Raw genomic sequence first — 60948 nt, 5'->3', positions numbered from 1 at the left:
GTTGGAGAGATCTATAAAAAAAACAAAAATAAAAAAATAAATGCTCAATGAAATCACTTTTAATCAGGAATAGCATTTGATCTGTGCTATTCCTGTGTTTTGTTCTCAAACAAGTTCTTAAACAATAAAAAGTCCTAACTTTTTGATCTTTGTTACGTTTGTTTTTCTTTAAAAATGTGTTTTTCTAACGGCAAACGGAGAGGTGGGTAACAGATCCCTAACGGAAGGCACCTTAGGTGGGCAAAGTGATAAGTTTTAAACCACAGGTAAACTTAGTATAAACGGGCCTAACCTCTGGTGGGTTTACTGTAATTATCCCTTTAAGTTATCATTACATATTCCAGCTTACTTATAATCATACAATAAGAAGGCTTTCATCAAGAAAATTCAAGGATGAGAACAAAATAAGAAAATGCGAACGTGGTATCATTCTATAATTCAATACTTTCATTTCTTTATAACCAATGATTTTATAAGACCTGATGATATGAAAAGAGTAAATTTACACCAAAAATAGAAGCTCCAATTCATTTTATCCTATGCATGTGAGGGGCTCCTGTATCTGTATGCTGTCCAAAATATATTAGAGCATTATCCTTTTGTGGCTCTCACAATTTACAAATACAAAAATTTCCTTAAAAAGATGATTTTGTTCATGTAAGTTCATTGATTTCAGTTGATTTCAGCTGGCTCCCAAGCTCTTGCATCTCCTTCGCTTGAGCCTGCATAAACAGAAGGGAAAATTTTAAAATCTGAAGACAGTCACAACATACAGGGGGAAAATAAAAAAGAAAAGGATAAGTCACATAAAAAATATGATTCTCTGCAAAATATTGTAAGACTTTTCAAATTGGGACTTGCATCCTCAAGGTTTGTTCCATTGCATTTTACTGTAAAAATAGATGAAATGTGCAATCTACCTTTGCAATGCAACAGCATTTCTCAAGTACATTTCTTCTAGATTAACATAAATGACAAAGTTTGGCTATGTAAAAGGCTACAAGTCTCACTAAAAACTAAAAAATTAACATAACTATACATTTTGAAAATCAAACTGTTTAATTGCATATTCTTTATATTTTTAATACATATGTCAAATTTCATGTCAATCCAATATTATTTACTATTCGATCCGTAAACTTATTTTTTATGCATAATTTTAAACTACAAAAACTTGAAATTTAAACATTTGATTAATGACATAGCTATTGATTTTTTTATCTTATGAAAATTTTGTAAGCATATAGGATATAAGATAAAATGTAATCTAATGATAGATTTGTCAAAATTCACACCCAATAAAAAGATATTGAGTAGAGATATAACTTTAGGCTACAATCAAGTTTGTAGCCAAATTTTGTCCTAACAGAAAAAACGTAAAAGATTAAACCCGTGTAGGACAAGATGATGCTTCCCAAACCACATATTGAAATTAAACTAACCGTACAATATGGCATGATAATATAGTTGAAAATTAGATTGAAATAGATTTTATACGTGCATGCACACATTTATATTCTAAATCTTCTCACATGTTAAGAGTAAAGACTTTCTTGTACCAAAAAAAAAAAAAAAAGAGCAAAGACTTTAATAGTGTTAGACATGCATGAGAATAGATCCTTCAGTATAAAGGCATGGCCTATAAAATTCCTTAACTTTCTTAATTAGTAAAAATGTGTGTGAACTGAAGCAGGTCATCCTTTTCGACTTCCATATATATATCTATATCCATACCGTTAGTATGTCAAAATTCCTTGACACAAGCAGTGAATCCTCAATGCCTTAAAAAGAGTAAAACTTCTAGATAAGAATATTCTTGTTATTTAAAAAGAAGGAAAAGAATTGTCATAGTAACTTATCTTATCAAATGAAAAACAGTTTAATATAAATTACCCATTAAAATAATTTAATGTTTTTTTTTTCCTAAATAAGAATTTAAGAATTTGTAAATAGTCAAGGAGCAACAAGCCCTTATTTGAATAAAAAATTAACTTTATTGGGAATATTATGGGTAAAATGCAAAACGCCACTTAACTTTGGGTCAAAATCAAATTGAACCCTAAGCTTCTAATTTGAGAAATAATTAAATTGATCATTCTGTCTAAATTTTTGTCTCTCTATGTTTCCCTTAAAAAATAAAAAAATAAAAAAAACCTTCATACTAGACTTTATTTTTAAAAAAAAAATCTGTTTAAATTATAATTTAATTAAAGATTTCTTTTTTTATTTCTTGTGCTTTTTTCTCAATGAAGGGAGCTTAATTCAAACCAAATGATCAATTTGGATATTTATCAAAGTTCAGGCACTTCTAATTCAAATTAGAAGTTCAGGATTTTTTTTTTTTTTTTTTCATTTTTCATTTTTCCCTTTTATTCTATATATAAATTACCACTATGAAACATAAATTATCAACACACAATGATCCACCAGTGACACACATGCTCTAAAACATGAAGTAGCAAAACACAATAAAAAGAGTTTATGACAATAAAGCACCTCAAATAATAACCTCCAGCAAATATCTGTCCATTCCTGTAGGTGACGCCACTCCATGGCAAAATCATACTCAATTGTATTTGGCTGCGAAGAGTGTGATGTTGCTACTGCATTTCTCTTTGGAAAAGAAAAAAAAAATCCACACATAAAAATCATGTACCTAGTGCACTAAACACCCACACACATATATAATGTTTGAATCGAAGAGAAAAAGAAATGCAAAATCAAAAGAAATTGGTCTGCAGGATTAAGTCACCTTCTCATCACGTTGCCTTTGACGCTTGTTTACGTCAAGAACCAGATGGCCAAAAAATTTGGCTGGTTTTCCCTGCTGTGTTAGAGTTCCTTTGCAACCAACAACAGGCCTGGGGTCAAACAAAGCAACAAGAATATCAGATACATGTAAAATTGATCTTGCATAGAGTTTCATAATATTCTTCATCCATAGCAAGTTATTCATGTTCCTTTGTATTGATATAAGAATCCTTTTGAGTTAATATAATTCAAGTACTCCAACAGATAAGTTTAAGTTTTAGTTCCTTGAATACTAGAACTTCCTGACTTTCTTGTCTGGGGAGAAGAGACTTCATGGTGATGGATCATAAATGGTATTTTGAGAACCATGGAAAGCATAGCAATCATTATATATTAAGTTATTAGTATTTTATTTTACTAGTAAAGGTTATTTTTGTAATCCAATAACTAAGAATTTCTCAAGTCATTAGAATTAGATTTCATAAATCAATTGGAATTAGGGTTTACTATGTCAGTCATAATTAGGATTCAGTAGTCTACATAAGCATAGTATTGTACTCCTATGGAGACATTATTTTTGATGATGAATAAAATTTAACTTAGAAAACTCTCAATGGTATGGTACTGACTCCAACCAACCTGACTCCTAGGTCATCTACCCTTTATTTTTCCATTCTTCACTTTTATTGTTCCATTGATTGGGTCTGTCATGTGCCAAAAGTACATATTAAAATCCGTAGTGATTTTGATTTCCTTGTAAATCTGCAATTTACAATATTCATGGTATAACTACTCTTATTAGTATACTAAATACCATCTTAAGTTTCAAAATGTAGTTGTACACTTCGCTATAAAGGACCGGAAACTCTTAAGTCTCCAAAAGAAAATTCTAAATGCATCAACACTAGAATAATTAGTGCAATGCACAAACATAGAAAATAGAGATATTGATGGTATAAGTACCTTCCATCTTCTAGAATCAAGCATCCACTCTGCAACTTAGATATTGCATCCTCAGCTGCATCGTTTGATTTGAATATGACCAAAGCCTTACCTGTGAGCACATGAAAGTTGAAACAATAAGGATTGGAGCTTATGAGTTTGAGTTTTCACTGCACACCAATCAAAGATTTAATACTAAATAAAATCAGTGACAATTTGGTGAATGCAAAAGGATAAAGCCAGAACAAGCTCCCATACCATAATGTGGGTGTGAAAAAGTACCCTGTTGTATCATCTTTGCCTCAACCCTCCTATTAAATGCATGCCAGACTAAATCCTAAGGACAGGTAAAAAATGATAAGGATCAAATAGGATGCTATAGACTAGGCTGCATAGATTCCACGAATGTAGCAAACATATCGAGATTAACTATCACTTCATTCAGGATTTATTCAAGAAGAAATAAATTGTCACTCCCTTTGTTCGATCAGATGATCAATTGGGTGATCTACTCACAAAGCTGTTATCATGGGGTGATATTCTCACAAAGTTGTTATCTTGTGACTCATTTCAATTGGAATGTAGAGTGGAGATACGGTTCAAACTCAAGACCATCTGCTCTAGTATTAATGACAAATTACCAATTATCCCAAAACCTTCAAGTTCTAGGAAATAGTGAATTTAATCATTTAACCACTATTCTAACAAATTTAATAGAGGAACCTAAGGTATAATACTTAAAGGAACCATACCTGAGTTTTACCCTTTAATAATTTATATTAGGTAACAGTGCTAGAAATAATGTTCTATTAGTGAGGAATAGGTCTGTAAGCTTTTCTTTCCTATTAAAGTACATCCTGTAATGTAAAGGATGAGATGTACTAGATTACCACATGTGCATTATCATTCGATTTTAAGGATTGGTTATATTTTCTTTGAAATACAGTTAGGTATGATATTTCTTCAAGGACATATTATAATGTTAGGTTTAAATTTGAATAGATTCCTCACATAGCTTGTCTGGTATTCTGTACAAAAATGTGACAATTTGCATTTGAATGTAATAATAAAAATATATAAGAATGGAGTTGGACAAGTTTGCTTCTTTGTAAACAAGTCCCATATCATTAACTCCTATAAAAATCCTAATTTTTGACATATTCAGGAATCTCTTTTCCAAGCATGGACCAATGCTTCTCTAAGATCAAGGAAAATATGTGAAATATGAGCGCAATATGCAGCTCATACGCAGATAATTAATTTTGTAAAATCATACAGCAAGGTTTTGTCTTTTTCCCCTTTTTTGAGGGGAGAAGAAAGCAAGAGTTATGAACCTGGAGAACTATTAGATGTACCTCTACTTCTAGTGATGTATATGATGGATCTAGATTATCCAGTAGGACTAAGGTGCCCATTTCTTCAGCTGCCTGCAGTCTTTGATCCCAAGGCTGAGAAAGTCAAAAAGAAAGAATGGTTAAGATATGATAGTATCATTTTTGCATATCGTAAATTATATTTTCATTTTTCTTCAATTTGTAGATCATTCCTAAGGTATCTATGAATGAAATGATGATAAGCTCTTCTAATGAACTAATAACTAGTTTATCTACTCCCCATAGCTAGATGGGGAGTACAGGAAATATATTAGAGATCCTGTTACTGCACATGGAGGACATAGATCTACAGACACCCAAGAATGGAGCAAGGTCCTTTATGTATGTACACAGGATATCATGTTGGACCCAGCACCCAGGTCCCACCCACAAGAAGTTTAGTTTAATAAGCTTGTCCACCAATCAGGTTTCTTATTTTAGTTAAAACAGGAAAATTTGTTTCCAAAGAAGGAAAAGTGAGGCAGTATATTACTAAGAGAAGAAAATACATATCTGACTTGGAGAAGAAACTGTAGGCAGCATGGGTTTTTTATATAAACTAGTGCATATGTGGGAATTTAGCAGACAGTCTAGGTTCAAGAGTCGACCAGCCAATTAGTGAAAAGAAATAAGTGTGACAGTCACTGCGTGAGAGCTATCAAAGAGAGAAGAAAAGAAATCCTGCGTGTGAAAGCAACAAAAGTAAAAGTTTTTTTTTGAAAGGTTTTTACACAAATTTTAGTGTTCTTGTGTGGTTGATTTATTTTCTTATTGGTTTGTAATATTTGCTTGGCAGTTTATTGGCCCAACATCTCACAACATTCCAACAACAAACTCTGTCAAGCATTTTCTTGAGTTAAAAGTTGTCTAAATGAATTACCTGAAAGCAAGGATATATTTAAAAGGTGCAATGTAGGGAAGAGGGAACCAAGTAATATATTGGAATAGGTATGTGATTGTCGCTCTTTGCAATATTGATAGAAGGTGGTCTACTAAGACCAATGACAGAAGGCCGATTGAGAAACCATCTTTGCAACATTCTCATGCTACAAAAACAAGGGAAGATTAAGGATGTTTCTCGCATTATTAAGATGGATGGCTACCAGAAAAAATAAAACCATTTAAACCAAAGAAGGAAGCTGCAAAAAAAGAAAAGTCTCATTTCAAAATACAGGAGAATTATTCTATTCCTATGGAATATCCAGATTCCCCTGACTGACAACTTATTGTGAAGGTTGAATATAGGTTGAAATCATCAAATAGAATATTTGATCTTAAATCAAGTACCAGAATCTTCATTCTTTTATCTGCATTAGAAGTTTAAAGCAGCTTCCCAGAAAAAAAAAACTCAATGCAATATTGATTTGTGTAAGCAAACACACTGTACACTAGCAATTTCATGGTAAAATAGAAATATGGAAACTCACTAGTTTCTTGAACCAAGTGCTTCTATCCTGCAAGCAAGAAAAGAATAGAAATTAGAATAGTACTTAAACTCAGAATACAAAACTCAATTGAATGTGCTCTTGTTTGCAAACAACTTCCATATTGTGGATTTGGAGACCATCCAACACCAAAACATAAGATTCCAAGTCACACTGTTATATACATCAGACAGTAATCAAATTTCTCTAGAGTTTTTTACTCAATGTTAATGAGTCACATATGACCCTTCATCTTCTTATGAATAATTGAAATTGAAAAATAAAATAAAATAAAAAACTATATTATGAAAAGTATATATCTTTATCAACCTTTGTCTATTTAAGAAATACAACATTAACTTAAAACCCTCAAGACTTACAGCATCTGGCCTTCTAGGAACCTCCAAGAATTGGGCATGAGTTTTGGCACCCCTATTCCCAGCAAGTTCAGGAACCATTTTATCAGAAGCATTGCCTGCCTTCCCATCAATATCCTCCCCCTTTTTGGGTACCTTTTTCTGGCCATCCAGAAGAAGCTTCCTCTTTTTATTAGGCCTGGTATCTGATTCGTTCATAGGTAATAAACTATCAGAAGATCTCACATTAGCTTTATCCTGATCTTGTCTGAATGATATTTGACCAGGTTCAGTCCCATCTTTGTTGATAGTAGCCTTTGGCCTCAATGTGGAATTCTCATTTGACATACGTCTGTTCTCACCCATACTAGTCATGGCCCTTTTGGATTCTGCTCATACCATAAACAAGTTTATTTCATCCAATAAGTTAAATTCAGATGTAACACATACAAAGTAGGCATAGAATAAGGATTAAGTGATCAACTTCACCATTTTCTATTAGGTTAAGCATTTGGGACAACTGTTAATTTATCATGTGATCAAAGTATGTGATCCTAAGTTCGAAACTTGTCTCCACCACCCAACCTTCCAATTAAAAGTTAAAACTTTCACATGTTGGGCCCCACTTATTGAGGTCAGAGTTTGGGTCTACACATGAGAGGAAGTGTCAAAATAATTGCAGTGAGGAATCACCTAGCAGCACTGGGCTTACTCCATTGCCAGACTTGTCAGCGTTTACAGCACTGGCCCCCTTCTCAACCAAACCAATCTTTGATGACAAAGTTGATCTCCCAGCTTCCGTTTTTATATTCCTTTTAAGATTGGAAGGACGAATGAGCTTTGGATCTTTCCTCTTGTTAAAAAAGTACTCCACTGCAATGCATACAAATATTTGAAGAGAATGAATGAAAATTAATGTCAATTCAGAATTAAAGAGATAAGGAAAATTTAGTTATCAGAACACATGAAATTCTAGTGTATTAGGGATTTGGATCATATTGCCTTCCAGTTTCGAAATCAAAGGAAAATCATTATTAGTGTACATTTTAGAAGAAATGAAATTGAGCCACTCCTAATTATTAATGAATGTGGTAAAAGTCATACTTTAGAAGAAATGAAATTCTAGGGGATTTTTTTTTACCAAATAGTAGGTTAGGGATTTGGATCATATTGCCTTCCAGTTTTGAATCATACGAAAATTATTATTAGTGCACATTTTAGAAGAAATGAAATTGAGCCACTCCTAATTATTAATGAATATGTGTAGGAACAAGATATATATTTAGATGAACACATACAGAAGCATTCTACAGCAAGACTCATTGTGCAACTCAAGACTATTGTCTATTTAAATTCCATAAGAATTGGTCAAATTTCAAGGGATCAACAGGAAAAATAACTCACAAGAAAGATGAAACATTTCTTAGTCTCGAACGACAAGATCAAGATATTTTCATGATCATAATCCTATATCTTATAAAAAGCATCATTATCAATATTTGTACCTTTAATTCCAGCTATTTCATCATTAAACTTCTCTGATATTACACACTTTTCAACATCAACAGTACGGTAAAAGAAGTAGTCAGCCCATTTCAACTCTGTTTTAGATGCATGAGGATTTCTCTCATCCTTCGATGTACAAACAACACTGCACTTTCCCACAATAACTTCCTGAAATAAGGTAGAGAAAGAAAATGGACAGACAGCTCTGTTCAATGAATTTTGAGATAAGAGATGCAGTGATTAAATAAGGACAAAAGATGCCAACAGTTAATCAAAATGATACAAACTCATTTCTATTATTTAAAATCAGGAAAAGGAGAGAGTTTATGTAATAATATTAGAAGTCACACCTTCACCAAAAGCATGGAACATAATCTATAAGGTTAGTAACTCTATTTATGCCTCTTTCTGCCTTTCTGCCCCTACCTAGCCAACCTGCCCCTACATAGCCAACCCGTCCCACCTAAAATCCATATAAACAAAGAACCCTTCATTCTACATGGCATGACCCCTTCAACTCCCCTTATTTCACCACCTATTAGGCACTAATCCAAGCAACTCTATTCTGAAATATTGAAAATCTCACCTTTTCCAAGTTACAAGATTTTGGCCCCAAAAATAAAGTTAGACTCTCTTTGAACAATGTATGGTCCACCAACACTAAAATTCAAAATTTTCTATATTATACTCTCTTTTTTTAATTTGATAGTGACAACCAGTTGAGATACAAGGCACATGCAACTTCTATATTATACTAGAGCTACCTTTGATATGACAATACATACGGTCATCAGGTAAAGAGCTGGTCAAATTCGCCTAACCGGAATAACAAAGTCAAGAAGATAATGTGAATACTACATCTACGTACAAGAGAATTCTCTAACCTGAATCATGATTCACGAAGTCAATATGACGTTATATAGTGTAAATGTAATGGATATTATATATAACAATAAAATACTAAGAATGAAACCTTGACTGAAAAATTTTCGGATGCCTGATAAAGATGAATTCTTGAATATTTAATAGATGAATAGAAAACTTATCAAACAGTACAAATTCAATGCTAGATGTAAAACTGTTGAAGAAAACTTCAACTTATCTTTCCACTTTTTCTCATGCTAATAATATTTAAATTTGGTTCCCTGATTTGACTGGCTGTTGATGTTACTTGCAAAATTATAGCTGTAATCAAGAGTGTTAATATATAACCCTGTTTACAGATTTTTTAACCTAATGATATAGCTTTTTTTTTTTTGTTCCTTATTTAATAAAGTCCTAAATACTTACGAGTATTGGTAGCTCCTACCCAGATCTCACCATCAATCACTTCACCTAGCTTCCAAGACTGTTTCTTCTAATCTTTCACATAACTTTTCCAAGTCTAAAAGAAAGATTTTCTGCAACATGCAGAATGATAGCGTAGAACATCTATACAAACCTCTGTGGTAAAAGAAAAACATAAATATAAAATTAATTAAATAGTAGTGAGTAGCTAACTATGCCCATGATACTTTATTGCCAAATCCTTTTACGTTGGGTTGACTGCCAATGTAAAACTTCTGTCACATCTCATGAACATTGATTTGATCCTAAAAGGATATGCCATGTAGCCTAGTTTTAATTCTTAGTTGAAAATGTGATACAATAACAGTGAGTGACCAGGTCACCAACTTCAATTGGTTAATTTTAACAGAATGACTCATAATCTAAGTTGGAAAATGGCATATAAGGTGAAACTTGTATTGAACTGCTCTTTCCTAAGATTAGTCTTAACTTATCCTACTTATCCTATTATTCTTGAGCACATTTCTTTGGTAATATAAAATCAGACAAACATCATACTACTACAGTATATGAATTATAATACCCATAGTTGCAATGCACAATTGCCAACTTGGCCTGTATATGCAATAAAATTGACAGCATGCAGTATTAGAGACATATAACTTTACTCACAATATCTTAGCTCTCTTAAGGTATATTTTAACCATAAGAGCCCTTCTTTTTGTATAAAGCCCAACTAAATGCTTCACTAAAGTTCCAAAGCAAGAAAAAATTAGAGGACATGAAAGAAGTATGACTTACCAGAGGATTGATGTAACCCCAACATCCTAAACCCTGACCAGATGCTAAAAATAGCTCATTCCATTGTGGATTATGATTTCCCAAAATATCACGTATATCAATAGGACGACGAAACCACACAACCTTCACTCTCTTTGCATGAGTTGGAGTCTCAAACATTTTGACAAGCTTACAAATAGAGGTCTCAGTGTCACCTTTGCAGTAAATGTAAGCACAGTCGAAAACAAAGTATTCCACATCCTCGTAAGTAAATGACTCATAGAATTGAATGTGCTCATCTGTCTTGCTAACTCCCTTCTTCCTACCCCATTTAAATTTCATGTTATCTTCAACCTTTTTCACTCGAAGATGTGACATACTGTATCTTCTCCAAATATTAATGATGCTCAGCTCAATCCATCTTTAAAAACCTTGAAACCAAAAGAAAGTAATTATATTGATATAATTTAGATAAAACCAAAACAAACAACCTCAAAGAAATAATCCACTATAAACAATAGTCTATATTTATACACCAAAAAGTCAATTACAGCTTTGGTAGGGAACGACTGAAAAAGTAGTTTTGAAGGATTAACGCAAGATAATATGAAAGGAAACAATGACATGGGACTTCCAGCTGAAATTTACACATCAATAGTAACAAAAAGTGTGATGAATAAAAAACGGCTAGGTTGAATCCAGGAAAAACCAGTATCATTGTCAAAACAACAACTAATTACACACCATTTTTAAGTGTACATATTGATGTAAAACTAAATGTTAGACTCGCTATGTTTTATTCTCTTTATAACTTCTACCACCTTGGACCACATAGCTTCCAAAATGTTATGCTATTCAACATAACCCAAAACCTAAAGAGAGAGAGAAATCTAAGATCAAGCTCGTAGTAACTAAATAATTGCAGAAATTATCCACGAATAAATAAAACATACAAAAATAAATAAAAATCTCATTTTTACCAAACATCAAACATAAATATATACCAATCAAAAAAGTTCAACGAAAACAGTGTTATACAGAGGATTAGTTTAAAACCTTTAACCAAACCCAAATAGTGTGGTGGTGGTGGCAAAAGCCAAAAGGTGACTAACATGGAGGAGGGCTCAAAAATTAGACTCAAAAACCATATTGGCCAAACAAAAACAGAAACCAAAACCTTTAGTTCCAAAATTTTGGGATCAGCTATGGAACTAGTCAGGCACCACTCACTAAGTACTAACCCACCAAAACTAGAGTTAAACAGAAATCCTATGAACTGCATTTGTAAATGGGAACTCAAGAGTCAAGACATAAATGTTACAATATAAGCAATCATAAATCAATGCATTTGGACTCTCAAATACATGCCACATGTCCATATTTATGTTTCTATTCAAACCCATTTTTTTGCTTTTTCGAATACATAAACAAAGTTGGTATTACAACTAACGATGATTGTAATTTAAAAGTACCATTTTTGATACGGAATCGACCATAGTAGTGAGAGAGAGAGAGAGGCTTATGAACTCACCATTTGTTCTGGGCCGTTGGATTCGCCGAGACAGTGAGGTGCAGAGGTAGAAGTAGAAGAAGGAAGATGAGCAAAAACAGAGCAGAGTACGTTTTATATGTATATTTGGTTATTACAGAGGAAGAAAGGGAAAAGAAGAGTCAATGTAAAGTGTGGTAGTAGGCATAAGAACAGAGAAATGAATGGAAACAGAGTTTTGTTGCACAAAAATGGAAAAATGCTCAGTATTGCTATATTATGCATGTGTAGAGAGAGAGAGAATATTGACTATTGAGGTGAGGTGAGAGAGACAGGTTTGATTTGGCGAGGTTCAGTAGACGTGCAGTAGTGTAGTGTAGTAGAGGTGAAGTGCTAAAAGAAAGGAAGCTGGGTCTGGCAGTGTAAAGATGATGTGAAGCGCGTGTGGTTTTCTTTTGAAATTTTGGCCACCTTTTGCTTCTCTCTCTCTCTCTCTCTCTTTTTTCTTTTTTTTTCTTTTTTTTAGTAATGTTGCATATATAATCATTTTTATAATATTTAATTAAGAAAAATACTAATGCTTTTACCAATTTTATTGTATAAAATTTATAAAGTTACATGTCAATAAATATGATTAATGGGTTTCAACTACTTAATAAATATTTTCTAAAGAAATCACTTAGTAAATAAATAAATGTTTAATTTTTTTTTTTTTTTGGTATTTGGTGATAGGTCAATTTTTAAACTTATGTAATAAAATTTGTAATATTTTTAATATAACTCTTTTACTAGTTCTTATTATATCATATTTTTACCTAACATTAACAATTAGTCACCTCAAAAATATTAAAAAAATTTGTGAAATCTTTTTACTCTATATTGTTCTTTTGTTTTAGTAAAATAACATCATGGTTTGAAAAAGAAAAAGAAAAAAGAAAAAAAAAATCATGTCTCTTACAATGATTATTGTGAATAATAATGGGAAAAAATCAAATTATTGTTGAGATGGTGTGTTTTGATTGATTTCTTTTTCTTTTATTTTTTTAATAAAGGTGTCTAGAATTCTCTAAACTAAAGGTTAAGAGTTTTGGACTCATGAAGGCCTTAGAAATGACTTGGCCAACTTTAGGGTTTAATTGAAACTTATTGTATTTTTCAAGAATATAAACAGGTCAATATATACCTAATTATTTCTTTTTAAAAGTTAAAACTGACCATAAATTACAAATAAAAATAATTTTCATACTCTAGTAAATTTTTTTCTTTACAAAATTAAATTTCTTTTAATAATTGGCCAAAATTAAAAATGAACATTCACGATTTTAAACATAGATACAAACTATATATATCTTCTAATTATTATTATTATTATTATTATTATTATTATTATTCTTTAAGTGCACCTTAGGGTAAGTAGGAATTAAATGCTAATTATATAAATAAATAAGGTAGGTTAATGAGTTTTCTTAAGGCATTTGTTAATTGGCTATTCTAAAAATATTTTGATACTGTTTTATGAAAAATATTTAAAAAAAAAAAACTGTTAAAAAATCAATAATTTTTTTCTTTTCCTATAAAAAATTTCTAAAACTATTTCTTAAATCAATACCTCTAAGACATTTGTTAAATTTTTCCAAATAAATTTAGCAAACGTAGTGTTAAATACTTGTCCAACATTTTTCTATATACTCAATGTCATTTAATCACATGATCATCGGATAGTTTTGATATATACTTTAAGTAATCTACTCCCATTTGAAAGGAAGTCATATCCACTCTAATGAAATATTTGAAATCATGCAAATCTTTCTTCTTCCTCATCATTTATGAATGTTAATTTCATAATTATGAAACTAACAATTTTTTTTTTTTTTTTTGAGAATTGAAACTAACAAAAATTGGTTGTTCGCAGTCACAGCCTTTTGTTTATCATGTAATACCTCCTTTAGCGATTATGGAGTTCTTAAACTTTGATGACTCTACTGCTTTAGTAACTCGTTATCATTGGGGAAGTTATATTAATAATAAATATGATATGACCCATATTTGATTATAAAAAATAAAAATAAAAATTATGAGTTATGACCCATATTTATGCTCAAATGATATTTACATGCAAAGGTGGGTTGTTTTCAGTCAGAATGGGAGAGTGAGTGCACGTCCTTTTGGTGCAAATGGTGGAGGGTTTAGTCTGAGTTCGAATGTACGATAGAGATAGTGAATAAGGATGCACCGCCATGTGGTTGTATTTAGTGTTCATTAGAGCGTGGCTTACACAGGTTCATCATTAAAAGATTGTGATTTGAAGATCTGCAAGTGTCTTTTCATTTATTGCGAACGTCTTGTGGTTTCTTCAATAAGATTTTTTTTTTTTCAAGAAATCCTTTTTGTTATCTAACCCCTAGAAAAGAAAAAAATGATTATTAATGCCCTTAAGTCTATAGTCTAGGACCCCAATATTTTGTACAACCTTCTTTCGTAAAAATATCATTTTGTGATTTGAAGATCTGCAAGTGTCTCTTCCACCTGTTTCTTAAAATAAATAAATAAATTGTATTTTCCTTTCTTCTTTTTTTTTTTTTTTTAACCAATTGTATTTTCCATTTAATGCGAACGTTTATGGTTCACTAAGATTTTTTGTTTTTTGTTTTTTTTTTTCTAAAAAAATCCTTTTTTTTATCCCACCCCTAGAAAAGAAGAAAGTGATTATTAAGAGCATTTGCAGCAGTGAAGTTAAAAAATTATAATGCTATTTTATCTCCACCAATATACCAAAAAAGCCTTGCAGCAGTGGAGGTAAAGTCATAATTTTTAGCACACATCTAAAAATAAAAAAAAAATTTATTCAACCTCCGATTAAAATAATTCAACTTCCTTTATTTTTTTTTTCATTTCTTTTATTCTATCTCACCGTGCTCTCTCTTATCAGTTCTCTCATCAAGCTCTCATCACTTTCATCTGTCAAGCTCTTATCTCTCTCATCTCCCAGCCCACGCTGTCGCCGTCCCAACCCACGCAGTTGCAGTCCCAACTGTCCCAACCCACGCCATCGTCGTCCCAACCCACGCCTCAGCCCACGCCATCCCAGCCGATCTACTTTAGGTCAGTGCTCTCTCTTCTTTTGTAGTGAATTTTTTTGTCTTAATTTTTCTGAGTTTAGTGTTATTTTGTGGTGAAAAATGGTGTTGTCACTATGTTGTTTTGGGCAAATTGTGTTATTTTTTTGCTGTTTTTGTTAGGTATAACATCTGAATAGAGGAATGTATTGGGAATTTTCTGTTTGCAAGAATTTTCGACGGCGGTGGCAGTTGAAGTGGTTGTGTTGTTGTTTATTGTATAAGATATATTATTTTATTGTAGTGGATATATTATTTTATTGTGATGTTTATACTATTTTATTGTGTTAAAAGCTAAAATAGATCCATTGCTGCAGCATGTATGTAGGTAAAATAGATAAATTAACTTTTGGTAGAGCTAAAAAACTAAACTTTTAGCTCCACTGCTGTGGATGCTCAAATGCTAAAAATACAAAGATAGAATTAGGATGCTATCTAGTTCAACACATTTTCACATTTGGGTTAACTATAACTTTGTTTGGTTTGAAAGGAAGAAAAGGGAAAGAAAGAGAAATTAAATCTAAGTATATTAAAGATTAGATTGTTTATAAGACCAATATTCTAACATCCTTTTGTTCAATGCTAATTGAATTATTAATGCGCTCAACACATTAAATCACTTTGTATTTTAAGAGAAGTGCAATTTGTTTCCCTTTTCTCTTTCAAGAAAGCTTTTCGTAATTAAGGGTTTTGGGAAAAAAAAAATTACCTCAAGTTCAATGCTTTAATGTACTAAATTCGTCATGATGATGACATATGACCACTTTTGACAATTTTCACCAACATGACAAATTCAATGTGTTGGAATAAAGTACTAGATCTAATCTTTACTTTTGGAAAAGTGATGCTATTTCAATTACTTTTAAGTTGTAATCCTGTAAAAAAGATTGATTTCAAGATGAGCACTTTTTTATTTTTTAAATTACTCCTCTTGAAATCAATCTATTTAAGACCAATTTTAAGTTTTTGCTTTCTCTAATCTTTATTTCAACTTTATTTATTTTATTGAATTTTTAGTGAAAATGCTTGAAATTTCAAACCTTCTTATATAATTTTTTAAATTACTCATCTTGAAATCTGTTTATATAGATCCAATTTCAAGTTTTCTCTCTTCTTTTTTAATTGTTATTTCAAAATTTTCTTACTGTTTTATATATATCAATGAAAAGCTTGAAATTGGGGAGACCATTTCGCGATTTTTTTTCATCGTCTTTAATCTTCATTCAATTTAAAAATAATAATAATAATAATCATATTTTATTTTTCAATAAAAGAGCAATTATATTTCAAAAAAAAAAAAAAAGTTACAGCAAGTTATTACAGAAACCACTTCACAAATCTTGTTGGGATAACCAACACCCCAAAAAAAGAATTTCTAAGGCTCGCAAGAGAAATGCCCCAAGAGCAGCACAATGCTCCGTTCAAAACAGAATTGCAGAAATAGCCCTTGCTTTCCTCCCTATTTATAATTATAACTTCCCATTTGATAGTTCTAATAATAGACTCTCCAGACCTTTTTTTTTCTTTTCCTAAAATAGTTACAATATATTGTTAACCTTGTAACTCAAACTATTTATTCTTAGAGCCCCAAACACTTGTGCACTTAGAGGTGCCAATTAAGCTACAACCTACAAGGCTCTTAACAACCTCTACAGACTTGATACTGCCTTAATGAGTCACACTATTTACATGGGTTGGGAAAAAACCCACAAAGTTTTATCTAGTTTTAGTGATTCAATTACATAAGTGGTCTAATTACCACTTATAAACAAGTAGACCGGCTTGGATACTTGTTCACTAGGTTATCAATTCGATTGGCTGGGCTAAAATGGGTTTATTTAATCGCTACACAAAACTTAAAACAATTTTTTTTGAAGAACCTAACTTTAACTTTCAAATTTGAACATGTGATTTATTAGTTTATTCATTCAGTAATTGTCTTACGAAATGTCAAAACTAAGGAATAAATAACTAGTAAAGGTTTGGATTCAATCACCAATAGAAAAATGACATGTGTCCCATCATGTGCAATGCATATGACTCACTTGATTGGTTGGATTAAGTGAGTCATGCAATGACAAGATCAAATGTCATCTTCCTATTGATAATTTGAGCCAAACTTCGTCCCTACTAGGCCTGAACTGGCTCAGCCAACCTTGTGAACTCTAAGCCTATGGTTAAAACCATACTCATTTTCAAGGTGACCAAACCAGCTTCAGCTCAATTTACCACCACCTTCATTGCAATCCCAACGCCAAATTTGCTCCTACACCATCTCTTTTTTGGAAATATGCCACTTCTTCCCAGTTAGCCGATTCTGAATTCTAGTCCTATATATAACTAAAGCCAATTGTTGGGCTTCGAGGACAAAGGAATCCAGCATGCATTGGAAAAACCAAAAATAATTGAAGAGTGAATTTTTTGGGACAAAAACCATGCCCAATTGCATGAGTTCCCATTTGATAGTTGATACATGTACAAATATATGCTATTTTCCACTCCTTTAGTAGAAAATAACTATCTCTTTTAGCAAGTATTTTTGAAAATGAAAACCTGGAAAAAAAAAAAAAAAAAAAAAGAAAAGAAAAAGAAAACAAATGAAAAACACAAGTGAGAGAGCTTTACAACCCTGGAGAATAAGGATTAGTGCAAGGCTCCAAACTAGCAAATCAAAAATGCCCAAAAGAAAGAGATGGCATTTGTCTCTTTCTATTGAGTAAATTGATTGAAAGAAAAGAAAACGATTAGAGAGAGAGACAAAAAAAAGGGGTAAAGCAAAACAAAAGGAAACTCCCCTACCCTATTTATAAGTTAAACAAATGAATCCCCCTATTGGTTTTGCAACTCTGGATTAAATAAATGTCTGCTTATGAAGGGTAATATAGCTGCAAGTAATGCCTTGGGGCACTCCTCATGTGGAAGATGGCCACATCCAGATATAGCAACTATTCTCTGCATCGCAAAATAAATCATGGTAAAGATTAGATCAATTAGAGTAGAGAGGAAATTACTTTTTCATATCCTATCCTTGCGAAATAATATTTATGATATTCAAGTATTTTCTAAGAAGCAAGGACTCTATTTCAATGTTTTTTCTCCAAGAGAACCAGAAAAGAGAAGGGTTTTTTGCTTAGGATTTTTGGGATGGAACCAAGGTTTTTTCTCCATGTGTAACAACATTGAGAGACTAAAAGAGACAGGAATGAATGTCTCTTAACTGCCTGGATTTTCCACACAATCATCAAGCATTTGCTACCACAATGGGAATTGATACAACAAGATTTATCATCCCCACTCCCATGTAACATTACCTCAATAAGTTTGGTTAAGTCCCAAGACTTTACTATTAGTAAGTAATAGAAAAAGGAAATCGTAGAACAATACTTACAGAATTTACAAATTTTGAAGACATGGCTTGAGAAGAGTTAAGAGAAACAAGGGCATCTTCAGCTCCGGTAATAATCAACATCGGCATGTCTTCAACTGCTTTTACTAATGATTCTGCATTTTGTGGGGAAAGGACCATCTCAGATGACAATCTACCTATCTCATGAAGTGCTTCATCCCAACCTTCTACATATAGGGGCGCCTGATTGCATTACACAACAGTGATCCAACTGACTGTTAACATACTGATATATTTATAAAACTGTCTATGATTTAAGGAGGTGCAGGTGTACCTTATAAAGCCTTAAAGTCTCTGCTGTTAGCTTGGAAGCGTCATACCATGCACGGCGATTTATCACTTGAGCGATTTCTGTTCGCAGTAGAGGACGAACCAAGTGCTTCTTCCCAAGTGAAGTATGCAGAAGAATCCTTGCAAAGGCTGGAACCACTTCTCTTGACAAACTAACACTTAGCAATACTACTCCTCGAATTGCAAACTGAATGATGCATATAAACAAATAAGGTGAAAATTTTAAAATTTGTTGGAAACATTTGCATAAAATGACTGAACAAAAAGTTATTTATACAACTTTTCTGACTCTTAGACATTATGTTAGAATTAGTTTGATTCTATAAATTGTTAATTAGCTTATATCAGAAATTCAAGAACCCAAAAGCTGAGTAGCACTCTCAACATAATAGTGCAAATAAAATTCATGGATGAGTAAGGGACGAAATAGCACTCTTATCCTTTGTTTGGGAAAGGTTGCAGGCTGAATTTTAGTGCATCAAAGAATTCCTTGTTTGGCTTGAGCAAGTGAAGAAATTTCAAAATATCTATTGGAAAATTTTGGCAGAAATTCAAGAACTTCCATCTACTGATGCTTTATTTCCAAAATCCTCCCAATAAAATGCACACACCTTGTGCTAAACCTGCCCAAAAAATGCCATTTACATAGAACACCATCACCATTATCTGCCGACCATCATATGTCCAATAACATCAAACAGCACTAGCAAAGTGAACATTGCCAACTAGAGCCATGCCTCCAGACAAAATGTCCATTACAATTATTACAAAGTCCTCTCTCCACTTTCATTCTGCTTAAGAGTCGTCAAAGAATGTGCTCAACAAAGGATGCAAATTTATAGTCCCAAGAGCCTAGATTATTGATCTAGTTTCCATCATGATTTCTCAAATCTTATAATAGAATTTCCAGAAAATGGAATTTCAATGCTGAGAGATTGAGAAAAATGGAAACTTCCTTCAAATGGAGTTTCACCCAATTTAATTGGAAGAAGTCTCTAGAGAACTAGCATCGACCAAAAAACCCAGTTGCTTCGTTGATACCCAACAAGCAAATAATTATATTTAAATACCAATGCTAAAAGGAATGAAAGCCAGTACAGTGGTATTCCATGGATCAGACTACAGAGAGAAAGATTGTGAAGCTCAAGATCATAACTGGCTATGGTCAAATCCATTTAATCATTTACTTGTAAAGTCGGATGGAATTTTTGGTGATTTAGATGAATGAGATTTTTTTATTTATGCTAAACAATAATTACTAGACAGGATTTACATTTTCAATTCTCCATGAAAATATTAATTACTTCATCCAAACCCAAACACAGTGTTAAGGTATTTGTATTTTGACATTTTAGATCTCACACCAAATGATATGATCCTTTTTCTGCCTGAAAGGTGAAATTAAAATATTCGTTTTTTCCCCTTTTCCTTTGGCGTGTAAAGATTTAATCAGCATAGAAAAAGAAGATGGTTACTCACGTTGTAAGAATTCATTGATGTTTGAACCCTTTGTGCAGCCCTTAAAGCAAGTAGGCCTCCATCATCATGACCAACAAGAATTACCGAAGTAAACCCCATATCTGAGCAGAAAGAAAGAAGCAAGTCTACCTGAAACATCAGATAAAATATTCAGACCTAAGTCTAAATTTGTTCCAGACATAAAGGGTGAAGATAATGAATACATAAAATGAGTGGGAGAAAGACCCAAAAAAAAAGAAAGAGCAACCACAACAGAATCAAGAGATCAACAAATGTTGTAATGCCCCCAGTACATGTTAAATGTGCTTTGGATTTACAAATGGATCACTCAGTTTGTCACACTTGATGCTGCATTTGGTAGCAGAAATTGTGCTTTGGATTTCAAACTGGACTCCTATCTAAAACCATGAAGTGAGGACTCCAACTTCAATCTAAGTCCAATTCCAAAACTCCAAATATGTTGACAAATCAAGTATTAGGGGACATTTAATTTCACTTCCCATCCTTCCATACAACACTCTTAATATCTCTTCACCTTCCCAACAAGAGAGACAGATTCAATTTTGTTGAGAATTAAAAGAGAGATACACATGAGTGGGGGATCTTCTCCATTTCCTTTGAAATGTAGATAGTCCATTTCACAATTAAGATTTTACCCTAGATCTAACAAAGTACAAAATGCCATATCATTTAAAATTGGAATTTGACGTGGCACTTGATGCACTTTTAAATTATATTTAATCTGAACCATAAGATAAATCCATTTCAAATGGAGAGGATCATTTTCCAGGTAATTTATAGGAATATGATTATAACAATCAAATCTTAGTCCCAATTACCTGAGTATCAAGTTTATAAGGATTAGGCAATTCTTTTTCCTCCCAATCTTCCCGACGCATTCTTGAAGTTAATCCCCAACCAGGACGATCAAAAGCAGCAACAGTACAACCCACTTGCCGAGCTAGCACCCCCATCACATGCCTCCATGAAAAGACTCCACCCCCAAATCCATGCACCAGAACAACACCGAACAAGCAATTTGCCTCCAAGTCCCTCTCTAAAGTCCCAGAGTTCAATTTACCAACTTCACCCTGCTCACCAGCATCATCTAAGCTCAAGACAGGGATTTCTTCAGGAAGAACAGGAGGAGTTGTGGAACCATCCAATAACGGAGCATATAGTGAAGAGCTGTGAAATTGATTGCTATAGCTCCGGTGCATTTGATATTGGCTTTTTGACAACACACTTAACGCATGCCTCTCAAATTTTGGCCTTCCCACAGCCTTTTTTGGGGAGCTGCAACTAGGACTGGGTTCAAGAAAGACAGTGGAGGACAATGAACGAGGTGAAGAACCAGGAAAGCTAAGCTTGTAATGGAGAGTAAGCCCTCGACATGTTATGAATAAACTGTCAATGTCGGCAAGTAAACTGACGTGGAGTTCCCCTTCAGCACGAGGTGACCCTAAAGGCTTTCGCCTCATTTCACTGTCACTTTTTGGGGTTTTTCCTCCACAAGGAGTGGGAGATCGTGGGACCTTCTGGAAGCCAGACAAAACACTTTTGCATGAAAGGACCTGTTAATTTAATTGAAAGAGTAGTCAGTAAAAACAGTAGACATTATGACCATATAAATCCATATAGTGCTACCAAAGAAACTGACAACAATTAAGTGAATATAGTTGCATAACCAAGTTTTATAAGATCAAGAACATGCACCAACTTCAAGGTCTAATTGGAATAAAAACATCCTCATGTAATTGAAAAGAGCACATTCAGTCTTAATCAAATAGGCATTGACAACATTTATCTCAAAAAAAAAAAAAAAAAAAAAAAGGCATTGACAACATTTACAAGCATCTTACTTTTTGATAAGCAAACATGTATTTCAAAATTTGCAAAAACACAGGACAAAAACTATGCAAACTTACAGTATCTGCATCAACTCGGTGAAACAAGAGCTTTCTCCGTGCTCTGCAGCTCGTTCTATATGCAACAACAGTATGGCCTAGAGCAAAGACTACAGATGAGAGAAACAAGACAGGCATACCCCATGACTTCTTCAAATGGAGCTTCTGCCTTGAGAGGGAATATGAAGCTTCAGCCTCAATTTGAGAATTTACAGTGAAAACACAAGCCTTAACTGAAAGAAGAAGAATTGAGAGAAATGAACACAAGGTCACAGTTCCAAGGTATGGACCGTGTGAGAGAGCAGGGGCATCACACATTGAATAAACACCTGTAGTCAAAAGACATTGGATCAGATTCAGCAAATACTTGAAATTGAAAATAACCAAGCCCAGATGATAAAATTTTGAATATGGTATGAGGTCCATCAATTTCTGTAACATTCTGCCTACAAAATTCTAAAGAAATCTTCAATGGAACACCTTGGTAATGTTACATGGATAAAATTAAAGAGTAATGCTACAGATACAAATATTTTTACAAACCCAAAACAGAATATCACTTTTTTACTTTCCCAATAATTCCTCACCATATAATAAGCCAGTTTGTAAAATAGTTTTGTGGTTTTAGCATTTTCCAAAATTGAATAACGGCACCAGAAAAAATCAGGTTTCATAAACATTAAATTCTCTTTCATAATGTGAATGGAATCATACACCATATTATTTTGAATTTAAAAGAATAGCAAAAAGAAAAAAGAATACTAAAAATTCAGCGCAACAAAGTGGGAGTTCGTGTTTCTTTTTCTTAGGTTCCACATGCAATGGAGAGAACTTGATTCCTATTTTTTCCCTAAAAACAGAGCATCCACACTTTCTAGATTTCAACTCATAAAAGCAGTTGCCCACCTTAAAAGAACGAAACTTGTACTGTAAGCTACAAAAAATGGAATCTTATAATTTCAGATTTTACAACCTCAAAATTTTCATTGTTTAGGAACTATAATAAGAATAAAAAGCTCCAGCTAGCTGAGCAAAATACAGCAAGTTTTAGATTCATAAAGGACTTTACTTTTTAAGCTTCTTAGTAATCAAAACAACGATGAAAACAAAATATTTAAAAATAAATAAATAAACTTGTACAGACTGTAATCTCCTTTATCTAAACGTAAAATTCAAATATAGAAAATGAAGAAGATTAACAAAATTAATAAGTATTTTCCATAAAAGCATAGAAGTTATTAAGGGGAAAAAAACAATTAACAGTGATAAAAGCAGTTATATCTCACTGTAAATTAATTTTTGCCTTATTGTTGGATCAAACACCAGCTAAAAAAAAGGTTGTTTACAGAAGTCTGTTTTTTCCTGTACTTTCTCAGCAACCAAACATAGGTTGCAATTCACCCAAAAAAAAAACAAAAATCTTTAAATAAACATAATTTTACGAGGACAAAAACATATTCATAAAATATAGTTTTGAATTTTGATTCCTTGAAGAATCGGCAAGTAGAAGATCAAAATGTATTCAAAAGCAACAAAATTTTAAAATTTAAATTACAAAAAAAAAAAATTTTAATTCGAAGAAAAGATACAAGACCACAAAAATCCGTACAATTTTCCATTTGAAAAAAAAAAAATTCAATATATTTTAAATTTTGATTTCTCGAAGAATTAGCAATAAGAAGATGCCAATCCTTCAAAAACAACTAAAAATAAACAAAAGCTAAAAGCCAAAAATAAATAAATAAAAATCAATACGGTTCTGAATATCGATTCGTTCAAGAACCAGAAAATATAAAACTTAAACCAAAAAAAAAAAAAAATCAAAAGCTTTAAAATCAATATTGCTTTGAAATTTTGATTCCTTTAAGGAACCAGCGAAACGAAGATTCCAATTCAAGAGCGAAAAATCAGAGAACATACAGATAATGATGAGAGATCTAACAACGGAGACGAGAGGAATATCGGTCAAGGAGCTTTTGAAAGCGTATCGTTGCAAATGCTCTTTGAGACCGTAGCATCCGATGCAGGTGAAGCTGGAGATGAGTACGAACGGCACGAGCACGTCGCCAATGGCGACGAGCAAAGGCAGCGACGACACAAGCAGCGACACCACCATCGCCACCATGAAAAACAACGTCCGCACGATCCTCCTTAATCTCTCTCCGACAGGGCCTCCCTTCGCCATATTTTCCAATCAACCAATCAATCCAACGGTTCTCGATCAATCAATGAATGTACGTTATTGGATTGAATTTTGTTAATTTTTTTCAAATTCAATGCACGAGTTTCTCGCTCTATATATATCTCTCTCTCTGTCTCTCTCTCTCCGCGTGAGGGTTTTTATGTGGGAGTTGATGATGATGAAACCACCGGAGATGGTGGCGGAGGAGGCTCCTCGGGCATTTCTGTGATATTTCCGGTAGGGGGGTAAAATAGTAATCTCTCACTCAAAGCTTCATGGAGAGGCTAGGGTTTGAGAGAGCGAGAGAGCCGAGAGGAGAGGAGCTTTGAAATCAAAAAAATTTCAAAGGCCCTTTGCTTTGTTGCTGTTGGGAAGGTATTTGAATTCGCTTCCTTTTCTCTCTCTCTCTCTCTCTGTGTTTTTTGTGTTTTCTTTATTTATTTTATTTATATTTGCTTAGTTTTCATCGCGTAAACAAAAAAAAAGGTGGAATTGGCAGAGAGGGAAAATCTATCGCTAATCAGAATAATGTATGTATCTGACACCACTTGATTATTTTAGTTGCAAACCTGTCCGCCTTTTTTTTCTTGACAGAACTACCCTTTTATTACGGGATAACACTATTATTAATTATTTATTTCTGTCTTCTCAATTCACCAAATTACCCTTCCTCTTTTCTCTCTCTCTCAATTATTTTTTTTTTTTTTTTTTTTTTTAGCTTGATGGGAAACAAACTTTTTTTTTTTCTTTTTTTTTTAAGCTTTATGGGAAACAAACTTTTTCAGGTTATGATTAATATGATTACCAAATATAGACTTTTGAAAAAATAATCAGCTAAATTTCAAATTACTCTCCTAAAATTTGAAAGTGCTTAAAGTTATATTCCGTTTGCATTAGCAGTTATTCCATCTATATTTTATGTTAAGTGTCACATGAATTTGTTGCGTGTGTTTAGTTTGTTCAATAAAATGATATCACGTTATTTTTATTATGCCATGTTATTTTTTTTTAGGCTACAAATATAATGTGGCATCATTTTATTAGATGAGCTAAACACGCGTGACAAGTTTACGTGATATTTAATAGAAAATATAGATGGAGAGGCTGCTGATGCAAACGAAATAGAATTTCAAATGGTAAAATCTAAGCTTTAGCGTGTAAATTCTAAAACCCCCAAGTTTTAGATGTGTAGTTTGCAATTTAACCAAATTAATTTTACAACACACGTCTTACCCCTTTAAGTTTCCCCATGTGATACGTTTAATGGACAAAAAAAATTACATAATCATCATGTGATTACATTAAGAAAACTCATCAATTGATTTGTGTTATTGGTCATGTATGTAATGATCACATGATTCTTTCGTCTATAAGAGCTAACAAAAGTTAGTTTCAAGGATCAATTTGATGAATATGGAAATCTTAATGAGTTAAAAGAAAGAATAAAATCCTAATGGTTGTTTTTGCATACAAAATTAATAATAATTGTACTTGTACTTGTACTTGAATTTTATCATTGTAACAGAATTTGTAGTGATTTTTTCTGTGTGGGTGAGGATCCCTAATCCCATTTAAATGAATTGCCAAAATAATTTTCAATGATGCACCTCGGACCTCAGGGACGAGCACTGGATAACCACAGGACAGCTGACCTTGGGGACAAGCAGTAACCATGATAAGCGTATAAAGTTAGAATATCATAGAAGGAAGAAAGTAGACTTGGCATAGGTTACGAGGAGGATAAAAGGAGAAGGGTGTAGAAGCTATCTCCTTTGCATTAAATGCAAGATAACTACTTCTCTGACCGCATTAATGAGGAAATGACAAGAAACAATGATGGCACAACTCAGATTGCAAGGCAGAAGCTCACTGGTATGTTCTGAATGAGACAGAAGACCTGGAAATACAATCTCAGCCCTCCAGGTGTAGGACTAGGATAATCTATGTGTAGATATAAAAGGAAAATGAAGATCCTTATGAGGGGGATCGAGAGAAAAAGGGAGAGAGAGCCTTTGTAACCTAGAACAAAAATACTTGTTAAAAAGAGAAAGCAATACACATGTATAAAACAGACACTCCTCGGGCCTGACCGAGAATCCTTTTTTCTTCATAATTTTGTGATCCTAGTCATTTCATTGGCATCTTTACTCATTGTGATTAACTTCAACTCATTAAGTAGTCAATATCCAACCCATTCTCTAACAAATCTATTATAGTGGGCTCATTGGGCCATAGTCAGGGTCATTCTTAAGCCGTGGATTAATTCGGCCCCTTACATTTTCATTTTCCTTTCTTTCTTGAGTTGGCTCATGAATAGTGACCAAGGAAATTACTTTCTTTCCTTTTCTTTGATTTTTTAAAAATATTTTAATATAAGATATATTCTAAATTTGGAATCATAAGCTTGCAAAAGGTGACTACTTCTTTCTACCACCATAATTCTAACTCATTTTTTTACTACAAATTTAAAGTTTAAACCCTTGACCTAATTATTATAAATTTGAAAAGGTTGATAATAATCAAAAAGTTATCCAAACCTTTATTTTTTTTATTTTTTTAGTATCCTTTTCTTGAAGTTAAAAATAAATAAATAAATAAAGAGAGAGAGAATTGAGTGATGTATTAAATAAACTTTACCAGCTTATTTATCATTTACAATACCTTTAAGCTATTCTTATTAATTTTCTTTTTCCCTTTTAAGAGCAATTGATTTTAAATGACAGCTTAACATTTTTTTTTGTGGGTTCTAATTAGCTCAACTGGTAAAATTTCTAATGGTTGAATAAGAGATCTAAGGTTTAGTCACTGCCTACACTAAAAATTGATTGGTTTCTTGGTCTGATGATAAAGAACTATAATAAAGAACTATGATAAAGATTTGAGGTTCAATCCCTAATGATAGTTCTTTATTATCAGATGCAAACGCCATAAGTTGAAATTCTCTCAAAAAAAATTTAAAAAAAAATTGAGAAGAAAAACACAAATATAATTGTTCATTAACTAGCCTGTTAGATTTTTTTAAAATAACATGATTAGTGATTTATCTTAGAGTTATTTGAAAAGTTTGAAAATAGTAGTGGTTTAGTATCTCTTACAAAATGCAATAAATTAGCTCGCAAACTTGAATAAAATTAGAACTTATATATATATATATATATAGATAGATAGATAGATAGATAGATATTTTGATAATTAGAGAATGACTCGATTTGAATCGTGATTGTATTAAGATAGTAAGAAGTGTCAATCAATTGTCTAATTAGGATATCCAAAAAGTAATGTTTTTGACACTATTTTTTTTAAAGGAAAAAAAAAATGTAATGTTTTTGACACTTAGTTATTGCTTTAAGCAACCCAAATTTTTCTGTAGAATTTCAAAGCCAATCAGGTGTAGCCAAAGCCTATTCGGGGTGTTTAGTCAAGCAAAAGGAAGGCTTGGATAGGCTGTATTCCTCCCAAACTGGGTGAGTTCAAAACAAACTTTGATGGTGCTATGTTTAATGAAAGTGATGATGCGGGGATTGGAGTTGTAATTCGAACTGCAACTGGGGAGATTATTGTTGCCCTCTCGGAAAAAATCCATAAACTTGCTTCGATGGCTATTCTCGAGTTGTTGGCAGCAAGAAGAGCAGCCAAATTTGTCCAAGAGATTGGTCTTCGTCAATCTCATTTTGAAGGTGACTCGGAGGCAAGTGTTAAAGCCCTCTAGTATCCAGATAAGAGATTCTTCCTTCTCTTCTTTTGGTCATCTTGTCAAGGACACTTTATTTTTTGTTAGCTCACTTAGGAGTTTCTCTTTCTCTCACACTGTAAGGCAAGAGAATGTTGTTGCGCACTCCTTAGATTAGAGGGAAAAACTTTCTTTTCCGTTGCTAGTTTGGATGGAGCATGTTCCATCAGACTTAAAATCTGTTGTTCTTACTAATTTATCAGCTCTTTAATTCTATTCATGCCAAGTTGGCTTCTCAAAAAAAAAAAAGTAATTGCTTTAGAGCAACTTAAAATGGCCAACAGTTATGGTTGTGGGTCAAAACTCAAAATGCTACTCGTTTATTTTGTGCTTATTGTGTGACTCATGCAGAAGATGACATCTGATGCATTACTTAACTTCCTTTTCTATTGGTCACTATTGGGCTATTGGCTATTCCATCTATTAGACAATTGTAGTTATAAATTAATCAACATTAATCTCGTATATTTCGTAACATTTAAGTATAAAGTACACAAATTTCTAACTTTTTATAATAATAAAAAAGTACAAGTACACAATATTTAAATGGATGAGGTCAACAGTTTAATGAACATTCTCGGGGTTGTCTTTCTTGTATCTTGGGTACAAGTGCCATTGCCTAGGTTAATCAAATTGCGATTTGATCATTAGACAGAGATTCAAACTACTCGTTTGTTTATTCTGCAGATGTATTTTATTTCATGTATGCAACTAGGGTAATTGACTAATTTCATGATTAGTTAAATGAAAAATAGAGTAAGTATGTATAAATTAACAAAATTGACTAAACAAAAAATTTAAATACATTTACACAACTTTCAAGATGTATTTTTAAAAAATTTATAAGACAAATAAAATAATAAAAGGGAAAAAGTTAATAGATGCCCCGAAAGCATTAGTTTAAGAAATATTTTTAAAAACATTACCTTGCTTGAAGATTGAGATATGGCCATGTGGTTTGAGCTCATGACAATGTGATTTGTGATCTCATGGCGACATTGCATGCAATTTTATGGTAGTGTGATGATTTGCCATCAAGGTGACGAATGACAACTTTGTGGCGCTTAGATCTAACTAAGATTGGCCAATTTTGACACAATAAATTGGCCATTGAATCATTTGAACAATAAAATTTTGTTGGATTGGTAGATCTGACTGCAATTCAAATGACCCGTAAAAATTTTTGTAAAAATTGGACTGACAATCAATTCTTGGTTAACCCAATTCAATCAACTAATCTAGACTAATTCTCAAAACCATGGTCATCACCCCATCATACTTTATCTACTAAAATTAAAATATAACCACATTAGAAGTAAATTAAAAGCATTACATGGTATTACTCAAACAAATGCACTATAATTTGTTAGACTAATTATTTGTTGCATTTCAAATTTGTTAGTTTGATTTCTTTATTTTTATATTTAGATCAAATTGAAATATTAAGCTAAATTATATAAATTGTAATTAGTTATTGAGTTATGAGCTTAAATAGTTGAATACATATCTAAATTTTTTCATTAGAACTAACAAAATGTCCCCAAATTACTCCGATAGTTAGGTTGGGTTGGAAAAATAAAAATACCTTAAGCCCAACCTTATCAGGACCATTGTCCCCAAAAATAAAAATGAATTATTTTTAGCCTAAATTGCAAATTGTCTTCTCTAACATAATTCTCTAATGGTTGTATAAGAAATTTAGGATTTAATTCCCGTCTACACAAAAAACTGATTTATATCTTGGTTTGATGATAAAGAACTATCATCAAGAGTGAACGCTATAAGTTGAAACTCTCTTAAAAAAAAAAAAAAAAGATAACTAAATTGAACAAAAGTGAACTCACACGATTAAATTGAATTTTAGAAAAAGAGTGCAATTTATAATTTAATCTCACTTTCATTTTACTTGATCTTAAAAAAAGAAAAGAAAAAGGAAATTACCTTCAAAGAATGAAAGGGTAATTTGGGAAGAAAAAAAGGAAGCAATATTAAATTAGTTAACTAATTGAAATTGGTTAAATAGGGGCGGCCATGCCACCAACAAAGTACAACGAATTTAAAGCAAGCGAGATCCCCAAGAACTTGACCGTTAGACGGAGTAGAAGATCGTGGTCGGGACCAGAAATTATAGTATTTTATTTTATTTTAATAAAAAAAATAATCTGATTAATATATGCTCAAAAAATCTGTTTTTAGAAAAAGTTTATAGACAAATAAAAAAACTGTCAAATTCTTTTTAATTTGTAATAAATTTTTTTTCAAAATAATATATTATTGTGTGTACGTAAGGCAAACATTAATAAAATTCATAAAAATGTTGTAAAATTAAAATATAAAAAATAAAAATCATACCCCCACCCAATCAGCGGCCCCTACTCTGTCACCCGCAGGTCACGTCAACGTCACCACCACAATTTCTCCTCGCACAGCGAGCCAATGGGTCCCATTTCCTGTCCCTCCTACTCTGTGTTTTCATCCCTGAATGCCACGGGGCAATACTGTACAGCCTGTAAAAGTTATATACCTTGCAGTGTCATTTCTTGGGACCCAATCAGAATGGAGTACGCAACGGTCAGATTGAAAATTAAAAAGGGTTGAAATTTTAAAAAATTAAAAAAAAAAAAAAAAAAAACTAGCTTGAGGTTTGCCAAACATTATCAACACCTACCGTTTTAAAATTGAAAAGTGCTAACGTTGAATTTATAATTAAAATTTTTTTTTTCCACTTATAATAGTATTTGTTGGAAAAATATTGTATGCATAATATTTTTCTTTTAAAATTTCTATTTTCCTTTCTAAAAGAAAGTGCAGATGACTCTTATAATCCTAGTATTATTTTTCTAAAAAACTGATTTTTGATTAGTTTATGGATTTTACTAATGTGTGCCCTCCTAAGGGCACACATTAATTTCTATTTTTGAAAAAAAATTTCTCGTGAATTGAAAAAGTAAAGATAACTTTTTCAATTCTCGAGAAAATGTTTCCAAAAACATAAAGTTTAATGTGTGCCCTTAGGGCACACATTAACCGGACCCTTAGTTTATTAAGTAAACACAAGTAACTTTAAATTAAAAGGGTTAAAATCACAAAAAATATAGCATGAGATATGGGCTAACGCCAAACATTGTCAACCTCCTTTTAAAATGTCTAATTTGCTTCCTAAAGTGACTCTTAAATCTTAATACAAGTTTATATATATATATATATATATTTGTATAGTGTGTTTGGAAACCTTATAATTTCCACTAACTTGTTTATAGTGTTTATCAAAGATATAATTTTTATATTAAATGTGTGAAAAAAAAACTAGTCTATTTTCAAAAAAAAATTAATTTTATTATTTTTTGTATAAAAAAAGGGAGGTAAGGAAACAATTTAAAAGCTTTTTAGAGCATTCATATCGATTTGTGCAAAAATTCATGTCTATTTTAAAACACCACACATCAAAATATCTATTTTTACACTACATTTTATTAAAATTTTATTTTATTTTTAATTTTTCTCTTTCTTTATACACAATAACCACCATCCACCATTTTCATTCATTCTAGGGATATGTAAAGAAAGAAATAAATAAATAAGTAAATGCAAATTGAAAAATGCTAGTGTGAATTTAGACCGTTACCAAATTAACAATTATGTATTTTATACAACTTTGCATGATCTGATATAGGTGAATTTTGGATAGCTAAAATGCGATACTTATTCTATTATACAAGCACCAATACGAGTGCTCTTAGCCTAATAGACTCTAATTGTGTTGCTCCTTGCATCATGACACCGTTTCTTTAAACTTGATCTTAAAAGAGTTCGAATTGAATCTCATAATAATTATTAAAAAAAAAAAAAAAAAAAAAAAACTTAGACACCTTTGGATATGCTCAATAATATATTGTTGATCTAAACTGCACTAATCTTAAAAAATATAAATTTTTTTCCTTTCTTTTTGAGGTTCTCACAACAAATTTATTTTGGTATAATTAATTATATGTACGAGAGAGTGTTTGAGTAACAAAGGGTAAATAGACAACAATCAAAGATGGAGAATGAAACAAATAATTTTTTTTTTTTAATAATAATATCTAAACCTCTTCGAATATTTAATTATTCTCTTCTCTCACACAGAACAAATTATTAGAAATATGAATCCCTTGAGAGTGGTTTCAAAATTCTGACAAAAAGTTTTAAAACCAAAATCTCATAAATATCAAATAGAAAAATAAATACAACTTTTCACCATTTTCATATCCAACCAAAATGAGGCAGAGAACTTGAAGGAGAGAAGGAAAACATTCAAATAGTATTTTAGTATTCTGTGTCATTATTAGTATATTTTTGGAAAGTCTTAACATGAGTCCAACACATTAATTTGTTTTTTTCGTATTTTATCGAATTAAAAAAGAAAAAGAAAAGCGAAATAACTTCTTGCCCTTTTGTATGCAGTAGCTGACAATGGAGGTTTCGGTTCGGCCGAAAATATACTGGCATCGATGAAACAAGAAATTTCACGAGAGTAGAAAATGTCGTCGTTTTAGCGTAGAAAAGAAAAAGAAAGATACCTGAAACATTTTTCGAATGAAATAAAGTATAGTAACAGTAAAAAAAGGTTAAAAAAAAACACAGAGGTGGTAACTGGTACTGTCAGTTTCTGCTACGTTGTCAGATTACACAGGCATCACTTTTTCACTTTTTGTCTTATAAGTTGGTGAGTTACCAGTACCACAGCATGCGCAAAGTGAAAAAAAATAAAAAGGTTTTTTTAATTTTTTGTCTTTTCCCTATTCCTTTTTTTAAATTACTTTTGAAACATACAGTGTATTTTTTTTTATTTTTTTTTACATTTTAATATTTGGGTTTTTGACAGGATCGATATAAAAGGGTCTAAAATAAAAAGTCAGTCAAGAACATGCGAGTTTGATTGCATATGTATTTTTTTTTCTTCCATGACCTAAGGGATCTTCACATGGACCTAGCTAGCAGGTAGAGTACTCTTTTTTTGTTTGTCTTTTGTGTGATTTTTTGAGAAGCTTCAACGTTGTCTTGGAATTTGGAAAGCATGATGTCAAAGCGAAGAAAAGAGAAAATTAGGCGAGAAAGTAAAATATGTTTAAGTAATTTCATTTCTACCTAATAAATGAATGATATCCATTTTAAAAAATCACATTAGATTAGAGGATGCCTCTATATATCTTTATGTCCTTGAATTATTTGAAATTTTGAAATTTTCAATGCTTTGTTTTGATACCATTCCAGAAAGAAGGAAACATTACAAGAGGTTCGGATTTACAGAGCAGCAGTTGATTGGCATTTTCGTTGCCAATTTAGCAAGAGAAAAAACACTAGTAGTTACAACCCTTGGGACAAACACAGAGAGTGATATACAAAATCAGCATCTAAGAGATGAGACCAATCACTATCAGACATGAGGCTCTTCTCTTGCCAACTAGAGGTGATTTGGCTGTTATTGACTACTTGCGCAGCCCTCCTACAATCACTGAGAAACAAAACGTGCTCAAAACCCAAGTCCCTACTCCATAGCCTTGATTGCTTTGCTGCCTCCAGCATTGCTCCCTGGATGATTGATGACTGGAATAGGTTGATCTGTACAGTTAGACAAATCTTGTAGGATTTGATTTCCATGTGTAGTCTTGGCTCCATGACTGAAATTTTCAATGCTATTAAAAAGGTATGTATAAATAAATGATACCTTATCACACACACATATGCTAAAATACAAAAGTAACCCCTCTAACTTTTTTCAAATTTTATTTCAGTTCTCTAACTTTGCGTTCGTTCATTTCAGTTTTCTAAGTTTCAGATTTATTAAATTATGACATTTCCGTTAACTTTTGTTAAAAAATTTTTGAAAAAAAAAATCTAGAAAATATTTTTCAATCATTAATTTAATTTTTTTAATTTTAAAAAAAAAATTGAAGAAAAATTTATAAAATTGAAAAATTAACCACAACATATAACAAAAGTTGATGGAAGAACTTTAATTGAATAAACTTGAAAGTTAAAGGATTGAAATGAATAAACGTAAAGTTAGAGGACTGAAATGAAATCTAATAAAACTTAGAGGGTCAGTTTTGCATGTTACCCTTTTTTTTTAAAGGTGATACATTGTCAATGTCTAATAAACATAGATGTAAAAGTTTTCAAAGGAACTCATTAATGTTTAATGATTTTATAAATTGGGGGAAGATATAATTTGCACCCTCTAAATTTGTGGTCGCTTTTATAGTTCTAATTTAATTATTTATTTGACTTTCAAAACTTATAATTCACATCATTGGCAATTAACGCTAATGTGTCATTTCCATTATAGTCTGATACATTTTTGCAATTAATCCCCCAAAAAAATGATGTTTTTATTAATATATATTTTTTATTTTAAGTTCAAAACGATGTTGCATTTGGCTGAGTTGACAAAATGGACATATTGAAATTGTTGAAATATTTGAGGATCGAGGGTATAAATTATGGACAAATTTATGAATGCCCCCAAATTTAAAAGAGTTAAATGGTATTTTATGTTACAGGAAGCTTTTTTTTTTTTTTGAGAGAGAGAGAGTTTCAACTTATAACGTCCACTTCTGATTATAGTTTTTTTTTTTTTTTTTTTTTTTTTTAGAAAAATTTTAAAAGAGTTAAATGGTATTTTATGTTACAAGAAGCTTTAAGGTTAGGGCAACAACATTAAATCAAAATAATTTCATGTACATTATAGATTTACAACTAGTATTTAAAAAAAAAAGAGAAGAAGTTTGATTTCAAAAACTATGCAATAGTTTAGCATTAGGTCTATATACTGACAATGATAACGTTGAAATTTGCACATATTATGATAACATGTAGGAAAAAAAATAAAAGAAAAAGAATAGATGACAAATTAAAAGGAAGAGTCAATATACCAACTGACCACAATCATATGAATATATATATAAATTTGACTTCTAAATTCTAATAATAATTTTTTTTTTTTTTTTTTTTTGGGTTTGGTGGGGAAAGTAACTTCTAAACTTTGTAGACTTGATGCCGGTCAGGGCGTGATTATATATAAGTTGTATATTCGATATCATAAACTAACAAAAATTGTTGTGTTCAATGTGTTTCCTAATCAAAGTAATTTTGTCACTAATGATTCCCAACATGTAGTTTAATGTAAAAGAGAAAAAAATATATTTTTTAGTTTCTCTCTCATACACATAGTTGCACTCGGAAATTGACAAATATAAGCATATAGAAACGGTTTGGCCATATGGGTATTTACAAGTCCCAAATTCAATTTGTCTGGTGCTATATATATATATATATATATATATAAACTATAGCATTAATTTTATAGTCAAATTTTTTTAAAATTATCATGGCTTGTACTGAAGGTCATACAGGACAGTCACATGCTTACTAATTAATTGTTTATTAGTAAGTAAGAAACGTGAGGGTATAGTTTGAAAATTTGTCTTTCACATTACTAAAAGACTGAGAATTTATCAATAATTGTGAGGAAACACGAAATCTTAACTAAAATATTAGTTAACAATTAAATCACGTAATTTCATGATTCCTTAATTAAATTAATTAATCTTTTTTCTTATCATCTCATTTGAAAATTGAAACATTGAGATTGAGAAGAATAGGAAAATGGAGTGTAGGGGTAGTAGGCCCAATAGTGCGTATCTATGTATATGTTGGGCCGAAGGCCCAATTCGAGGAAATTAGGTAGTCCGAGGACGGGAAAATACTATCAAAGGAGTCTGCGTTAGTGAATGAAGAGGTGAGGAATGGTCATGAGAGTCCAGGAAAGTGATCCGAGGAGGGATGTCACCTCGACTGATAAAAGCCAAGGTCCGAAACTGTGGTCTGCCATTCAGGGTAACGTTTCAGAAAATTCTATTGGTAAGGATACACATCCAGAAGGTACAGGATAGATGAGGACTATGAAATATCTAAGAGAAAATGACTACCACCACATTGAATACTCTGTAGCTAACTCTCTGGCCGCATTAATGAGGAAGTGATATCTGAACAGTAATTTTCAGCCTTACAGCTACTACCAGAGACTTCAGGAAAGTGCTGATGGGACAAGGATCAATACCAGCTATCTACTCTACACGTGGAGGGTAAAGATGAAAGGAGGAAGATAGTATAAAACAGAGAGAAGACCCTAAAGAGGAGGGATCAGAGAATTAAGAGAGAATTACTGTAGTAATAAGAACTGTACTTGTAACCAACTTCAAGAATTATATATAAGAACTAATCTTCTCAGACTGTGCCGATGACGATTTTTATTAGATACAACCAGTTTATTTTACTTTATTGTCATTTGTATCCACTATAATTGCCACCCAACTCATCAAAGCCTAGTTTTCTAACTCATTCTCTACAAATTCAATGTATTGGGCTCTTTGGGTCTAGATTCTTTACATTTTTGGGCCTAGGACTAAAACTGTGTCCTTACGTGGAGTATATGGTGCAATGAAATGGTTCTTGGTTAATTTTTTTATATTTTAGAAGACGAAATAGCTTACAGTATTCACAACAAAAATTTCGATCTATTTTAATATAAGAACTTACTTTTTCTATTTTACATATTTATTTTTCAAAACACTTCATATCAGATTATCTATTTTACACTACATTTTATTAAAATATCAATTTTCCTTTATTTTTTAATTGTTTGTCTTTTTTCATATACAATAACCACCATCCATTCTCTTTTTTCATTATCGAAATATATAAAGAAAGAACAAATAACTAAATGCAAAATAAATAGTATCAATGCAAGTTTATATGATTACCATAATAAACTTATAAATATACACAATTATACGTAAACAGATGCGTGTCAATTTTTAGGAAAAACTTAACAAATTAAAGCTGGAAAATTTTGAATACCCATTCCCAATAAAAAAAATGATAGACATAAAGTTTGGATAGAGATAGGTAATTTGGTATGGCATTGGTGGTTGAGTCTTTTCGTTGCTTGAAGAAAGCAATTAATAGAACATAGGGATAGGGTGTGTCTCCCAAGTTATTTGCCCAAATAAAGGTTATTGATCTTCTTCTTACATAATTTGTTGGGAAAGTCAAAAGAATTGAAAGGTTTTTCCCGCCGGTGCAAGGGACAAAAGGGTGATCTAATTAGATATGAAAATGGGACACAAAGACAACCCATAGACGCATGATATTGAGTCACCATGTCAATTCATCTATGCTGCTGATGTTGAATGGGCCCCAAATGTTCCTTCCCAACCAGATATTCACTTTATCCTTTTCTTTTGTTTGAAGGTTATTGAGAAAGTGGGAAGTTTTTTTTTTTTTTTTTTTGACAATGGAACCTTGCCTACTAGACAGTTTGGACTATACATGGCCACTTTGAACGCAATACTTTGTGCGCAATCATCAATGATCAATCACTAAAAAGAAGAAGAAAAGTGCTACACTTTTTTTTTTTTTTTAACTTAATTTTTATTTTTGTGATTCATTGAGCATGTGAGTTCTACTAATTAAATCATCAATAATCACTTATATTTTGATGGTTGACAATTTCTTAGCGGTTTCATTTTAATCCCAAAATGGATAAAAGATGATCTATCAAGCATCAACTCTTGCTAAATAATCAGTGTTCAACTATTGCATTATAAAAAATAAAATGAAAAAAAAAAACCCAATGTTTGAGGGAACTAGATAAGAATGAGGTGTCATAAACACTTCTTTATTATGTATAAAAAAAATAATGTAAGAAAGGACAAATATAAAATTTTAACATCATTTTCTTACATATACGTTTTATAAGCTTTTGGTGAAAATATTCATGTAAAAAAAAAAAAAAAAAAAATTTTGAGAGAGTTTCAACCTATGACGTCCGCTCCTGATAATAGCTCTTTATTACCAGACCAAGATACCAATCAGTTTTTAGTGTAGGCGGGGATTGAACCCCAAATCTCTTATACAACCATCAAACACTTTACTAGTTGAGCTAACTGGAACCCACGTAAAAAATAAAAAATTTAAAAGCTCATTTTTGGAGGGTGTTTGCATTTGAAATAATGAAATTAAAAGCTAGGTTTTTCATGGAAATGCAGCTAGTCTTTTTTTTTTTTTTTTTTTTTTTTGAGAAAAAAATAAATAGTAGGGGAGGGCATGTGGGATTTGAATTTTGAATTAGAGACTTCGGAGGACCCTATAAACTATAAAGGATGTCATTAAAATCAGTTATATTGTTCCTAAACAGCATATATATGTAGGAATATAATCCGAAATGCTCCTGTTTTTTTGTTCTGTTTTTCGTTCTTTTTTTTCCTTTTTTTTAACGGAGAGAAATGCTCCTGGTTTTTACTTTTTACTCTCTTTGATTTGATATGATGGGAGTTAATTTAATCTTTGCACCTACTTGTTAATAATGATGGACATTTGAATTCGTATTGAGCACTAATTCATTTGTTGACCATTTAGTTCTTTTCAAATGTCAAAATCCAATTTATTGGGCAAGGATCATGTTTTATGAAGCATCCTAGTGGGCACCATAAATGGTTGATAATGTTTACGAGGTGACTAATCTTATTGCGAGATCTACATGGATTTCTCTGTGATTGATTTCTTGATAATAATAGGATAATTCAGCAACATATAGTGACCCATTTCACCCTATAATTAATTTAATTCTTTTTACTTTTTTTTTTGAAAGAGAATTTAATTCTTTTACTCTGTATTCTTTTTGGAGAAGTTACCGAGTATAAGCATTATAGAGATATACCAAAGTGAATTCCACGTAAGAGCATTCATATCAAGAGTTTTAAAATTTTTAGTATTTAGCATTTAAAAACCCAACTTTATACTATTTAACATATTATTTTTCAATACATCTAATATCAAAATTTCTATTTTTTTACTACTTCATTAAAATATTATTTATTTATTCTTTTTATTCTCATCACCCAAGCCACCACAAACCCATGGCACCACCACAGCACAACCCACATCATCATCCACGACAACACCCATAGCACAACCCATTGGCCTCAACCCACAACACTACCCACAGCACAACCACGGCACACCAATCCACTTTTCCCTCTCATCCTCTCTCTGCCTCAACCCACGGCACACCAACCACAAACCCACCACCGTTACCCAACCACCATCACCCACCACCCTTCCCTTGTTCTTCCATTCTTCAAATTAGTTTTCTACACCCAAAACCCACCACAAAACCCCAACCAAAACCCACCCTAGCCACAAAAATAACCACCACCCCAGTGACCCAGCCTCTCGAATCTCAACTCCAACCAAAAAGGCCGATGCCAACTCAAGAATGTCGATCACGAACCCAGAGAGGGAGAAGAGAGGCACTGGAGAGAGGGAAAAAAAAGAAAGGAAGAAGGCTGAGATCGGATTGAGAGAAAAAAATGAGGGAGAAAGAGAAATAATAAGAAGAAAAGAAAGTGGACCCCATTGAATAAAAAAATATTTTAAGTTTTACAATTGGTGAATAGTGCAATCTCAAATATGAGATTGCACTGTTCATCAATGCCAAATATTATGGCATTTAAAACACTTGATGGAGGTGGTTTTTTAGAGTTTGGTGTGTCCAATGCCAAATATTTGGCATTTGACACACTTGATGAGAACCCTCTAATTAATTTTTTTTTTATTTTTTATTTTTGCACAAAAACAATAATCTTTATCAAGATTGATTGATGCTTTTTGATATTTTTAACAAAGACATCTGAGTTTAAATTTTCCAATTATTGTAACTTGTAGCCAACGAATCATATATTAAAAAAAAAATTATTCAATTTTTGAGTAAAAGGGAGATGATACTATCTTAAACTCATAGCTCTCAAAGATCTAATTTGAGACGAACTTTTTACGAAACCTTTTGAGGCCATGTGATTGAGCCTAACAACCTCTTTTTTGTCACCTCATCCTAACAACATTTTTGCCGCCCCATCGTGAACTCAATTAACGTATGATAAGCAAAGTTTAGGGTATATTTCTTTTATTTCATGCATCTTTAAGGAAATAAATTAATAATTAGAATAATATCAATTTTACATAATTACATATATATCAATTGCGGCTTGTGTTATTATTACATATGTATCAATCACAATGTATCATGACTTTTGAGTGGAGTTGTGGTGTGTCTTTGTGTTAGAACCCTTTTCTCTCTCCTCTGTGTGTGTGTTTGTTTCTTAAAAAAAAAAAAAAAAAGGACATATGAATCAATCACAATGTATCATATTAAAAATTGTAAAAGAAGTTGGGAAAACTTTAGTTAAGTTACGCATTACACTTTAAACCTTTTAATTTTGATAGGTTTTCGAACCAGTCCTCTAATTTTATATATTTTTTCATTAATGAAGTGGACAGAAAGTATTGAATTGACAAGAAATAAAAGTTAAATAATTAAAATGAACAAGTACCGACAAAACTTTTATCTATGAACATGGGTAAATGGTTGGAGTTGTACCATGCATTTCCCCAAAACCTATGGTACCATCATCCAAGCTACCCCGCCTGTCAAGAGAAAAGGTTTTTCAGAAACGATAACACAAGTCGTATTATTGAAAAAAACGATCATGTCTCATGTCGTTTAGTATAAATAGTACCATAAATTGTTCAGCAAAACGTATGGTGGAACTTAGAAGTCTTTCCAGACAAGGTTTTGTTATTATACAATTCAACTAGTAAAGATAATTTGGTGTAGACATGTCATGTGTTACAACAGACATTTCCTTTAGAACCATATATGTGCTAGATATTGTTTTATTTGTGTATATATATGATACTAGTGCTACAGCCTACAAAACTTTTATATAAGATCTTTGGAAACTTTTAATTTTCCCTTATCCTTCATCTTTTACAAGTATGAGATTTTCATATGAAAGTTTGCACACCTAAATACTAAGTGCTGATTTAGACTTCCAAATTTTGATTACGGTTTTGATTAATTAAGAATAATAAATTATTAATACATAATTTACATAATTAACCGATTAATCAATCAAACTACCAAACAATAGCATGGATAAACATAAATGAACAATGCAATAATGTAAAGGGTGGTAAGCCAATAAATAAACAGGATGCGAACCAAAGATAAAATGCAATGTGTTATAGAAGAGGAAAACCAAAAAATTCTATAAAAAACCTTGCTATGGCCCTTCAAGTTGGAAACAATCCATTAACGAATAAGTTAGAGTACAAGACTACACAAAGACCTTCCAAGCTTATGCTACCTAATGTACTTAAGCCATTTAAGTTCTAGATACCAATGAACTTAATAGAGTATTGTCTTCACTAGTTTTTCGGATCCCGCAACACTGCTTAGTTACACCACCAAGCCTCCATGGCTGAAAGTGCATTCAAGCTCCAATGCTTTCCAAAAGTCCAAACAACAATCTACACTCAGTATGGTGAAGAAGGTAAATGCATGGAATTACACCACCAAGCCTCCCACAACACTGCTTAGTTACTCCTGAGTTTCACTAATCTGACAATTCTTGATAAGCTTTAAACCTAACCTGAAAACAATAAAATCCTACAAAATACAAATAAATAAATGCATGGAATTACAACAAAATTTGATACAGATTAAAGCCAACAAAGCGCACTAGAAAATTCACAACTTAACATCACCTAAAATTTTTTGGGTTAAAAGCATGCAGGCAACTAAATCCATGGGAATCATATAGTTAATGGTCCCCTTGATACTCTTTCCAGCTACCAACTGTGATAACAACCCTGCAGGAACGTCTCTGTAAAGTCTCTTATCTGTTTGGAATTTTTTCTTTGAACTAACTACCGATTTTAATAAATAATCTTTATAGAAACAAAGAAAATGATCTGGTTTTGGTAATGAAAGTCATATACAAAGTCCAACTTTTTACAACTTGGGGGACAATAATGTATTTCAAAATTCAAGATTGTTGTACGGAAATATCATATAATATACATTACTCTTCTGTGCTATATATATATACACATTCTTATGCTATGGTGGCTCCATATTGATGATTAAAACTTAGTAGTTAATAAGCTGCTAATCTGGCACTTTTGTGTCTTCATCACCCACAGTGCATCTATACCTAATGACCATATTACTTTTACATTATTTTATTTTTCATGCTTATTTTAGTCAATTTTGTCATCTTAAATTAGTCTTATAGATAACAATAATACAGCCGTTACAATTGAAACTTCCATTCTAGAAGCTGACAAAAGCGCCTAAATGACGGCTCAAGGCACCTACATTTCATGTTATTGGGGAATGGTCGGACTTTTTTGCTTTGTTGTTAAACCAAAGCTCAAACCACACTATTAAGAGTAAGATCCGGAGGTTCTCAAGGTGCAGTACGTAAGGTTGTAAATGAATTGAGATGTTTATAAATAACAAATAGCTAGACTGAGCTAGACTTGGAAAGAAATTTGTCAATGTTTGTTTACTTAATAAAGAGTCAAACTCAAATTTATGTTTAAGCTTAATAATTACATAAATAAGTTAATTTTAAACATAATAATGTGTTTGTGAACAATTTTGTTAGTATGAGAATCAGTTAAGTATATAATATATAATATTATATGTTTATATATTATATATGTATACATGTATATATAAAAATGTATTTATATAAATTTGAGATTGGGTTGTGTAAATTTATATACGTATACATGTATATATAAAAATATATTTATATAAATTTGAGATTGGATTGTATAAATTTATAAATAAATTAATAAAATATCAAATTACTGTTTATAATTTATTCAGAATATCAATAATCCATTTCATAGTATAAATTATATATAATTTGTAACACTACAAACTTGGTAATCTACATTTTATAAAATTTTTAAACGAAAATAATTTTATCTAATTAAGTCAAATAATACAATTCAACTCTAATTTAGTTATTAATATTTGTGTTTTTTTTGTAAGGGTAAAATTTGTATTCATGGTGTTTTACTATATAGATAAATGCTATATCCATCATATTTTTATAATATTTTTACAACAAATCTTAAGTGGTAGGTTATTATTTGTTCTTATTGGTAGGTAAAAAAGCAATTCAAGTGGAGAGTTCAAATTGGAAGCAATAACAACTTATCACCTATACATGATTTGTTGTGAAATATTGTGGACGTGACACTTCTCTTACTATATATATGAGGAAATAATAAATTAATCAAATACTGTGTAACTTGTAAACAAACTTGAGCTTGTTTGACAAGAAATGAACAAACCTTAAACACGTAATCTAACTTGATAATGAACTCTAATATGACTTGTGTTTAAAATAAAATTAAATAAACTATTTAAAATTCTCATTTAAAGGCCTATATAGAGAAATGCTATATCTACAATATTTTTATAATATTTTTACAACAGATCTTAAGTGGCAAGTTATTATTTGTTGTTATTGATTGGTAAAAAAGTAATTCAAGTGGAGAGTTCAAATTGGAAGCAATAACAACTTATCACTTATATATGATTTGTTGTGAAATATTGTGGACGTAACACTTCTTTTAATATATATGTGAGGAAAGAATAAATTAATCAAATACCGAGTAACTTGTAAACAAGCTCGAGCTTGTTTGACAAGAAATGAACAAACCTTAAACATGTAATCTAACTTGATAATGAACTCTAATTTGACTTGTGTTTAAAATAAAATTAAATAAACCATTTAAAATTCTCATTTAAAGGCCTAGTAGAGCTCGAGCTTGTTTGACAAAAAATGAACAAACCTTAAACATGTAATCTAACTTGATAATGAACTCTAATTTGACTTGTGTTTAAAATAAAATTAAATAAACCATTTAAAATTCTCATTTAAGGGCCTAGTAGAGCTCGAGCTTGTTTGACAAAAAATGAGCAAACCTTAAACATGTAATCTAACTTTAGAAGAATTTTGTTGCTTTTATTTTCCCTTAAAGTATTAGACTAAGAATATTTTTACTGTTAATAGATTTAAGAAGATTTTTATTGTTAATAGATTTGTACCTCAACTAATACCTTTTGGTATTTCTAATAAAAACATCTAGGATTCAAATCTTCTCACCCTAACTATCAATAAATTAAAAAAAGAAAAAACAAGTTTTTTACTTCCAAAGAAAACGAAAGGTTGAAAATGTCGAGAGAGAGAGAGAGAGAGAGAGAGAGAGAGAGAGAGAATAATTAATAAAAATAAAATTTTCTTGGTTCATTATGATTCTCCCCAATAAGGGCCCTAACTTGATGGGCCATTTTGATTTTGATAGAAGTAGATAATTTCCGAAATGAATGGTTTCAATTGCTTTTGGGCCACAGAATCACCGTCCAGACGTCCACTACAAAAATCAATGTCAAAACGTAGCTAATGGTGGCTTTAGACCTTAATTATTAATTTATTGTTTGAGATAAAAAGATTCAAATCTTAGTTACGATCTCTGTGTTTCATATTTAATCTGAGTTATTGTATATCTAATTATAGTTGTGGTATGTAAGTGTAACCATCAAATTATAAATAAATAATTAATTAATTATAGTTTTTTTGGGAGTAAAATTAATTAATTACAACCTTCGGTTAGTTTAAATTTTAAATTACAATAAATATCTGTCAATAGATTCATTGTAATACATAATTATTAGCAAACATCTCACATTAAGAGATTGTTGTATTCTCACATTAAGAGAAAGGGCAATAGGGTAACTCATAGTCTGGCAAAAAATGCGTTATGCATACCAAATTTTCAAGTATGGATGAAAGATATCCCATCGTATTTTGTTTCAATTTTACAATTGGATGTAGTTGATTTACATTTATAAAATCATTTAGCTTCTTTCTCAAAAAAAAAAAAAAAAAAAAGAAGATTCATTGTAATACATTTTTTTTATACAAAATAAAAATTCTACTCTAACTTAATTTAAGTGTATATGTGTGTGAAGTTTCCTCCTGGAGACTTGAACCCCAACCCTTGCTCTCCACACCTCACAAAGCACTTATATTTATGGAATGACCACCGCACCAAGGGTGCATGGTGGTATTGTAATACATAAAAAATAATAGTAAAAATATAATTATTAGAGACTTTCTACTGTCTATATAACCTTTTAATGCGAGGTGGACTTATGTTAAGCCCATGCTCTCTCTCTCTCTCTCTCACTCTTGATCATATTTACTCGTACACTTTATCATGATGTTAAAACTGTGTCAAACTTTTCTAACATAATATTAAAGTTAAGTTTTACTTTTTCCATTACTGTATTAAAGTTAGGTTTTTTGTGGCCTATATTAATCCGTATCTTAAATCCCTTGATCTAGGTTCCTTTTCTCATCATCACTGCTAGACACTTTGCAAGCCGATCCTAATATGTTTTATGTCATGGACAACATTAAACCCTATATAAGATCAAAGACCCAGAGATTAAGGGCCCATTTGGTACCCCATCTTCAGCAATGTTGTTTGCTGTTTAAACACCCAAACAGGTGGGCCCCATGCTGAAATATGTGTTTGGTAAGTGATTCTTAACTATTGTTGTTTGACTCTGGGCCCATTTGACGTAAATTCACTGTGCTCTCCCACGCATATAAGCAGATGGTTTCTTTTCTCCCATGCGTCAGTGCAGTGTGGCCTCTCAACAACATCTCTCCCACGCATCTGTGCAACAAGGAACTCTGTAAGCTTTTCTCCTATCCCTCTCGCATAACCATGTCGCATCACCATAACTCACACACCCTCCATTAATCTCACACACCCACCCAATCCACCATAACTTGTCCTAACGGTCATCATCTCCTTCATAATTGTTGAGCAGATCCCCCAAAATCAAAGCCCTAAATTCACCTCAAAGCACACCCCAGATCGTACGACCTTTCAACCTCCCCACCTACCATATTTACTCCCATAGCCCATCCACACCCTTGAGCACTATTTATTGTTGGATTTTGTCAAACCCACAATAGGCTTTATCTCAAATCACCTTAACTGCCCTTCAAATCGCGTCTGACATTACATACGGAGCTCGCAGACATTGCTTCATCCTCCTTAGTTATTCCACCATTTTCATCATCCTTCTCCAATACAGTTCCTACACCTAAGGTAAGTGTTTAATGTTTGTGTTAAATTCAAAGTTCATGTTTGCCGTTATTGAAATTTGTTCTTTGTTGCTATTGATTGTTGCTTGTTGCTATTGATTGTTGCTTGTTGCTCTTGATGTTGGACATGTTTTTCCTCCATGCCCTTCTAACTGTTTATATACTTATAATTTGTGAAATGGGCTTCTTGAAGCTAAAAAGGTCTAAACTAGTTAATTGATTCCTTGCAAATAATTTATAATTGTGATTCTAGATTTGGTTTTTTTTTTTTTTTTATTTTTTTTTTCACGTGTTGTATATAACTTGTTTGCAAAAGAATCTCTTCAATATATACCTATAATAACTTCTTTGAGTTAATCTTTACCCTGTGTTGCTCTAGATGTATCACTTTCTTTTATACATAACGCTACAACTTGTTTGGTAGAGTTTGTTCAAACGACCATTTTACTATTGTGCAGTTACTGGTTTAGGGTTTAGGGTTAGGTTCAAGTTGAGAAATCATAAAACTAATTAGAAAAACAGAAACTTGAATTTACTAGGCAAGTATGTACAGTCTGTCATGCCTACTATCTATGTTAGTGGATATTTATGGCTTAAGTGTGTATATCTTATTAGATGGCAGACGCATTTGACACTAAGGATTTCAAGTTATGGCTTGCACCAGTAGAAAAGCACTTCATTGATGTTTTGGTGGAAGAAGAAGCCAAAGGGAACATGCCTTCTGGGCAATTCAAGAAAAACCTTTGGACAGTTGTAGTGGGCCTTTTTGGTTATATCGGGCTGGGCTGCCTCCTGTGGTACTGGGCCCAAATATTTCTGAGTAAGGGAGTTGAGACCGGTTCAACTGCAACTTAATTTGGTTTGGCTTGTGCGTAAACTATGCCTCGTTTGCCAGGGGCATGCTTACAGCGGGCATAATTGTTTTAGATAAGTCGTGGCAAGCAAATGTGATAATAATAAGACAAAAGAAAGTACTTTGACTTCTTAATCAAAATGACTAGATAATCCCTAACTAAGAAAAGATAATCATAGTTTAATAACAATTATTTTATAAAGAAAGTAAGGAAAACAAGTGGGTAATATATAGGTTATTTAAAAAAAGAAAGAAATCAAATCAAGTCTGATCCGCAGGACCAAAACCAGAGAGGGAAGAATGCCTCTTCTCAAAATGAATAATCTCCCAGGGAAATCTTGCCGTGGAAATTAATCACTTTGAGGGAAACGGACTTAAATGGTTGGTGCACCAGAGAACCTTTTGTTTTCGGCAGAGAGTAAGACTTTGAGAGGGAGAGAGGGAATCAACCTATTCGTGCATTCCCCTTTCTTATCTTTTTTCTTTCTTCTTCTTTTTCTTAATACTTGTTTTCTATTTCCTGATTTTTAAATTCCTACACCATGGTGCCTGTCGTTGTTCCCTGTACACGACAATGGCCTCTTTTTATAGTGTCTGCCGTGACCGGGTTTTACTATTTTAGCCCTTAATCTCCTTTGTCTAGTCTGGGTGTACTTGTCAACCACCATTGGTTCGTTTGCGTGACACTCCCCATCGTCAGACAAAAGAAAACTATTTTGTTTGTTTGTCTGCCGTGGCACCCTTTCCTGCTACAGTGTGGGTGCCTTCTCTCTCCCTATCCCTCATGGCATGCACCTAGTGGTTCCAATTCAGTTTTGCTTCTTTTGGGTGGTATGTCATCCCAGCAGGACACTTCCCCTAAAAGAGTCCGAGCAGGAACCTCAAAAATAGGTTTTTCCCCTCTCCTTACCGCCAAATCATGCCCTCTTACCTCTGCCTGCTGCTCATGCGTTTGCCGTGGTTGGCCTGCACAGTCTGTCGTTTGTTTTTGACTAGTTTCTGGTTCCCCTTTCCTTTATGGCTTGCCCCACTTAGAGGCTGGGCCTTGCCTGACGGTGGGCTTTGCTTTTCTTTAGCTCACCATTTTTCCTGCTACCATCTTCTGCCATACCACTCTATCATTCCTGCTACGAAATTGTTTGCCTTAATCCTGCTGGGCTTCTTTGGGCCTGTCGTTTATTCTTCTCCCAATGGCCTAGTACGACCATTGGTTCTTTTATTACATCACTAGCGGGCTCCTGTGTCCCATTTGTTTTCTCTTGGCCCATTTGCTTTTCTTGGGCTTCCTTGGCCCTTTTCATAACTTTGCATTCCCATGGGCTTTTACTGGGTTCTTTGGGCTTCCCCGGCCCAATTACATTATCCCTCATCTTTGGGACTCATAGGCTTGCTATTAACCCCCTACTTTCTTTGCTTTCATTACTTTGGGCCTGTCGCGGCCCGTTCTCACTTTTCCACATCATATACTGCCTATAGTTTGCTTTTTCTCGCTTTCCGGGCTCCTTTAAGCCCATTTACCCCCTCAAGGCCCATTTGTTTATCTCATGGGCCTGTGATCCATTATTCCTGCCGTTTGGGCTTAATGGGTTTTCTATCCATTTACCAACTCTTTTTTGTTCGCGTTGTTGGGCTCCTCCTTTCCACTTGGGCTTCCAAAATGACCATCAACATTTAGCCCCCTAAACATATAAAGTGTTCCTGCGGTTCATATGTGAATAAAAGACTTTCCTGCCCTTTTTGTCTTTCCATCTTCTTTTCCTTTGCGGGCTTTTTGAATAGTGGTCCCTACCTTACATATACATATATATATATATATATATATATATTTGCAGCGAACAGTGTTGTCTCTTCGAATTTCCCAATTTAGCAGTTATTTTGAAACACAACTGCCGTTTCATTAATTTCATCCTCTTTCTGATGGTTGACCCGTCGCCTCCTTTCGTGCTGGCATTAATGACCTGGGTATTTAAGAGGGAGTCCCTTTGTAATCCAAACACAAACTCCTTCTTCGTTTCTAAAACTCTCTTTCCGTTTTCCCTTTCTTCTCTACTTCCTTTTCCTTAAACACCCCCATCTGTTTTCTTTGATCAAATTCCTGTACAATGACACTGACGAAAAGCCAAAGCTCCTCCCACCGTAAAGGAAAAGTGGTTATCTTTAATCCTCCCGCTGCACGTGATGTAGGCGAGGAGGCCATGTACTCCGAGTTGGACCATTCCGACGAGGAAGAAGTGCAGCGTGCCCCGGATAGTGAGTGCCTTCCACTTATTGATCCCTAGTACGACATTCATCCCCATTTCCCAAAGATTCCCGACGATTATGCGTTATTGCCATTGGGCTGCGTGTGGCTCGCTTTTTGTTGGCGAAAGACGGACATTTCTTGGGCCCCATTGGCCTCCTTGATCCCCGATCTTGTCATTTGCTAGGGCACTTCGCTCCCCATGCCTATCCATTTCGAGTTTGGATCGGGTACCGCCTTGAGTTAGAGGGAGTGCATAGACAATGAGTTATTCGACACCAGCTTCATGGGGTTGTTACAGCGGGCCGGTGTTTTGAAGGCCATTGTTTCATCCCGCTGTTTGTCCAACTTTCGGGACATCTTCAACCTCCGTCACTTGGTCCGCCGGTGGTGTACCACCACCTATACCTTCTTCTTCTCCTGTGGTGAGGTCACCGTAACCTTAGAAGATGTAGCCAACCAGTTACTCTTACCCATCCTTGGTGACGTTGATCCTGCCACCTTAGAGCTTTCTTCAAAGGAAGAGGCCGTGGAGGCTGAGTTGAAGAAGGGGATGAGCGGGAATGCCAAATTGTCTTATCGGGTTAGTTCTTCTAAATTCTCTATGTCTGCTTGTTGTGCGGCCTTTGTTGTGTTTTGGCTTTGCAAGTTTGTTTTTGGGTCTCACCCCCATTACGCCGTGAAGCTTTTATATTTCCATTTGGCTATTAAGATTTCTGTTGGGGTTAGTTTGCCATTGGCTCCTATGTTCTTAGGGCATTTGTATGTTCAACTAGACATCCTGGGGAGCAATGAGAGCCAGGCAGACTCTTGCCACATAGTCACCTCCTTTGTTCATAGTACTATTTTGCAACACCTGCTGTACGAGTGTTGTGCTAAGCATTTGTCGAAGTGTAGGCCCCTCCGTTTCGCTAAAGAAAAGTATCAGTCGTGTCCGCAAGCCATTACTAATTTTTGTGGTTGATTTGAGTAAGACTTTCCATTGGCTTTTCACTGGGTCGACTTGAAGCCAATTGACCATTCTACTGTTGAATCCTTTGATTAAGGCGTCAGATTTTCTTGGAGAGCTTATAGAAAATTGGGTACTGGTTATACATGTGTAGATTCTGCTATGGGTTTGTTTGTTGACACCGTCGGGACTACCACCCCCTTGACTGGTTTTGATGAGACCGGGATTACTTACTTGGCGGCCACCAATGCTGGGTGGTTGCCTTATTTGGCCAACGAACGAATTTGGTTTGTTCATTATCCTGCCAACTGGGTGAGAAGGCAGTTCGGACTAGACAAGGATATTCCTGATGACCTTTCTTTTCTTACGGAGTCCCCGACTTTCGTCCAACCCTTTCTGCGGCCCACTGCCTTTGAATTTTGGAGTCAGTTTTTTATTGCAGTTACCGTTCCGAGCTTACTGAGGGATGGCCTTTGTACCCCTGCCATGCATGGATGTTGGCAGGCCGTGATGACTTCGTTTGAAAAAGAGTTGATGGGTAGTCGTGGTTTCTCCCTTGTTCCTCTTGATGGGCTTAGCACAATTATCTCGGTTAATCCTCGGTTGCTTTTGCCTTCCAAGTCTGTGTTAGCATATGCCAGTAAGCAGAATTGGTCTGCTATCTTTGAGTGGGATGAGGAGAAAAGAGGGTGGTATTGGCATACCGGTGATTATCCTCCGGGTTTGGGAGAAAAAAGTTAAAGTGACGAATATTTCTGCGCCGAGTAAGGAGGGCCTTGCCAAGCTTAAGTCTATAAGCAAGTCCAAACTTGCTACTCCATGGTCGTCTACAAATGCTCCCCCTTCCAGCAAGACACGAGGTAGCAAAAGAAAGACAACCCCTCACCTTGTGTTTGCTGCTAAACGGAGAGTAAGTTACTTCTAATTCTGCTTCGTCTTTTATATACTTTTGACTTTCCTGTAGCTAATCTTGACATGTGTGTTGACTTCTCTCTTTAACCTTATCTCTTATTCTCTTTTTCCTTTGCAGTCTAAGCATAAGGAAGATACATCAGTCACTCGTCCCATTTTGCTTGATGAACCTGAGTTTGAGGTACATCTCCTTTCTTTTCTTTATCCTCCACTTTTTTTTCTTTGTACATGTTTCATCTGCCACATGCTTTTGTTTGACTCATCCGCCTAAAAGTTCCTTTGATCTTTATATATATTTTTTTCCTTTCGTCTTCTAGGATGAGCCCAAGCCTCTTTCTATATACCACCCTACAGCTAAGGAGCTTTTTGCCTTCATGGGTGCACCCATGGGAGACTTTTTTGATGAGGCCGACGTAGTATTTGCAACACCTGCCCCTTTTGCTGCTACACATGGAGTTTTTGCTGAGGCTCCTACCCCTCCCACTAAGCCGTTACCCGTAGATGAGGGTACTCATACTGGGAAGGTTAGTGAGGCCACTTCTATTCCTGCTGAGACACTTACTCCCCAAGAGGTGGCCACTCCTCCTGCTACTGTTCAGATTGAGGTTGCTTCTCCTATCACACCCCTTGTTATCTCCACCAGTGACCCCTTTGCAATTTTATCTCAGGCTGTGAAGGATGGTTCTTCACTGGTAGTTACCCCTTCTTCCATTCCTAGCTCTACCACATGTGGACCTGATGTGGACTTGTCCTCTGAGGGGTCTGAGGACGTCCTTGAGGACCCGAACGATGAACCTGTCTTGAAGAAAAGGATTTCTGACTCTGACGATGAGGAGAGTGCTCCCCCCAAGACCGAATTCATGGGTATGTGCCTTTCTCCCTTCCCTTTTTTTTTGCCAAGTTCATTCTTCCCTTTTTTTGTCAGCACTTCCTTACACGTATGTATTTGCGTCTCCCTTTTACTGCAATCTCCTTTTATTTGTATTCCTATTTCCGTGTTTTGCAGAGACTTTTGAGGGGCCAAGGGTCGCAGCAGACGTAGGTATATCTTCAGTCGCTGCTCCTGCCACACCTATAGCACTCATTTTTGCTATTCTCACAGTGCCCGTTTCTACCGTACCTTCTGTACCTGTTTTTGCCATTTCCACAGTGCCCGGTTCTGCCGTACCTTTTGTACCTGTTTCTGCCATTCCCATAGCCCCCATTCTTACGGGTCCTAGTGAGTTTCTCATCTCCTTCCTTATTTCTTTCTTGCAAGTTTATTGCTCCTAGCTCATTGTTTCTCATGTTACGTCTCATACTTCTTGTTAGGTCCGTTGCCTACTGTCCCTTCTCAGTTTGAGGTGGGCAGCAGTTCTGCCACGATTCTAGACCCTGTGGATGAGGTCGTAGCCTTCTTTGTGCATTTTGATCAACTTGAGATTAACGGCCTCGATCCTGTAGACTTCTGAGGTTCCGGCCCTTCTTATGTGGACTTCCATGGCTTTAGGGTTCCCCAGGATTGCATTTCTCACCTAGAGGCAGTTTTCAGTAGCTGGGGGGACTTCATGTAGGGATTCCGCCTTGGTCGTTTTGCCAGGGAGTATTTCTTGAAGCTGCTGGGAAGCGTAATGAATGATATTGAGCATAACTTTGTTGATACTGTCTTTTCCGAGAGGATCTTACAGTGGAGAGCTGCGGTTCAGGAACTGATCAGTGTGGGCTTTGCTGTGGAGTTCATCCTAGACCATCTCTGTGAGATTGCCCGAGCCTTTTTCATGAAAAAGGTTCAGCTCGCTGTAGATGCCATTGAAACACGGATTGAGGCTTTGAAGAAGGAGGTGGCAGACTTGGAGGGTCGTCGTGAGCGTCTTTTTGCTAGTATTGGTGGGTCCAGACGCTTTGGAGACCAGCCTTTTATCTCTGGGCTTTGTTGATGTAGTTCCCTTCTTTTTTTCTTTCTTTTTTGTTCTTTTCCTTCTTTTACTACCTTACCTAGTACGCTTCATCTGCATATTTTCTCTTTATAGCACTTATTTAGCTAATTTGACATAGTTGCCACAGTTTAGGTTTGTTGCTTTTAAGATGCTACACTTGGTTGCTATTTATGCTATTACTTATGACATGTAATGCTTTTTATAATACTTCATGTCTTTTCATTGTGTACTCATAAAAGCATGTTACAAACTTGTCTTGTGACATGGTCACTTGAAGGAAAAAAAAGAACAAAAGGTAAACCTTGAACTCATTGAATGAAAGGGACAACTACATAACCTTAACTTAGGCATAATAACGCTTCAGCCATTTCTCATTGATGGGATCCATTAGGTCCTTGCCATCCATCTGGGCTAGACGATAGTACCCACTTGGGTGTGTTTCTCTTATCACGAGGGGTCTCTCTCATTTTGGTGCAAACTTAGATGGTCTTGCCATACCTCGCCTGACATAGTCCACCACTTTTAGCACAAGTTGTCCTTCCGCGAACACCCTCTCTTTAGTCATCCTGCCATAGGCTTCTATTATCCTTTGTCTGTATCTGCGGCTATGCTTTTGGGCTTCCTCCTTTCTTTCATTAAGTCCTTCCAGATCTTCACACCTTTCCACTGTAAAGGTTTTTTCTTCTTTTTCCTTCCCTTGTATTTGCATAACTCTCAAAGATGGAGTTATCACTTCTCCTGGGCTCACTACCTTTGTCCTGTATACCAGGGAGAAGGGTGAAAATCCTGTGGTAGACTTTGGTGATTTTCTGTAAGCCCAAAGGGCGTTTAGCAAGTGCGTTGCCCATCCTCCTATGTCCTTTTGGCTCATTTTACTGATGATCATTATGAGAACCTTGTTTGTTGCCTCTGCTTACCCATTTCCTTGAGGGTAAAAGGGTGATGAGCGATGGTGCTTGACTTGGTAGAACTCCATCATCTTCCTTACATCACTGTTGATAAAGGGTGTGCCATTGTTGCTAATAATCTTGTGGGGTACTCCAAACCTCACAATTATATTTTCCTTGATGAAGTTTGCCACTGCTCCTCCTGTGGCTTTTCGAAGTGGCACTGCCTCTGTCCACTTAGTGAAGTATTTCGTAGCCACTAGTATCCATATGTATCCACGCGATGGTGGGTTAACTGGTCCTATCAAATTAAGCCCCCAAGTGTGGAAGGGTCATGGGGTGACCATGCTATGTAAGTTTTGTGGGTGAGTGTGAATCAAGTTGGCTTGCACTTGGCAACTGTGGCACTTTTTTACAAATTTTGCCGTATCCTTCTTCATGGTAGGCCAATAGTAGCCTATTTGCAATAGGCATCTGTAAAGCTTTTTCTTTCTCTGGTGCTCCCCACACTCTCTCGAATGCACTTCTTTTATTATTTCTCTTACTTCTTCAAGGCCCAAACATCTTAAGGGGTCCCCATCGTACCCTTTTTTGAAAAGGACTGTATTATGCGAAAAGTAACGCGTTGCCAACCTCCTAAGCTTGTATCTTTCACTGTGTTTTTGTGGCAAGATGCCTTTTGCCAAGTACTGCATGAATGGGTTTCTCCAGTCTTCGCTGATGAACACAGCGTAACTTTCCTCTCTGTCTGCTGCAAGCTGGCAAGTCCCACACTGGGTTTGAACTCGGTCTGCATCTTTACCCATGCTTGGCCAATAGAAGCCTTCCCTTTGGAGTCTGCGGTAAAGGCTAACCTCCCCGCAGGATCCACAAGTCTTGTCATGTACTTCTTTCAACTTTCTCTAGGCCTCCTCCTGCCCTACGCATCTGGACAAGACTCCACTAGGCATCCTGCGTTACAGTTCTCCTCTCACTAAAGCTTAATCTTTTAGTACCTTCAGTTCTGCGACACCTTCTTCTTTCATCAAGGCTTCCCTCATAGGGATCCGCCAATCCCTTTTGCACCGTTCCTCTAGTAACCTTTCCTTCAATACCTCAATAATGGATTCTTCCCTCTTGCTAACCTCTACCCTAGTGTTATTCCCTTCGAATATTATTTGTGAGCCTAGCACGGCGAACGCATCCGCAAATTGGTTTTCGTTCCTTGGAGCATGTTCTATTTCGAAGGTTGAAAATTTCTCCTCCATCTTCTGGGCCATTGCCCTGTATGGGGCTAGGCTGGGTTCCTTTAGGGAGAAGATTCCTTTGGCCTGGCAAACCACTAGGTTCGAATCACCCATTACCCTTAAGTGCTTGACTCCCATTTCGAGAGCCGTGGCTAACCCGGTTAGGTAGGCTTCGTATTCTGCCGTGTTGTTTGAACATGTGAATTCTAGTTTGAATGATAGCGTTACTGCCTTATCTTCTTCATGGTACAAAACTACTCCCACTCCCCCTGATTGGGTGGTAGAAAACCCATCAAATTTCATTACCCATTGTTCTTTGACCTCTTCTGCCATGGCTACTTCCCCCGGAACTTCATCATCTAGCAGGAATTCTTCTTCTCCCGAAAACTGTGCCAATAGATCTACTATAGCCTGGCTTTTCATTGCCCTGGATGTCCCCATTCTTAAGTCATACTGTGACAATTGTAACAACCACTGGGATATTCTACCTAAGAGGATTGGTTGCTGCAACAGAGCCTTGATGGCATGGGACTTAGTCATCAGCCATACTTCGTAAGCTAAGAAATAATGGCGTAACCTCTGGGAAGCATCCACAATAGCCAGATATGCCCTTTCTGCCCCCTGGGTAACGTGTTTCTGCATCTTTTAACGCACGACTGATGTAGTACACTGGTTGCTCAACGCCACCTCCATCCTTTTAGGCGATTAATGCACCAATGGCAAAAGAGTTGGCAGTTAGGTAGAGTAGCAATGGCTTTCTGTGGACTGAGGCTTGTACCGTAGGGAGGTTCATCATGATCTGTTATAGCCTCTTGAAGGTCGTTTGCTACGTTTCTCCCCATTCAAAGCTTTGCCCTTTCCTGAACAATTTGGTGAAAGCAGAAGTGATTGATGCCAACCCAGGGATGAATCTCTGGATATACGAGACCTTCCCTAAGAAGCTCTTTAATTCCTTTACTGTGACTGGAGGTCTCATAGTGGCTATGGTCGTGGCTTTGGCCGGGTCCACATCTATTCCCCTGCTGTGAACCAGGAAGCCCAGGAATTTCCCAGAGGACACTCCAAATACGCACTTGAGAGGGTTCATTCTTAGTTTAAAGGCTCTACACCTTTCAAATACCCTTTTCAACACGTGGAAGTGCTCTTCTCTCCTTCTTGATTTAACCACTATGTCATCTATATAGTCCTCTAGTTCCTGATGCATTATGTCCTGAAATATGGCCGTCATCGCTCGTTGATAAGTTGCACCTATGTTTTTTAACCTGAAAGGCATCACAATGTAGTAGAAGTTACCTATGGGTGTTTTGAAAGCAGTTTTCTCCGCATCCCTTGGTGCCATTCTGATCTGATTGTATCCATTGAACCCATCCATGAATGAAAACATGGCGCTTCCTGCCGTAGAATCTATTAGTAAATCCATGTTTGGCAATGGGAACTTGTCCTTTGGACAAGCTCTGTTGAGATTTCTAAAATCTACACAACATCTTATCTGTCCGTTCTTTTTTTTTACTGATATTATGTTGAATAGCCAGCGCGGGTGTTGAATAGGTTTGATGAATCCTGCGGCCAGCAATTTCTGTACTTCTTTGACTATTTGCCCTTCTATTTCAGTGTGGAATATCTTGGCAGATTGGGCCATTGGTTTGGCTTCTGGGTCCACATTCAATGTATGTGCCACTAGCCCAGGGTCTAACCTTGGCATTTCACTGTAATCCCATGCGAAGATGTCTTTGAATTCTCTCAACAGCAGTATCAACTCTAATTTTTCATTTTCTGTTAGACTTGCACTAATTGAGATAGGCCTTGGTCCTTGTGAACTAGACCCCAGGTCAACCTCCTCCAACTCTTCTTCTGCCACAATTTGCACCTCCTTTTCTGCCACGATTTTTTCATCTTTCTCTTTATTACCTTCTTCCCCTGAACTTTCTTGTGCCACACAACACGCTAAACTCTCGTGCTACCACTTTTGGGTGGGGCTTGCTTGTATTTCACTCGTGAGCCCCACGCACCTTCATAATTTGTACACAATCCTGCCATCAGGGCCTCGTACCTTGACACATTGGGGTGTGTCATTTGATTCTGTGGCAGGTGCTTCTTTTCTTTTCTTTTTTTGTGCTAGCAACTCCCTTAGATCAGGCTCTGGGTCACCTTGGACGTCTTCCCATTTAGGCACAAAGGTACCTCGTGGCTTTGATACTGAGCTTTCCCTAGACGGAGCCTATTGGTCGTAGAACATAGTTTCTACTAAATGAGCCTTCGCTTGTTCAAACGGTGAGGGGTTTGCTTCTATGCGTATCATTCTGCCATTCAACCTTCCTTTTACACACTGGTGATAGGTGGACGGGATCAATTGGTGTTTATGCAACCATGGTCTCCCCAAAAGCACATGATAGGAGACCTCCATTTTCACCACATGGAACCGAGCTAAAGAAGCTATGGAGCCTACTTTCAACCACAACTGGATGTGGCCTGCGCTGTATTCGCCTCTTCTACCAAATCTCGTCACTTCCATTGGGCATCCCTGAATCTTTCTTTCTGAAATTCTTGTTGCTTGTAAAGTGCTTAATGGAATGAGATTTATAGAAGCACCTGTATCTACTAAGGCTCTCTTGATGGGGATTTGATTTATAGAGGCCGCTAAGTAGAGGGGCCTCTGGTGATCTAGGTATCCTACCTCCATATCCTCATTACTAAAAATGATCTTAGTCGACTCCTGTAAGAGGGCTCTGTCATCTGGGATTTTCCCGGAGGCGATGCTCACCAGAGCCTCCGTGGCTATCTTTCTTTCCTTTGCTGTGAGCCCTAGCTGGTCAAACAAAATTTTGAATTTGGAGCTTCGCTGTAAAGTGGTAATTGCTATGGCAAGTAGGGTTGGATTTTCTTATTCGTCTTCCCTTGGATCTGCGTAAATTACTACCGCTGCTATACCCTTCCTTTTATGGCTTGAGAGTGGGTTTCTTTGAACCTCTTGCTGGGATAGTTCTAGAGTCTTTTCTTTGATCCTGCGGTGCACCAATCTGCGAAGCACCCAACACTCTGCGGTAGGATGTTGCACGAAGTTGTGGAAACGGCAGAAGCGTGGGTCCCTCCGCTCCTCTTTTGTGGGTTCTCTAGAAACTTGATTAGGCTGGAAAACTCCGTCTGCTATCCATTTGTTTAGCAGCACATCTAATTCTTTTAAAGTGCATGGTATTGGTAGGGGAGTATCATATTCCCTCCTATCAGTCTTCCTTCTCCGTTCGCCAGTAGATACTGCCATAGCTTGCGGAGCGTTTCTTTTGTCTGAACTTAGCTTCACGGACTAGGCAGTTTTTCTGTTCTTTTGCAACAATTGTGCAAACTGGGAGATTTCTAAGTTTTCTAGGATTGCCCTGTATTCATTGATCATGTTTGTCATACACATTTTCACCAATGTTCTTTCTACACAATGATCATAGCAATCAAGTGTTATGTTCCTGAATCTTTTGATGTATTCCATCAAATCTTCACTATTCCTTTGCTTGGTTGCTTGCAGGGTTGCAAGCATTACTGTTTCTTCTTTGTGGAAGTACTTAGTGCAAAATACGTCCACCATGTCATCCCAAGTTGGGATTGATCCTGGCTTTAGGCCAATGTACCAAGTGTATGCCCGGTCGCATAGTGATTTGGAAAATTCTCGAAGACATAAGTCTTCGTCTGCGGTGTAAGGGCCAAGAGTATCAATGAACTTGCTTACGTGCTTAACTGCACTTCCCTTCCTGCCATTGTACTGTGCAAAGGCCCGTGGCTTATACCTCTTGGGGTACGGTTTGTTGAGTACCCTTAGTGGGTAAGGAGGCTTTCGTGCATAGAATCTCTCCTTAGGTGCTCTGGCTCTCTCTTGTTTCAGGAGAGCCGCTACTTCAGCCATAGTGATGAAACGTTGTTCAGCATTCTGTGGGACACCTCCTACTGGTGTCTCTTTTTTGTCTGTCATATGTTCTGGGTCATGTTGGCTTCCTTTTTCCTTTGTTTTGTCTGTTTTCAGCTGACGGATTTCTTCCATCATTTGTTGCTGTGAGTATTGCAGGGACTACAAAACTTCAATAAAGATGTTGGCATTGTCAGTAGGGATTCTTGGCTGTGGTTGGGGTTCAGCCCCCACTCCGTTGGCACCTTTCGCTTGGTTAGGCTGCTGTTGGTAAGGCATTGTTGGCCTGGACTCTGCTTGTGAGGGCACGACATTCATATTTCGCGTTGTTCTGGACTTTGGAGGCATTTGTTTGTGAGGGCTTCTGTCTCTATCTACTTCTCAACTCCCTAGTGAAGTCGTCGATTTAATGTAGTGGGCCTTTTTGGTTATATCGGGCTGGGCTGCCTCCTGTGGTACTGGACCCCAATATTTCTGAGTAAGGGAGTTGAGATGGGTCCAATTGTAACTCAATTTGGTCAGGCTTGTGCGCAAACTATGCCTCGTTTGCCAGGAGCATGCTTACAACGGGTAGAACTGTTTTAGATGAGTCGTGACAGGCAGTTGTGATAATAATAAGACAAAAGAAAGTACTTTGACTTCTTAATCAAAATGAATAGATAATCCCTAACTAAGAAAAGATAATCATAGTTTAACAACAATTATTTTATAAAGAAAGTAAAGGAAACAAGTGGGTAATATATAGGTTATTTAAAAAAAGAAAGAAATCAGATCAAGTCTGATCCGCAGGACCAAAACCAGAAAGGGAAGAACGCCTCTTCTCAAAGTGAATAATCTCCCAGTGAAATCCTGCTATGGAAATTAATCACTTTAAGGGAAACGAACCTGAATGGTTGGTGCACCAGAGAACCCTTTGTTTCTGACAGAGAGCAGGACTTTGAGAGGGAGAGAGGGAATCAACCTATTAGTGCATGCCTGCCGTTCTAACTCTCTATCCTTTCCTTTCTATTCCCCTTTCTTATCTTTTTTCTTTCTTCTTCTTTTTCTTAATACTTGTTTTCTATTTCTTGATTTTTTAATTCCTACACCGTGGTGCCAGTCGTTGTTCCCTGCACACGGCAAGGGCCTTTTTTTACAGTGCCTGCCGTGACCGGGTTTTACTATTTTAGCATTTAACTACCTTTGTCTGGTTTGGGTGTACTTGTCAATCACCACTGGTTCGTCTGCATGCCACTCCCATCGCCAGACAAAAGAAAACTATTTTGTTTGTTTGTCTGCTGTGGCACCCTTTCCTGCTACGGTGTGGGTGCCTTTTCTCTCCCTGTCCCTCATGGCATGCACCTAGTGGTTCCAACTCAATTTTGCTTCTTTTGGGTGGTATGTCATCCCAGTAGGACACTTCCCCCAAAAGGGCCCGAGTAGGAACCTCAAAATTAAGGTTTTTAACCTCTCTCCACCGCCAAGCCATGCCCTCTTACCTCTGACCCATGACCTCACTATGTCCTGTATTGGTTGGGTACAGGCTGGTGAGGTCTGGTGCCTTGTGCGTGCCTTTCTTCCATGTATGTCCAAAATCTGCCTGTTGCTCATGCGTTTGCTGTGGTTGGCTTGCATAGTCTGCCGTCTGTTTTTGACTAGTTTCTGGTTCCTCTTTCCTTTATGTCTTGCCCCACTTAAGGTCTGGGCCTTGCCTGACAGTGGGGTTTGCCTTTCTTCAACCCACCATTTTTCCTGCTACCATCTCCTGCCATACCACTCTATCATTCCTGCTGCGAAATTGTTTGCCTTAATCCTATTGGGCCTCTTTGGGCTTGCTGTTTATTCTTCTCCTAATGGCCCAGTACGGCCATTGGTTCTTTTATTACATCACTAGCGGGCTCCTGTGTCCCATTTGTTTTCTTTTGGGCGTCCTTGGCCCATTTGCTTTCCTTGGCCATTTTCTTAACTTTGCATTCCCATGAGCTTTTAC

At 34.8% G+C, this 60948-nt stretch overlaps 3 protein-coding genes across 3 annotated transcripts; all 3 read right to left on the bottom strand.

The window, feature by feature from the left end:
• Positions 1-421: 421 nt before the first annotated feature.
• On the bottom strand, positions 422-10797 carry LOC126728025 (protein ANTI-SILENCING 1). The gene is made up of 12 exons (XM_050433907.1): positions 10441-10797; positions 10204-10254; positions 8352-8520; positions 7540-7719; positions 6871-7235; positions 6494-6520; positions 5049-5141; positions 3952-4030; positions 3715-3805; positions 2753-2861; positions 2497-2613; positions 422-722 (listed from the first exon to the last, which is right to left on the bottom strand). The coding sequence occupies exons 1-12, from the start codon at positions 10795-10797 to the stop codon at positions 654-656; spliced, it is 1707 nt and encodes a 568-aa protein (XP_050289864.1). The 3' UTR covers positions 422-653.
• A 6629-nt stretch (positions 10798-17426) lies between these two features.
• Positions 17427-24723, bottom strand: LOC126725631 (uncharacterized). The gene is made up of 7 exons (XM_050430436.1): positions 24028-24723; positions 22129-22436; positions 21040-21774; positions 20201-20329; positions 18705-18908; positions 18413-18613; positions 17427-17976 (listed from the first exon to the last, which is right to left on the bottom strand). The coding sequence occupies exons 1-7, from the start codon at positions 24290-24292 to the stop codon at positions 17854-17856; spliced, it is 1965 nt and encodes a 654-aa protein (XP_050286393.1). The 5' UTR covers positions 24293-24723; the 3' UTR covers positions 17427-17853.
• Positions 24724-54844: 30121 nt separating this feature from the next.
• Positions 54845-55732, bottom strand: LOC126728024 (uncharacterized). Its single transcript, XM_050433906.1, has one exon. The coding sequence runs from the start codon at positions 55730-55732 to the stop codon at positions 54845-54847; it is 888 nt and encodes a 295-aa protein (XP_050289863.1).
• Between the last annotated feature and the right edge of the window lie 5216 nt (positions 55733-60948).

This window comes from Quercus robur, chromosome 5 (genome assembly GCF_932294415.1).
Source record: "Quercus robur chromosome 5, dhQueRobu3.1, whole genome shotgun sequence".
Classification (NCBI taxonomy): Eukaryota; Viridiplantae; Streptophyta; class Magnoliopsida; order Fagales; family Fagaceae; genus Quercus; species Quercus robur.
This window is presented reverse-complemented; position numbering and strand designations above follow the sequence as displayed.

Bases quoted from the DNA above. Each gene is read 5' to 3' on its own strand.
- LOC126728025 (XM_050433907.1), bottom strand. From the start codon at position 10,797: ATGTCACATCTTCGAGTGAAAAAGGTTGAAGATAACATGAAATTTAAA. The intron at 4,031-5,048 runs GTACATCTAATA...ACCTGTCCTTAG, and splicing joins ATACATCACTAGAAGTAGAG to GATTTAGTCTGGCATGCATT. The intron at 2,862-3,714 runs GTACTTATACCA...GTTTGACCCCAG, and splicing joins TTGATTCTAGAAGATGGAAG to GCCTGTTGTTGGTTGCAAAG.
- LOC126725631 (XM_050430436.1), bottom strand. From the start codon at position 24,292: ATGGCGAAGGGAGGCCCTGTCGGAGAGAGATTAAGGAGGATCGTGCGG. The intron at 22,437-24,027 runs GTATGTTCTCTG...TTTTGACTACAG, and splicing joins TAGATCTCTCATCATTATCT to GTGTTTATTCAATGTGTGAT. The intron at 20,330-21,039 runs GTAATTGGGACT...CTGATGTTTCAG, and splicing joins CTTATAAACTTGATACTCAG to GTAGACTTGCTTCTTTCTTT.
- LOC126728024 (XM_050433906.1), bottom strand. From the start codon at position 55,732: ATGCAGAAACACGTTACCCAGGGGGCAGAAAGGGCATATCTGGCTATT.